Source organism: Rhopalosiphum maidis, chromosome 4 (assembly GCF_003676215.2).
Source record: "Rhopalosiphum maidis isolate BTI-1 chromosome 4, ASM367621v3, whole genome shotgun sequence".
Lineage (NCBI taxonomy): Eukaryota > Metazoa > Arthropoda > Insecta > Hemiptera > Aphididae > Rhopalosiphum > Rhopalosiphum maidis.
Genome location: NC_040880.1, coordinates 26,110,694 through 26,171,359, shown reverse-complemented (window position 1 = coordinate 26,171,359; position 60,666 = coordinate 26,110,694). Strand labels below are relative to the sequence as shown.

At 27.5% G+C, this 60,666-nt stretch overlaps 6 protein-coding genes across 10 annotated transcripts; 3 read left to right on the top strand and 3 right to left on the bottom strand.

Annotated features, from left to right (window-relative positions):
* Positions 1-1,715: 1,715 nt before the first annotated feature.
* On the bottom strand, positions 1,716-7,113 carry LOC113550401 (probable pyruvate dehydrogenase E1 component subunit alpha, mitochondrial). The gene is made up of 6 exons (XM_026952202.1): positions 6,849-7,113; positions 4,371-4,436; positions 4,112-4,285; positions 3,726-3,944; positions 3,105-3,602; positions 1,716-2,197 (listed from the first exon to the last, which is right to left on the bottom strand). The coding sequence occupies exons 1-6, from the start codon at positions 6,888-6,890 to the stop codon at positions 2,009-2,011; spliced, it is 1,188 nt and encodes a 395-aa protein (XP_026808003.1). The 5' UTR covers positions 6,891-7,113; the 3' UTR covers positions 1,716-2,008.
* A 457-nt stretch (positions 7,114-7,570) lies between these two features.
* Positions 7,571-22,873, top strand: LOC113555089 (leucine-rich repeat serine/threonine-protein kinase 1). 2 transcript variants are annotated; one of them, XM_026959422.1, is made up of 30 exons: positions 7,571-7,612; positions 7,696-7,855; positions 7,925-7,965; positions 8,147-8,312; positions 12,359-12,518; positions 12,589-12,733; positions 12,792-12,928; positions 12,989-13,130; positions 13,185-13,484; positions 13,540-13,896; positions 13,971-14,261; positions 14,335-14,609; positions 14,665-14,871; positions 14,952-15,151; positions 15,234-15,418; positions 15,483-15,636; positions 15,696-15,973; positions 16,030-16,320; positions 16,375-16,624; positions 17,275-17,499; positions 17,581-18,965; positions 19,035-19,241; positions 19,305-19,698; positions 19,790-20,022; positions 20,093-20,282; positions 20,500-20,695; positions 20,757-20,999; positions 21,058-21,236; positions 21,312-21,445; positions 21,511-22,873. In XM_026959422.1, exons 1-30 carry the CDS (start codon positions 7,571-7,573, stop codon positions 21,793-21,795), a joined length of 7,452 nt encoding a protein of 2,483 aa, XP_026815223.1. In that variant the 3' UTR covers positions 21,796-22,873. The 2 variants fall into 2 exon arrangements, with proteins under 2 accessions (XP_026815223.1, XP_026815230.1); XM_026959429.1 differs by lacking the exons at positions 7,571-7,612; positions 7,696-7,855; positions 7,925-7,965; positions 8,147-8,312 and adding an exon at positions 11,972-12,108 and having other exon boundaries at positions 21,511-22,872.
* Positions 22,874-25,167: 2,294 nt separating this feature from the next.
* Positions 25,168-31,080, top strand: LOC113549953 (death-associated protein kinase 1-like). 2 transcript variants are annotated; one of them, XM_026951495.1, is made up of 17 exons: positions 25,168-26,048; positions 26,152-26,352; positions 26,415-26,615; positions 26,676-26,830; positions 26,918-27,038; positions 27,112-27,298; positions 27,361-27,482; positions 27,565-27,775; positions 27,837-28,066; positions 28,205-28,354; positions 28,658-28,846; positions 28,905-29,123; positions 29,657-29,830; positions 29,895-30,107; positions 30,208-30,420; positions 30,492-30,726; positions 30,788-31,080. In XM_026951495.1, exons 1-17 carry the CDS (start codon positions 25,953-25,955, stop codon positions 30,916-30,918), a joined length of 3,048 nt encoding a protein of 1,015 aa, XP_026807296.1. In that variant the 5' UTR covers positions 25,168-25,952; the 3' UTR covers positions 30,919-31,080. The 2 variants fall into 2 exon arrangements, with proteins under 2 accessions (XP_026807296.1, XP_026807303.1); XM_026951502.1 differs by lacking the exon at positions 28,205-28,354 and having other exon boundaries at positions 25,171-26,048.
* On the bottom strand, positions 30,749-34,453 carry LOC113549971 (gamma-glutamylaminecyclotransferase B-like). Of its 3 annotated transcripts, XM_026951545.1 has the most exons (4): positions 34,314-34,453; positions 31,700-31,888; positions 31,388-31,620; positions 30,749-31,307 (listed from the first exon to the last, which is right to left on the bottom strand). In XM_026951545.1, the coding sequence occupies exons 2-4, from the start codon at positions 31,880-31,882 to the stop codon at positions 31,283-31,285; spliced, it is 441 nt and encodes a 146-aa protein (XP_026807346.1). In that variant the 5' UTR covers positions 31,883-31,888; positions 34,314-34,453; the 3' UTR covers positions 30,749-31,282. The 3 variants fall into 3 exon arrangements, with proteins under 3 accessions (XP_026807346.1, XP_026807328.1, XP_026807337.1); XM_026951527.1 differs by having other exon boundaries at positions 30,749-31,620; XM_026951536.1 differs by lacking the exon at positions 34,314-34,453 and adding an exon at positions 32,160-32,299 and having other exon boundaries at positions 30,749-31,620.
* On the bottom strand, positions 32,500-34,456 carry LOC113549965 (splicing factor 3A subunit 3). The gene is made up of 2 exons (XM_026951516.1): positions 34,314-34,456; positions 32,500-34,218 (listed from the first exon to the last, which is right to left on the bottom strand). The coding sequence occupies exon 2, from the start codon at positions 34,209-34,211 to the stop codon at positions 32,709-32,711; it is 1,503 nt and encodes a 500-aa protein (XP_026807317.1). The 5' UTR covers positions 34,212-34,218; positions 34,314-34,456; the 3' UTR covers positions 32,500-32,708.
* Positions 34,457-41,364: 6,908 nt separating this feature from the next.
* LOC113549240 (ER degradation-enhancing alpha-mannosidase-like protein 3) lies at positions 41,365-49,368 on the top strand. Its single transcript, XM_026950448.1, has 14 exons — positions 41,365-41,768; positions 41,986-42,139; positions 42,220-42,348; positions 42,431-42,634; positions 42,714-42,944; positions 43,014-43,201; positions 43,352-43,517; positions 43,587-43,745; positions 43,803-43,901; positions 43,967-44,158; positions 44,233-44,352; positions 45,059-45,278; positions 45,339-45,451; positions 49,041-49,368. The coding sequence occupies exons 1-14, from the start codon at positions 41,365-41,367 to the stop codon at positions 49,236-49,238; spliced, it is 2,577 nt and encodes an 858-aa protein (XP_026806249.1). The 3' UTR covers positions 49,239-49,368.
* Positions 49,369-60,666: the final 11,298 nt, after the last annotated feature.

Sequence of the window (60,666 nt, the reverse complement as noted above, 5' to 3'; positions counted from 1 at the left end):
TATTTAAATTTTAAATACGAGCTAGCTTTTGTAATGGTGTAACAGTATTTTTTATATTTTACTATTATAAAATATATATAATACATAGGTTATTCAGATATCCTAGACGGCTAGACGGCTTAACACATATGCCTGCTTACATTCATTCTTTGATAGTTTGGTATGGCGTATGGATATCTAATGACTATAATACAGAGACAAATATTATATTTACCATTACCTATATAGTGTTTTAGTTTACTTTACTTAAGTACACTCAAAGTTAAAATAGAGCCAATTTTCAGAGATCATTTATACAAATAGTTTATTCCTTTATTATAAATAGTAATGTAAATTTTAAATTTTAAAACTGTAAGTGGGTAGATTACAGCACGGGCTACAGGATAGTAGGTACCTACTATCATCTTCGTCAAAGTATATATTATAAAAGGATAACTGCGACAAAATGCGTGTACGGTGTACCTAAACAGTAAACACGCCATAAGAAAAGCGATAACTGTTAAACATTTCCAAATACGTGTCATTTATCTCGGTTGTGAAGATTTTGATCTATTACGCGATTCAATAAGACGTCACACCTGGCACGTCATTTGGGGTATTGTAGGGTATGTTTATGCGGTACCGCTACACGATTTCGCATACGATGCACCTTTTTGGGAACATGATAGCGTACGTTTAAACAATTAACTTTAATATTTACCCCAAAGTCAAACTTTTGCGTATGCTTTGCTGTACAACGTTCATATTTAAGATTTTATTTGTGATCAGTAAAAATTTAAATTTTTATTTTTTTATTTTATAACTTGGTACAACTTAAATAACTAATTTTTGACAAATGTTAGGTATAATATTTTTTACATTTTTTATTCATTATATTCTTTTATGGTTTCTTTTTCTTTTATCTCAATTAAATCAGCATTTTCCATTTTTTTAATCCGACTTTTAATACTGATTGAATTTTTGTATATGTTTCCAGAAGGATGGGAGCTATGAAATTGAGCGTTATAAGATCGATGAAAACTTTCGGATTAATTTTAAATTGTAAGTTACCTATATTAGTTCAAATCTAATGGCAATAACAGTGCTTCAAAGTTGCAGATAAAAAACGTAGGCAATCGTGTTTTACCGTGCATCCGTACTTATGAATACCTAAAATTTATCAAGATTGTATTTTAGTCTGAGGCCTGACTATAATTTTTCTGCACCAGTCAAAAATAATGGTTATATTTTGTTAATTGGTCTTATTGGTCAGGCATCGGGAACTATAGGGTCATAAGTGGTAGTGGGTATATAAATGTGTTATATGTTGTATGAAATATTTAAGTATATAATATGATCACTATTCACTACTAATATTCAAATCAACTGCATTAGTGCATTACCTCTAAATATTAATAAAATATAATGTATCCAACATATAAATAATTTAATACATAATACTAGAAATCTTACTGAAATGACAACTCCAAATAAGTTTTTTTAGATTTTATAATTTTTATTATAAAGGTAACTAAAATAGTTTTTGAGGAGCTAATATTAAACTGAAGCTAGAATATTTTTAAGTGAATTTTATTAAAAAAATGTTTTGTATACTTAAGCCGTAGAAAAAATATTATTTGACAAATAGTAGACTTTAATCAAGTATGAAGTGATCACATTATTTTAAAAGAAATATTACACTATGTATAATAAGTTATAAATAATAACCACATTTATTTATTAACAAATAGATACAACTATTTATTGCTCTAATATACATTTTAATTTCAAATATCATCAGGTTTTTAAGGTAAATAAATATTTAACATTTTTATTTTCCAACAAAAATATACTTTTTTCCCTTTTACTAAAGTGAAACTGTAAAATTGAATAATAAAGCACTTAAGAGGATCTAATCCATATACAAACGTAACTAACAAATAATTATGAATATAATAAATGGAGTTAATATTTTATTAAATATGCAGTTTGAACTTAAAAAATTACACATAAATATATTTTTTAAATTTTAATTTAAATTTACAGCTGGTCCAATTCTGACATGCTCCAATTTCTGGAATGGGCTTACTCCTCTGACTGTGGTCTCAAGTGGTTTTGAATAGATATCACCTGCAAGTTCAGATAATGGAATTTCCGAATCTGCTTTTGATTTCTTCACAGCATCATCTATTTCAGCTTTAATTTCTTTATCAATTTGCTAAACAATAATAAATACAAATAAATACATAGATACATATAATATAACTGGTATATTCAACAACACAATTAGAAAATCTAATGCTAAATAATTTAATCAGAATATAAATAAATAAATAAATATTATACATGCATAGATTATTTTATATGTTGATGACCGCTGATTATTAAAGAAGTCATAACCTCCAGGTTGAGAATAATTGTTAGAGATAAGCTTTATGATATTAAGAGTGTAAACGACACAGACTAAGATATACTTAATATACTTAGTACACCTCAGTCCATAGAAAATGGTTATCAATTATCATCAATATAGATTATAGAGTAACTCTCTAGTGTATTACTATATGACATAAACAATAATACACATTACCCACAATAATTTTGATAAAAATTACTAAGACATATATTTTCAAAATAATTCAAAATTTTAGATTTTAAAATCAATACTCTAAATATATTTTTGTCAATAGATCAGCAGAAATATCAAGACATAAAAAAATCAATATTGCTATTGTAATGGCCAAATGAATATGTGGTTGGTGATTCTGCCTCCTATCGCTGTCGGCAAATTAAAACCTGATATTTTAAGTAACGTTCACACACCAAAGGCACGCATTTCAAATGTTTATGATTAAATTAAATAATTTTTTGCTGACTCTGTGTAAGTGAATACTACCTTGTGAAATTGAAAAAAGTTGAGATATTTGTTTTCTAATATTCCATCAACAGCTGTTGGTGTGTGAAGACTATCCTATGTAATATTGCCTTGAGATAGACAGTCACCAACCATATATATGTTTAGCCACTACTATAATAAATACTATAATAATAATTCACAAAACTGCTTTATAAATAATTAATTATTAGTTTATTGCTACTACTTAAGTTTAGATTTAGATAATTACCTTTAATTCATCAATATTAACTAAATTAGCTCCTATGATTTTTTCTTTAAAAGATGTTATTGGGTCTCTTGTTTGTCGCACTTCTTGAATTTCATCACGAGTTCTATAAGATGTTCCTGGGTCAGACATAGAGTGTCCAGAGTATCGGTAAGTTGCTGTTTCCAAAACTAGTGGTCCTTTACCACTAGAACAATAATCTATGGCAAAACGAGCAGCTTCTCTGACAGCCAAAACATCCATACCGTCAACCCAGATACCAGGAATATAATCTCCTCGTGTATAATATTCAGTACTAGCAGATGCACGTTCAGAGCTAGTTCCCATGCCATAGCCATTATTTTCACAAACATATACACAAGGTATATCCCACAATTTTGACATATTATAAGCCTCAAACACTTGTCCTTGATTAGCAGCTCCATCACCATACAAAGTAAAACACACACCACCAGTACCTAAATATTTAGCAGCAAATGCTATACCAGCACCAAGTGGAACCTAAAAAGAAAATAATTGTTTAATAGACTTTAACATGACAAAAATTAAGTTTTGTTTTTTGTAAATATTAATATCTATATTAATTAAATTTTAATTATATAAAAAATAAAATAATATATTTACCTGAGCTCCAACAATACCGTTGCCTCCATAAAAGTTTTTAGCATACATATGCATAGAACCACCTTTACCACGAGCATTACCACTTTTACGCCCAGTTAATTCTGCTAACACACCAAAAGGTTCAACACCCATAAGATATGTCCAACCGTGAGCACGATATGCTGTAATTATTGAATCTGTATCACGAAACATAGCTTTCATTCCCACAGCACAAGCTTCCTGAAAAAAAAAACATTATGCAAATACATAATAATTATTTAATAATAAATTATAAAGGAAAGTTTTAAATAAGCATACAATCTAAATTAAGTAAAAAGCAATAGAACATAAAAACAATTTATAACATATTGTTACAACTGGATATTTTTAAATTATTATTAAATTACCTGTCCAGAGTAAAGATGACAAAAACCTCGAACTATTTTTTCCTTGTACAAATTACCTGCAGCTGTTTCTATTCGTCGAATAGTTTGCATTTGTTTATAATATTTAATAGCATCTTCTGAAGTCAATGTGGCAGTTGTACTCGGACCATTTTCAAGTTTATGCAATTTAAATGGCTATACAATTATAAAATATACATAATAATATTTTTTTTTTGAAAATATAAACTTAATTCAATATGAACATAAATTGTCTTTATACCTTTGTTTCAAAAGTTGCTTCTGATGTGCTTGAAAAGAAACGACTTTCTAAGATAGATAACACATTCTGTAAATAAAAATAAATTAATGTAAAAATCTTGTTAACAAAATAAAAACCTTATAAATATCTAGGTTAGTCACAACACTCAGACATTTACAGTTCAAATAATATGATTATAAAATTGTAAAATAATGATACAACAAAATTTAAAAAAACTAATTGATGCAATAAACTTATACATAGACTATAGCTATAAAAAACATAATTATTGTATTATTAAATATGATGTGACTATACAAGTATTGCTTGGAAAATTAAAAATTATATTTTATTCTGTAAAATATATTTTTGAAATTGAATTTAAATTTAATTTCTAGTTAATAATGTTTTAGATTATTCAAATCATTAAAAATGAATAGTCGATATATTTCAAAATGTTAATTGTAAGTAATTATTATTTCCCTAAGGCCAAAAATACAAATATAATTTTTCAAGTGGGATATCTAGTGGAGTATATCCGTAGCACATACAGTATTGGAGGGTTCCCTACATTTTTTCTAATGATGATTGGTTCATAAATATAATCTAAGGTGGTGTTCAGACACCCGAAATATCTCATTTTTGTTGCACCACTGACCTCTCTACCAAAATATTTTATTAGAATGTTCCTAATTAATGTTTAATAGAGCCATTAATGGTTGATAATTATTCATGGCAGTTGGCCTGATGATTTACAAATGTTTTAAAAAAAAATAGTATTAATTTAACATTTGTTTTTTAAATAACTAATTATAAACTATCCTAAAAATCTATTTTTCATATAGGTAAAGGTAATTATAAATCCAAGACATAATGAATAATTATAGTAACTAATTAGTCAATATGAAAATCATAAGTAGAAAAATTATTAAAATTACTAATATAAATAAAAATAAAATTCAGTGTATATTTCTTAAGCAATCATAAATTAATGTTAAATAATGTATTTATTATAAGTTACTACAATTTAAAGGTGGATTGTGATTTTACAGGTAACATTTTTATTAAAATAGATAATTAATGCACCCGAAACAAAGAATATTAAAGGTTTAGAACATTAGGACAAGGTAAACAATAATATTATATAGATTTTAAAATACTTTTTAGTTGATCATAATATACAGATGTTGAAAATTTATAGCTTATTAGTTGAACCTAGAAATATATACATTATGTCATTCATTATCCATTGGACATTTTTACCACTGGTAAATGTTAACAATTTATATAGATCTGGATTGATGTAATCTGAAAGGTAATTTAAATAGTGTATTGAGAATTTGTATGCAAAAATATTCAATACGTATTTTTTATAATTTTAATAAGCACTGAAACACTACATAAATTACAATAAAAATGTACCTTATTTAAAAATCAATTATATCAAATACAATAAAATAAAAATTATTCTTAAAAAATAATTCATAACATTATTCAGATAGATGTTGTTAATTATTTAAGTATATTAAAACATAACTTACAAGTTATTATCTATTTATTTTTTTCCGTTAACTGTATTATATAGGTACTTAAAAAATTTTTGTAAAAAAGATATTTATTTTATAAAAACACTATTATTAAATAATATTAAGCTGCTAATAGCTACTGTTGTATACACATTAATATACTATAAACTAAACCGCTAATAATTATGCAGCACAATTTGGATAAAGAGAAGTATTATTATTTAGGATTGGAAAATTAATCATAGAAATAAAATAAAAACATAGCTATAATAATAATATAGTTATAATAGGTACATATAAAATCTTTTTTTTTAGAAATTAGAAATCGAAATACATTTGATATTAATATTATACAAATTATGAACTTATAACTTTATAAACTAGGTACATAATAAAAAATAATTATAAATTATTAATAATGCTTTTTAAATAACAATTGTTTTCTATCAACAATTATTGAGTGAGTACTGTACTACAATACTATTATTGATTATTTAATACCAATATTACCCAACATAGTTATTATACACAATTTCATAATTAGTTTCATTATTCAATTTAAATGAATAAAACAAATTATAAACTACTACATTTTATTAATTAAGATATTATATTAAATAAATATTTATTTTTTAGAGAAAATTATAAGTTTTTATTAAATTAAAATAGTAGATAAATTAAAAGAAAAAAATTGTCAGCAATATTAATTTTACAAGATTGAATTCTTACTAAAATTGGTATCAATTTAACATAAGTTAAACATTTATACTTGAGGACAAAATTAAATACTTTTGTACTATTATTACTAATAAATTGAAAATTTTAAAATTATAAATCAATTTAACTAAATATGATTTTATTTTATTTGATATGTTAGATTTGACCTTCTGTAGGTTAAATAAACCAGTGCAATATGTGTTACCTATTTGGTTTGGTTTACAAATTATTTATTTACATAAAATAAGTTACCTACCTTAAGATTATTGTGTTTCCTTAAAACCGATGAACCGTTCATTTTTGCTAACGTTTTGAATTATTTCGATGAAAAACTTAGCAACTTACTTACAAAAATAGTAAAACAAAATGTACAAATAATTATATAATAACAGTTAATACCACAGAGCGAAAAAAGGAATGTACCCACTACCCAGTAAAATGTATATTAAAATACAGTAAGTAAATACTAATTGGAGAACGATAAGAATTAAAGAGTTCAAGCCCAAGGGCAGAAGTTGATAGAATAGGACGAGTTTCGCAGTATCGCTCTCGTTTTTTTATAGGGTTATAAGTGCTTATATCATAATAAGTGAATCTTTTCAGGTCGTAACTCACTAACTCGTAGCTATGTGTACTTCAACGAGATTGAATCTAACTTCATTTATGTCAAATCATTGATAACGTGATTAACAGTATGTTGATAACAAATTATTTCAATTTTTTCACGATTCTAGAATAAATGGATATTTAATATAATAACATTTTAATATTATGAACTCTTGCCGTTTAACACTATTTCGTTCTATATGGTATTTGATGGTTTTTTTTGTTGGCACAGGTGTGCGTGCTAGTGAACCTGTGATGTAAATGTAAATAATAAAATGCCTCTTTTCCGAGGTAAACTACTCGATAAAATATGTCTATTCGTGAAATGTTCACTGTGAGGTGTTCCATATTTTTCATCAGTATCTCAAAATTATGGCCGAAGACGAGGATTTTCCTGGTCGACTTTTACACCAGGTATACTGACATCAACGATTTATGAGCCAGACTATCAGTCCTACCCTCATTTTGATTTTTTAATCATATTCTAAATTGTGTAGGTTGCATTATGGGACAATGTAGACTTCTTGACGGACCTTCTCAAAGACGACGAGCATAAAAAGTTTATCAATAGTCGCGATTCTTGGGGTCGCACTGCTCTTCATGCAGCTTGTTCTAATGAAGGTTCTGGTTGTCTGGAAATATTACTCAATGCTGGAGGTAATGATTCATAATTTGATCACTGCTAGTTTCTCATTGGAAAATTATTTTATATTTCTTTAATTTTAGCTCTTGTAGATACACCATGTGGTCCTCGTGGCGAATGCAGGGTAAGTAATAAATATTTTATTATCTAAAAACTTACCTATATAAAGTACAATTACATAAAAATGTGATATTTATAAATATATTTATTATAATATAAATAAAGGCTTAAAATTTTTTTTATTAAGGCAATATCCCAAATTAATATCTATACATTTAAACTAAATTTATTTTTCATTATTACAGACAGCATTACACATCAGTGCACACATTGGATGTCCAAAAAACATCCAAACACTTTTGAATCACAATGCAAATTTAATATTGCAAGACTCTAATGGATTTACAGCACTTGATATAGCTCTCAATGCAGAAAATACTTCTTGCAGCAAATTACTGAAAGATGCTTCAGGTGAAATTAATAATAAATTCATATTTATACATTTATAATTTTTATAACTTCCCTCAATATCTTGGAAATTACTTACTAAAAGGTTTTGTATCTACTATCTTATGACACCAGTTTGTTAGAGTTAATAGTTAATTTATTTCCATTACTATTTCCTTAATTTCATAAAGCTCTTTTCATAGTTTACTTTTCCCTTCTGATTTAAATCATTAAATTACTTAACTAGTGAACAGCAAATGCATAAACTACTACTAAAGAATTGATTTAGGTATTAATCATTGGTTTGAAAAAAAACTTAAATTAAATTATTTTATTTTTTTCTTGATTAAACATTTTAAACTCTACAAATAATTTCATAAAAAACTACATCATCATTCAAGTCCTCGCATATTATACATTTTTCCTCTAAACCTACTTGTTACAAATCATAACTTGAAAATAAAATGGTCCAAATACTTCTTAACCTATTATTATTCATATTCAAATCAAGTTTTTATATTGTACTACCTACTTAACATAGATTATTAATAAAAATTATGTATTATTATAATACTATAATATAATACATAAATTTAAAATAAATTATTGGGTGTTAACTATTAAAATTGCTAAATTGTATTATTTGTATTAATTTTTGTACATTTAAACAAAACACATAAAAGATATTGTGTTTTTCAATATTTTTAATCTGGTATATCAAAAAATTATGAAAAATGTGCAGTTTTAAAAAATAATAATTATAGAAAAAAAGGTTAGCTTAAAAAAATTTACCATACATTAAAACTTATTTTTATCTAGAATATTATTATTTACATATTTTATAAAAATTGATAGCATCTATAGTTATTAATTTTAATATTTTTTTTTTTTGCAATGTGTCTAACTGAGAGAGTGAGAGAGTACCTAAATGCATATAATTTAACTCTTTTGAACCTTTGAATGAATCTTTATGCAAAATTATACATAATATAATATTTTAATTAGATTGCAATATTTTAAAATTAAGCTTAATACCTCCTTATAAGTCCATATTGAAAAATAGTGAAATAAAAGACAAAATAGATAGAAGATGAAGTATCTACCGGTGGTATATCTCTAAGTTTAACAAATTTATACGATATGGAACATAGCTTTCCAACTAGATTATTAATATGTAGGTTCCATCTCAAGTTATTGTTAATTATACTTGTAATATCTAAATAACAAATTTTTGATATTTTTAAATTTGTGCACTATATACATATGCAATTCAAATAACTTTTACAGTTGTGAATTAATACCGCAAAATCATATTATATTGCATTTATTTATTAAGAATTTCATGTATATCGTTTTATCTAAATTCATTGTTAACCCTCTTCCACTTATACATGTATATGTTAAGTTTAGACCTTTCATAACTTTTTGACTTTTCATTCACACAAATTGAGATTCTAATTTTATTAGAAAATGACAGACGTGAGTCATCGGTCACCAATTTACCATCAATCCTTAAGTTGCTAACTGCATTTGTGTGCAGTAAAAACAAAATGGAGTTAACACTACCCTGTGAAATATCATATTTAATAATATTTTTACTACTTGTGGCCTCATTAAGTTTCACTATTTGTTGTCTATTACAGTAAACTTTGGTTATTTATTCCAAAACTTGATAACATTTTGGATAGAATACCATGATGAATGGTATCCAAAACCTTAGTCTGCAGCCCTGCATGTCTATAAAAACAGCAATTGCTTTCAAATCATTATATAAAAATTGAGTTACCTCATATAAATCATTTTCTACGTCTAGTCCTGGTCTAAAACCGTATTGATTTTTGGATAATAAATTGTTAAGCTCTAGGTAACTACGTAAAATATTAGTCTTGCCTTAATTATTTTTTCATATATTTTAGCGAAATTAGTTAACTTAGATATATAGTTACTCATTGTATTACGATCGCCGCCTTAAAATAAAGATTTAATGATTGCAGTTTTTAAGCAATCTGGGAAAATACTATTTTAAATGTTAAATACTCAAAATATATTTATGAACTAGTGGAGAAACAATTAACTCAGTACCTAATATATTGAGGATTTTGACATTACGGCATTACCATATCATATCCCGCTGTAGAAAAAATTGATCAAAGAAACACAATATCTTATCTTCACACCCAATCAAATCTAAATTAAAACTTTCATCAAATTTCTCTGCCAAAATGTATGCCTAGGTTACTAAAATAAATAATAATTGTTAAACAAATTTGACGCCTCTTTAAGATTATCATCAATATTTAATATCTCATCGTTTACTTTTCAATTTTATCTTTGTTTTTAGAATTATTTTAGAATTATTACTGTTACAAATAATCTCGTTAACCAATTCCCATGTTAAATTTGAGTTAGTGTACACGTTTTTCAATTGTTTTGTATAGATATTTATTTTGACGAACTGTAAAAGTTTCGTAAAATTACTTTTATAATTTTTCGATATGCCAACATTTTAAATTATTCGGATTTTTATTTTTTTGCATTTAAAAGAAAAGTATTGCTTTTGACTTGCGGAACATAGCAGGCCCTTAGACACCATACCTTTAATCTTATTTAATTGTTTTCTATTATAATTATATAGATATATAAGACGTATAACTGATTTTTAGTAGACTTTGAAAATCTATTTTCATATTATTTAAATAATAACTTATATTTTGAAACTCGGCAAACTATTTCGTTTTAATGTTATTTTTTTTTTTTTAATTTACAATTATTAATGTAGTGATTTTAGATACCATTGCCAATATACCTACTCGTATAGTCGTATACCACGATAATTGATAACTCCTATTATTTACCTATTTTGTGTGAAATCAAATGAAAATAATACAATTACCACAAAACTACAAAAGTATTGTTCGTAGATATGTAACTCGAATGAAATTTAGTAGCCCTAAAAGTAATAATAACTATAACATGTAGGTACCTACTCACTTGATTCTTATTGTTATGTAATTTAATCAATGTCAAGAGTTAAAAGTTAAAACTATAACCGTATCGGAATTATTCCTCAAGCCGATAATTGCATTACAATGGTTGTTAGTTTTCCGTGAAGGAAATGTCAAACATGGTATTTTTATTTTATTAAATTAAATTTCATAAGTCACCTACATAGTCGTAATGGTCCTTGTACATAACAAAAAGTTACAAAATGTATTTATGTTAAATTTAAAATTCTTTAAATATACTTTTAATTTTATAAAATTACGACTAAGTACCGGGTTTTACGTGATGCGCCCTGAAGAAACTCCACCTGAGTAGGCATCTAGTATCTACTTACAACTTGCCTGCCTACTTTTTGATCAAATTGTGTTAATTACGATTTAAAAAATGGCATTATATATTATACACAAACTATTTCGGAGTGAATGTGTAAATATTTTACCGTTTAAATGTTTAATACGTGTAAAAGGAACTTCGTTTTTACTACAATAGTAGATATAATAATCATTGGAATTTTCGCTTTAATTCATTGTGCAAGGTCCCTTCTGTCCACGCTATATCAGTCACGGCACGTTTGTACGCCGCCGTGGAAATTTCTATTATACTATTTCCCTTCTTTGACACAGTTTTAAACATTATTACAATAAAATATATACTTATATTATTTTCGTTCGTTGTTAAACTAAAATATTAGATATTTGCAATGATAGGAAAATGTTTAGTTGGTTTATCCCGAGTGGTCCATTTATAAATAAGTGTTTAAGATCAGAAACTGGTATAGATGCATGTGCATATTTTATTAACGAAACCCATCAATATGGTAAGCTTTTATAGTATTATTATAACCAATACACACATGTTTTAAATATATATATATATATATATATAACAATGTTTAAAAATGTACTTATATTACTGCTACAACCTCCTAAGACATTATTTATTCTTGTAAATAGAATAGTTGTATCAAAATGAATGTCTCAGCCATTAACAATTCCTGTTTTTACATTAGTTACCATATTATGATCCATATGTGTAAGTTTCTTGTTTGCACTGTATTTTTATTTTAGATTCTTGGGAAGAATCTCAAAGTACAATTCATATGGCTTTGCGAGACGCTATCTGCAGAGGTGATGTTAGTACTACCAAAACAATTTTGTCAGAACTTGGATCTAAAGAAGAATTCATTGTTAACATGGCACCTAATGGTACCACCACATTGTTGTACTGGTATTGATTTAAAATGCTTAACATTTTTATTATTATTATTTTAACGATTATTATAATATATAATTATTAGTGCTTGTGAAGTGGGTAAAAAAGACTTGGTGAAAATGTTACTTGACCATAAAGCTGATGGTAGAATACATCCAATCACTCGGTATTCTCCTCTTTATGTTGTGGCTTTCAAAGGAAAAAAAGATGTTTTTGAAATCCTTCTCAAGGTACATTTTATAAACTTATATATTTAGTTTTAAACTAATCAATTCAATAACATTTCAGAAATTCCCTGATCTCATTCGACAAACTACTGTAGAAAAATGGTTGCCAATCCATGCGGCATGTATAAATGGAAATATTCAAGTATTAGAGCTTCTACTAAAATATCCTTATCCTCCTAATGTATTGGTAAAATTAAGGTATTTCTTAAATTATAATATTTTGAATGACAAATTATTATATAAAAAATTTAATTACAGAAAAGATAACTGGGAATTTGACGTCCCATTTGACATAAACACTAAGGATGTCAATGGTCAAACAGTGTTGTACCTGGCTTGTCTTTTGGGAAATACAAAAATTGTAGACATACTGTTAAAATATCAAGTGAAAGCTGTAAAGGTATAAATTAAGTACATGGCATAGTTAGAATATATTTAACATATTTGATTTCAGATTTGTGGTTCTGATGGAATTTCTGTAAAAGATGATAATAACGACATGTCAAAACGTAGTCGTATTTCTGAAGGTATACAGTCAATAGTTTCTCGTCTTAGAGGAAGTATGACAAAAGAAATTGATTTGAATGAGAAAAACTTAAAACCCGTGGAAGTAAATGTTTATTGCAATGAAGAAGCTCCAGAAACAGCTCTTCATGCTGCCGTACGAAATGGATTTAAAGATGTGGTAATTGCGTTACTTGAAAATGGTGCTGATCCCAATCTACTAACTTTACAACCATCTGCTGATTACAAAGTAAGTTTTTTCCTTTTTAAAATAGTTCAAATATTTATTAATTTAATTTAAACAGCAAAAAGATGACGATATCCGAGAAGCTGGTACTTCTCCATTGACATTAGCATGTAGTAAAGGAGATACAGCTATTGTTGAATTGCTGTTAAAATATGGTGCTAGAGACGATGACTGTAAAGCTCTTGCAGCTGCAATGTTAACTAAAAATCAACATTTAATTACAACATTACTTGGAACTAAAGCTTTTGCTGATCCCGAACATAAAATTAATAAAAAGGCAATGACAGATAATATTGCTTCACAATTTGGCGGTTTATCAAGTTTAACATATAGTAATATATTTCCTAGTACTCCAGTTATGATAAATTGGCATAGTCAAAGATGTAAACTTGAATCTATAAAATCACAATGGCTGGTAAAAATATTGTTTTATTTCTTATGATGAAAAAATATAAAAAAAACCAATAAATTATGTAAACTATTTTTTAGATTGACGGTGCTCTTCATATCAATCCAAAGCTGAAAATGAATCCCCGAAGTAGAGAAATTGTTTTGTTTGCAATTACTAGATTAGATATATCAAATAATTCACTTACCCAAGTGCCGACAATAATTTTTCAATTACAAAGTCTCAGATATTTAAATTTGGCTCAAAACAAAATTGAAAAATTACCTGATCCAAAAGATTCTCATCAAGTAACCTCTCCTACAAGCAAAAAAATGTCCAAACTATACAAATCTATCTATACGGCTAATGTTTTAGAAGAACTTTACTTGCAAGTATGTTATGACAAAGATATAAATGTATATATTTATAAACTTCTTAAAACTGTTACAAACTTACAACCAACAGGATAATCGTCTTGATAAAATTCCCGAAGAACTATTCAGATTACCTTCATTGACTACACTTGACTTATCCAACAACAAACTTCATTCTGTACCTTTTCAAATGTGGCGTGCTCCTAAGCTTAAAGATCTTAATATGGCATTTAATTTGATAAAAGAACTTCCATATGCTCAATCAGAAGATGAAGCTAAAAGTTTACGAGAGAAATCTGTTGGACGTATTCCTATATTAGACAAGGCGTATGAAGTTAAAGAAATTGATGTCAATGATATTGATGAGTATGTTTAATAATCTTTTTAATTCAATCTATTTTACTATAAATCATTATTTTAGAAGTATTTCATTAGTTCATCATAATGTTTGGAATCGCACTATTGAAATAATGGAACAAATTGTAAGAGTTGATGAAACATCAGAAGTTAAATCTAACAGCTCACAATTATCATCGTTGAACTTATCACATAATAGATTTAGCTCAATACCTCCTGTATTATCATGTTTAGCTGTAAACCTAACACGGCTAAACATATCATATAATTGGTAATATGTGTTTCAACTTTAAATTTATAACTTTATTTTTAAATTAAGTTTTACAACTTGTATTATTATTATTATTTTAGTTTAAGGACAATGAGTTATATAACATCATATCCCAGTTCACTCAAACAATTAGACTTAAGTCACAATAAAATATGTGTTTGGCCTAGTTTACCACAAATTAATCTAGAAGAGGCAGCACCTGATCAAGAAAATCTATTGTGTTATCGATTAGAAACCGGACAAGTCCCCAAATCGACTGTACCTTCGAAAATACGAACTAGTATGTTTAAAAATAATTTTATTTTGAAGTAAAAAAATAATAAATATAAATGTATTATTACTAATTTCAAAATTATTTATAGGTAGAAGAATGTCATTAAGAGCAAACATTTTAAATCGTGTATGTTTACATAGACGCCATTTAAGGCTTGAAAATTTGAGAACTTTAATGTTAGCCGATAACTGTATGAACAGAATACAATTGACAACTGATGATGATGGATTTTCTGCTGCTTCAAATGATTCAGCCGATGAGTTAGATGACTGGGTATTTATATTTCTCTTTTTTTTTTTCCAACATACTAAGTCTTATTATATGTAAATTGTAATAGGATACAGGAGGTACAGTTTTGGGACATTCAAAATCAAAATTAATTTTCCCTAACTTGAGTATGTTGGATTTAAGTAATAATCAATTAAAAGAAATTCCTACTAATATAAACGAACTCATTAATTTGTCTGTATTAAACATAAGTGGAAATAAAGGTAAGCATTATAATTTTAAAATCAAATATTAATATTTCATAATGAATTTACCTGCCCAGATGTAACAGAACTCCCTCCACAAATGGGTCTGTTGTCACGGTTGTGGAATTTAAATACTAGAGGCTGTAGTCTACAGGAACCACTCAAATCCATGATTGACTCAAATAAGTATAAAACAATGGATGTTATTGGTTATTTGAAGTCAGTTCTTGAAGATGCCAAACCATATGCTCGTATGAAATTAATGATTGTTGGTGTTCAAGGAATTGGTAAAACATCATTATTAGACCAACTCAGACAAGAAGGCACTGGAAATTATAAAAAGAAACCTGTGGATGTAAGACATAAATATATTATTTTTATTAATATTAAACTAATAACACTGGTTTTTAGCATTGGGCAAAACGTATGGGAAATAAAAATATAAATCAAAAGACAAACAAAGGGACAAATATTTCAACAGTTGGTGTTGATATTGGTGATTGGGTGTATGAAAAGAAAATAAGAGGCAATTCTCAATATGGCCCAGTGATGTTTCGTACTTGGGACTTTGGTGGTCAAAATGAATACTATGCCACACATCAATATTTTTTATCAAAAAGAAGCTTGTACATTGTGGTTTGGAAAATCACAGATGGTCATCGAGGAATTGCAGAAATCTTACAATGGCTTGTCAATATACAAGTAATTTAAATAAATCATCTTTTTAAAATCAAAACTTATGTAATTTTTTGGCAGGCTCGTGCACCAAATTCGCCAGTTATAATTATTGGTACACACTATGATGTCATGAGCACTATGTCCCCTGAATATTCTTCAGAACAATTACAACAACTAATTAGGGATCGATTTATCAATATAGTGGATGCTGAAAAATATGGTTTACCTAGAGTATTGGATACAATTGAAATCAGTTGTAAAACAAAGCATAACATCAAACTTTTGTGTAATATTATTTACGATACAGTGTTCAGTCTTAGACCTCCTGGTAAATACATCTTATATATATTTATGTATATTAAAACTATTTAATATATTTAAATTAATTTTGAAGTATCAAACTGAACTTAAGTTTGAATGTATAGACTTGAAAGATTTAAATTAAAATGATTAGTTTTATAAAAAAAAAAACGATAATTATGAATATAAATAGCCTTTAAATAGTTTTTTGTACTCAAATTATACTTAAAAAAAAGATTTAATGTAACATTTTAGAGTTCTTAACTGTATATATTTTTATTTCCATCTCTAAGGATTTTTCATATTAAAAATAAGCGGACATAAAGTATTGTTTATGTTGGAAATAATAAATTAAAGAATTAACCCATTGATTAAACTTAATATAAGTTTTTCAAATTATTATCCTATCAATTTTATTTTTATCTAATTTTACACTTAATCAAATGTATATTTTTGAAACTTTTAAATAAAATAATTTAGTTGGATATCAAAATATGAAATATTACTCACCCCTAATTAATATTTAAAGGGTCTAGATCAAATTATACATGATATATTTATTTTAACTAAAACTATTATCATGTTCTGTTTTTTTTTAATTTATTAAATTTTAAATCCTTTAGATCCTAGTATTCTTTTTTACACATTATTATAAATTTTATTTTATTTTTATTTTAGGAAGCAAAGAACTATTATTAGAACAAAGAGTCCCAGCAACATATTTAGCATTAGAAGACATTGTAAGCCATATTGGATCTGAAAGAAGACAAGCTGGTCTAGATCCTGTTTTAAACTTGGATCAATTTAGAACTGCAGTTAATGCTGAAATGTTATCTCGGTACCATAAATCATTTCGAGATATGGCTGAACTTAACCAAGCAATTTTGTTCTTGCACGAAAATGGTTTGTTAAATATTATTTGTTTTGAATCATAAATTTATGATTAAAAAATGTATTTATTGTTCAATTTTTAATTTTTATTAGGTGTATTGTTACATTATGATGATGCAACACTAAAAGATCTATATTTTTTAGATCCACAGTGGTTATGTGATATGTTAGCACATGTGGTAACAATTAGAGAAATCAATCCTTTTGCTCGATCAGGTATAATGAAATTAGATGATTTACAAATTGTTTTGAAGTCATCAACATGTACAAGAGAATATATTGTTAATTTGCTCAATAAATTTGAAGTAGCATTAACTTGGGATAGTAGATCTCTATTAATACCATCCCTTTTACCTTCAGAAGAAGATATGTATAGTCAAAGAGCACAACCAGTATCTATCAAAGTTCCTGTAAAATCAAAAATCCATAAATTACGAACTAAAGTTTCAAGTCAAGTAATGTTTGATTCAATTGATATTGGAGAACATATAACAAGTCGTTCAGATCCAGAAGTATCAGTTCGCCGTTTGTTACTCATGTCGTATTTTCCATCAGGCTTTTGGTCTCGACTTATAACTCGCATACTTGGAGATGATACTATTATCCATGTGATCAGACAGTTTTTTATGCCAACAGAAGTAAATGGTGATGATTTTATGTGTTCTGATTTTCAAACTCAATTTGATTGGATATTATGGCAAACTGGAATCGAATTAAAATTTGCTAATAAAATTACTTTGTTCCGTATGAAAGAAGTTTTACACCGTAACTCTCCTATAAATTATAGGCATCTAAGATTTCAACTTTTTCAAGAAAACTCTTGGTATGATGTACCAATAAAAACTTCTTCAATTCTTGAAACTTACTTACCCCTAGATACAGTGATTGTAAAGAGACCAATAAAAAATAATGATAAAGAAGACATAGGTTTCAGAGCTATTGTATTAGATCCATCTCCTGTACAAGCAGCAAAATTATTGGCTCTAGTAGTAGACCATATAGATGTATTACTAGAAGATTGGTATCCGACATTAGGTACTCGATTTGTCCATACATCTGAAGGAAAATGTTTAGTAACTAGACTCGTTCCATGTCCAAGATGTTTAGCTGGAAGTGTTGAAACCGATAGTATTTCAATTGATATGAAAGATGATGACGGTACAAGTAAAATAGACCATATATCTAAAGAGTTTTTAAAAAGAGATTCGGACAATAAAAACATTGTGCGAAAATCGCAAGAAAGCTACAATGGTTCTGATGGGGGAGACAGTGGTTTTGGACATGATATTAGTCCACAATCAAGTAGAAAAGTATCTGTTGAAGGTCATCCCTTAGCTTCAGATAATCAAATTGAAGGTGGTATACATTATGGATGGATAGTAGAAGATTGTATTTTAGCTGCATCATCTGTGGATAAACTTTGTGTTGTATGTCCTAAGCATGGAGATTTATCTTTAGCACAAGTTGCTCCTGATACTGTATGTTTCTATTTCCATTAAAATATATACATATATGTTTATTATAAAATATTTTTTTTAATTATCTAGGTATTTTTGGATTTGGGCGAAGAGCTAGTCATTAATGATCAAGATATTATACGAGGTAAATTATTAGGTCGTGGGGCATTTGGTTTTGTTTTTAAAGGTGTATGTAAAGGAAAAAAACCTGGTAATAGTATACAAATTGCCATTAAAATGCTTCAACCTGTACCACCTGGACCTAATGCTAGTCAGTCTGCTATTATAGCCTATAAAGTAAGTAAATGTCAGAACATTTTATATATAAATATATTGTTATGTTTTGAATTCTCCATTTAGGGAGCTCAAGCAAAATGGGACCGTGACCCACTTCAATATACATGTAAATCTTACTGTAGTGCTAGACAAGAATTAAATATAATGCTGAATCTGAAACATCCAAATATTGTTCCATTAATTGGTGTTTGTACAAAACCACTAGCACTTATTCTTGACCTTGCGCCAATGGGAGCATTGGATCAGATTTTAAGGAACTATCGAAGATCTGGTTCAAAATTTGACCCTCATATTTTGCAACAAATAGTTTTTCAAATTGCAAAAGCATTAGAATATTTACATCAGCAACGAATTATATATAGAGATTTAAAAAGTGAAAATGTTCTTGTTTGGTCTATCCCAGTACCACTTCAAGACCCTTACGCAGTTAACACTCATGTTAAAATGGCAGATTACGGTTGGTATATTTAAATTTTTTTAATACTTTCATAAATCATGATTAATTAATTTTTTCGAATGCAAAGTTAATATCAACATTTGTTTAACAGGAATTAGTCGTTTATCTCTACCATCTGGTACCAAAGGTTTTGGTGGTACCGAAGGATTTATGGCTCCTGAAATAATAAAATACAATGGCGAAGAAGAATATACTGAAAAAGTTGACTGTTTTTCATTTGGTATGTTTATTTATGAACTGATTACAATGCATCAACCATTTGAAAATCATGAATCTGTAAAAGAAAGTATATTAGAAGGACACCGACCAGCATTGACATATAGAGTAAGAAAAATAATGGATGAAAAATGTTATTTTGTTACTTTCTATATTATTTTTTAACATTGTCCCTCAGGAAACAGCTTATCCAAGTTATTTGCTTGATTTAATGGCAGTATGCTGGTCTCAAAGTCCAAAAGAACGTCCTTCAGCTAGCCAAATTGTTTCTATAGTTTCAGCTCCTGAATTCACTCATTTATATGATGTAGTTTCACTGAGTCATTCAGCTGATGTAATTTCTTGTACTCGAATACCACTACCACTGAGTATGTATAATACATTTTATTTTTATCACAGATAATGTATCATATAACTTATTAAAACTAATATTTCACATACAAAAATAAAATTGTATGAATATGTTAATTAACAAAAAAAAAAATCCAAATAATTGTATCTAAAAAAAAAGTAACACATTTGAAAAAAAAGTTTTAGGGGTCTGGTTCATTCATAAAATTAATGTTTAATATTTGTGTTTTGTAGGTGAAGATAACGAAAATAATGGTGATGAAATATGGTTACCTTGTTCTAATGGAAAACTTGATAGATTGGCATTTAGTATCACAAATTGGTTTCACTACAGAAGTGCAAATGTTTCACATAAAATTACAGCCATTTGTACAGTAGATGATCACAGTATTTGGTTAGGAGACGCAGAAGGACAAATTCATGCTTACTCGTACGTATATATGTAATAACTAAGATTTATTATAATTAATAAATATTATAATTATTTTTAGGAGTAATGATAGCAAGTACATGTTTAGCTACAAACTTATTACAGACCAAGAAGTTGGAGTGAAGCGCATAGTGACTCTGATAGATAGGCATAGGGTTGCAGTAGGTTTGGAAAATGGAAGAATATTTCTTGTAAGAAGTGATATGTCCCCTTTGGCTCCAACCATGGGAGAAGGAAGTTTTGTGATGAGTGAACTTGGTAGTTCTACCATTCTGTTTGATTTTATAGCTGTTAATAGTAATAAGTATGTTAATAAAATATGATAATTGTATATTATTTCATATATTGTGTAATTGAATTAGGACTTGTGAATTATGGTGTGGAGAAAATCAAGGCCGAATATCTGTATACACTATAAAACAAAATGTGGCAATAAATTATGAAGTTCTTCAACATTTTGACTATACAGGCTTGGACACACAAGTCATGTCTTTAAGCGCTTCTCGTGGTCATAATTTAGTATGGTCGTATGTGCATCCAGGTTAGTCCATACCTAAAAATATAGTATATGAGATAATAAAGTTGTACATTTTACAATTATATTAAAACTTTACAGGTTGCATTGTTTATCAATGGGATGTAGTAACCAGAAAAATAATGAACAAGTTGGATTGTTCAAAATTAATACCGTGTTCCGAAAGTTTAAAATCTATTAGTATAGAAGAACGATTAAGTCCAGGAAAATGTCAAGTACTATACATAAATATTAGTTTAAAGAAGAAATACAAACTGTAATACAATTTTTGTTGTTTCAGATCACCAGTATTTGTGCAGTAGGTGATGAACTGTATTTAGGCACAGCATGGGGCTGCATTGTAGTTGTTGAACAAGACACTGCTAGGCCTATTACTGTATTTAGGCCATATGAACAAGAGGTAACGTGTATGACAGCTGCCTGTGAAGGTAATGCAATTATAAGTATTGGCCATGGGTACAGAAGTTTATTGAAAAGGTACTTATCTCACTGTAACGATATGGCTGATGTAACAGGTACAACATTTGCAATACTTTGGTCAACACGCAACTGGAATGCTTATTAATTTATCTTAACCCAATAGATATTTGGGATTTTTTCATCATTATTCTCATCTTAACACATATTATTTATCTTAACACACTGAAAAAATATAACTATAAATACCTACCAAAACTAGTGTATTAAGGCCTTAAAACTTCACATTTTTCAATGACATGTACTGACAAATTTAATTAAAGTACTTTATTTCCTTAATGACATATTTAAAAAAATTCATTATTAGTAAAACCCATTACTTTATTATAATATTTTTAAAGTTATATATGATTTTATAAGAGAACGCTGTTATATATTAATTTGTTGTTTGTTTTTGTCACTTCTAGATTAGCATATTGTTGCCTTGTTTTACTAATGAATTTTTGAGAGTAACTATGTTTAAGTTTTTGTAAAGGTCTTTTTTATCTTCAATTATATATTTTAACTTTTAATTTCGTTAATTGTAGGTTATAACTTATAAACAATAGGCAAGTTTTAAAGTAAATTAACTAATCATAATTAAAAGCTTTTGACAGAATATTTTTTTTCTCAAATATATTATAAAGTAAAGAAGTTAAGTAACAGTTTTTGTTTTCCTATAGTCAAGTGTAATTAATGAACTAACAACAAACCAATATAGACGTTCTCTTTATACTTCTGAAAAAAAAAAGGTTAACTAAAAATTATTCACAAAATATTAATATTTTCACACTGGTAACTAAAGTACATCAGAATAATATGTAACAACTAATAAAATTTAATTATTGGACATAAACTCAAAATAATAATTATATTATAGTAAATAATTTTACTAGAGTGAAAGGGAAATGGTGACGCTTATTATAAATGTATTGGTTATATTGTTTGTTTTTTTTTCAACACCAGTGCATCAGTCCAAATACATGTATTATTATAATTTAGCATATGTTTTAATTATTATTTATAAAATATCCCATCCAACACAATATGTCAAAAATATTTTTTTTTACAAATTTTAATCATACTCATTAGGTGTAATGAATTACAGGTTTCTCACCTGTTTATCATTTTTTTTTTTGTTCCACTTCCAAAATTTACATTTGTCCAATTATTTTTAATATAAAATACAACATATACATAATATTCTATTCATTAACTTTTAACAAATAATATAAAAGTGCACTTTAAGGGTATTTGAAATTAAAAGCAATTAAAAAAAACCCAATTATTAAATATTAAGTCTGTGATTCTAAATAATTTAACATCATAATTATTACTATATAAACGAATGGATATGTGATACTTTTTTTTTGCATTTATTTTACTTTTATTTACGCGCATAGATCTCGTTCTGTCTTACTATGTTTAAAAAATTGTTTTGTTTGTTTGTTTAACTCCTATTAGTACATAGATACATTATTTAAGTTTATTTTTAGTATACCTATTTTATTTTTTTTTTTGTTTTAATTTTGACTAATACCCATCATGTATATTACATATAAAATATGTTCAGCTTTTTGCACAATTTATTGTAAAACAATCTATAACTAACAACAATTAAAGACTGGATTGTTATTATTTCAGTATTAATTTTCCTCTCAATGTTTACATTAATTTTACATACTTGCATTGTCCTTACAATTAGGTAGTGTTAATTTTTGTTGAGTACTACTGCCGCTTTTTGTTTTATCGAGCAAAGTAATCATACTAAGTTACCTGATAAATATTTTTGTTATTGATTATATTGAAATTATTATTGTTTACTTATAATAAAATAATTATTTCAAAAATAAATTGTTTTAATTGATTATAAAATATAAATATATATTTCTACCAATATTGTATGACTACTGTGGTGGTTTAATTTTAATAAATTAAAAATATATAATATATTTTTTTTTTTAATTATATAATTGTGTGATATTTGTCTAATTGTGAACAACAACCAGTTGAAGAACCCCTACTTAATACTGTAGTTGTCTATGCTAAGCATACTAGTTTTAGATCCACCGAGATGAACTACAGAGTAATCTGATCCAAATAAGATAAATATTTCAGATTTTTTGGCTAAAGCTAGATCGAAGCAACCCAAAGCAATGCAAAAGTCAGATATATCTAGTACTGAAGATGAATAATATAGAAGATTAACGAAAAAACACAATAGTTTATCTCCCAATATGCTCAATTTTAAAAAAATAACTAAAAACAAAAATTTAGAGAATAATGACCACCCAAGTAGTTCAAAAACTGTAAATTATGGTAAATACTAATTAGTTCTAACTTCTAAGTATATATTATTTTATTAATGGCTTCAATCTTGTATAGGTACCACTTGAATTTATATCAAGGGATGCTATGGAAAATTCTATTTTGTTTTAATTCAACAACAAATAATTAAAAATATTTGACATTTTATCCAAATATTGATATTTTTTATATATGTTAGTGATGTTACCTATAATTAAAATAGTTTGACTCTTTTTAATCTATTTATGGAAATTTTAAATGCTCGACCTTATAAATAGTTTTATTATGATGAATTAAAATACTTGAATATTTAATAACAGGTTTTTCATAAGATTTTCTAACTTGAATTTAAAAAAAAAAAATACTATAAAAAAGAAAATCAATGACTAATGAAAAAAAACACTGCTTAAAATTTGAATTAGGTATTATGTCAACGAAAACGCGGGTAAAACCTTTCGTTTATAAAAAAGATCGATTTCGTATTTATTTGTACCTATTTGTAATTTTTAAAAGAAAAAGTACCTATAATAAATAATTATAGATAATTCTTTGATAAAAATAATGTTTAATAATATATTTTGATTTATAATTATTATTACGTATTTTTAATTTTGTATAAAAATAATATAATTTTAGTAAAACCGATACTTTTTATGTTTATTTTTCGATTTACCGTGTATTTTCAGGCTGAAATTTCAACTAGATATTTTTATTAAGCCTGATTTATGTATGATAATATATTAATATAATTAATAGGTATAAAAATTGATAATCCGATTAACTTAACATAAAGTTTTTATGAATAATAGATATCTTTTGAATTATACAACAAACTACAAACCAACTAATATAAATGGTTTTTCGTTTAAATATTTAATATCTAATTTTGTAATTTCAAATGCTTACATAGACAAATAATATTGTATTAATGTATTCTTAATATTTTTAAATTTCTGTAAAATATTACGCAATATCGCATTTTTTTCAACACTTAAAAATAAATTTCAAGTTTTGAATTTTAAAACGCCTATAAATACCTACATTTTGAATATCTTATTATGTTTATTTCTATCAAAATAAAGTATTAAAGTAATAATTACTTAATGTTACTGGCTCTATGATTAATATCTTTTGAGTAATTGATTTACAATAACTATAAACTAACAAAAATAGAGAATATCCAATTTCAATATTTTATAATAATTTAAAAAAATTAAATAATGTAGGTTTACGCGCATTAGGTATTAGGTTATAGGATTTAAGTTCTAGTCTTGCTTTATTCCCAACAGTTTAAGATAGGTTCGAAAAAATTATATTGCGAGTCACAAGAGTAAATATTTATATCTTCGCATTTACGATTTACGAAGGTCAATGACCGTCAATCGTCATGCGGATATTTTTCATTTGCCAAATATTTTTCCCGGGGTTATATTTTCCGTCCGAAATTTTGACCGGATCTTTTCCCGTGATCCATTTGTGGACAGTCATGACGGTCATGACAAAATAATAAAATATGTAAAATATTATTATAATATATTCTTGGGCAGTTATCTAATCAGAAAAACCGTGATCGCGGTTGATAGGGAGACGTGTCGGTGATCGGCACGATATCTATTCTATACCCATGGTATCTAATCGGGATTGTTTGAAAATATTGAATATAATATATCTAGTACAATAATAGTGTCTCGTATCTAAAGTTCTAAAATAATAACAATTAATTAATTACCATTCAATATGCATTAACAAAATGGTTTTGAAACGCTTGATTAATATTTTTATTTATAATATTAAACATTTTAATAACGTTATTATTATAATTTGAAATATTATATTTGCGGAAATTCGGTATGTTTCGGTGTAATTATTATGGTCAAATGAACATCACGTAATGATATCATTAATTTCGTTCACGAGCGACTGACCGATTGAATAAGTTGTGGTCGATTAAACAAAACCATGTCGTCGCTGTTACAGTCGTTGGAAGAAGTTGACGAAAAATTAGCAGAGTCACTGATCGAAAACGGTGACCAGGATATTTTCGCCGAAAATAACGTAAACTTTGTTCATTATTTTAAACATACGATGGTGATAGTAGATCGTCATAAATCGTAATACTTAAATAAATAGACCTTATGGACATTAAAAATGTGTTTAGAAAGGACAAACCGCCTTGCACTTGGCATCCGCTCGCGATTTTCAGCATGTTGTCGATGTTTTGTTGGACAGAGGAACAGGTGTGTGCGTCAAAGACATTAATGGAAACACTCCGCTGCATTTGGCCACTAGGAATAATAACACTTCCGTGATCAAAAGCTTATTGTTCCGACAGCCTAAAGTTGCTTACGAACAAAACAATGTAATAGTGACGACATTTGCAAATGTCGGCATGATTACTTAATACTTATTATCTGTTTACAGAACGGAGATACACCGATGCATATAGCATGTCGTTATGGTTACTTAGAATGTGTAATGAAATTAGTGGAACACAATGCTACAGCAGACATGGTTAATGAAAATCTGGATACACCATTGTTGGTTGCCATAAAAGAAAAACATGAAGATGTTGTGATATATTTACTTCATAATGCACCCGGAAATCTAGACATTTTTAATAGTGTAAATACATTTTTTGATAATTTTAGTACAAAATAAATGAACATGGGTATTTTACTTTAGGAAGGCAATGCTCCAATTCATGTTGCTGTACAAGAAGGTTTATTAAATGTCGTGGAAACAATAATAAATATGGGCCATAGTTTTGAATACCCTAATGATAGAGGATTGTATCCATTGCATATAGCTACCAGACATGGTCATGTTGAAATTGTTAGGTAAACATTCTATTTCTACTACTTTTGTGGCAATATCAATAAAATAGAATTTGACTCAAATGTACTTATATTTAAATTATGTTTTAGGTTTTTATGCATTGCAGGAAGTGATCCTCAGCAGCGTAGTGCAGACAATATTAAACCAGAAATCACTGCTATTAAAAATAATCAAAAAGAAATATTATCAATATTTACCAAATTGAACACTGTTAGCTTACATTTTAAAATTTTATTTTATTTTTGTTGAAATTTTTTAGTGTTATATTGTTTTATTACTACAGAATAGTGCAAGAGAAAATTATATTCAACAATTAGTTGTTAGCCATGATTACATACAAAACACAAATTTGTTATTTTTTGGACATTCCAATGCTGGCAAGTCATCAATTATACGCTTGATGAAACTAGGTCTGTTTTCAATGCTTCTTGACAAGTCACGAAATACATTGAGAACAATTAATACTAACAGTAAATACACATATAATTAATTATAATTTTATGACAAATCTACTACTATGTTTTTTAAACAGGAACTAATACGTCTCAGGATCAGTGCAATAATGGAAATGAAATAAGTCTTACGGAATATAACACTACAAACACTTCAAATTATTATAATCATGATGGTACTAAGGGTATAGCAGTTCAAAAGGTATAAAACCAAACATATTCAATTATTTTTTATCTATCAATTCATCAAGCAATTATAGTAAAACATATTAATATATTTATAGGAAAAATTATCGGGTATTAACGAATGTACATTTTGGGATTTTTCCGGGGAAGATACATACTATAATTCTTATCATCATGTAATTCAAAATACACCAAATAAAGTAGTTATTATTGTTTATAAAGAGCAACAGTCTTCTACAGAAGTTTTTAAGACTGTACGTTATTGGCTTAGTTTTGTTCAAGCAAGACTTCAGATTACAGAACCAATAAGTTTGTAGTACAAGAAATATTCTTTCTAATCATACTAAAATCAGTACATAATCTTTTTTAGGCAAAAATGGTATTTCAAATCATTTAGTGCCAGTGGTAATAGTTGCTACACACAATGGCCAGAGAATAGGTCACCAACCTGACCAATTGATTAAAACTATGAAAGACGAGTATGGACATGTGTTTCAAATATATGAAAAATTAGTACTATTTGATATAATGGCAGTCGACTCATTAAGTGTGAAAAACTTTAAAGAAGCAATTAGTATTAGTAAAAAACGACTTCATTTTGTAAGTAATCTCCTTACAAGTTTCATATTATAAATAAAAATATAGAAATAATGAATAATGTATAACTTCACATAATATTGTTTTGCACATCATAATTTATTGTTAAGACAAAATGGTTAAATTCAAGTTTTCTATCAGGGATATTATCGAGGTGATATCATTTGCGGTGCAAACAGTAATGGCAGATTAAATAAGCTATCATTCTTCGCTCGTGGTGGTTATAAGTTACTTGATGACCCACCTAGGGAAAACTATTATAACACTAAGTCTTCGATTACAAGAATTGAGGTTTAAATTATATTTAATAGTGCACAGTTTTTTTTTTTTTCTTTTTTTTTTTCTATGAATTTTAATGGTGTGCACTTCTTGGAATTTCACTGAGTGCAATCTAATTTCAATAGCACTGACGTGTGTTATAAAAATACATGAGTTATTATATTTTATTATTTTAGGGCTTTCACAATAATTTATTACTTTGAATTGTTACATAGGTATTTTAAACATGACATTAACTCTTTTGAGCATTTATTGTGGCCATAAAATTATCTATGTATTTGATTATTATTTTTTAATTGTATTATATGATTTCAGAACATACCTAGAATGAGTGGTTTTTGTGAAGCTGTACAGAATTTTTTACCTAAACTAAGAAAAATTGCAAATCCATTTCCTGTTTTGTCTTGGAAGACATTTTGTGATACTATTCATCTTGAAGTAAATCCATTGGCTACTATTCAACATTTAAATATATTACTTATCCAGCTACAAAACCTTGGTGAAGTATGTTAATTCAAAGTCAATTAAAATTAATTTTAAAACTATTGTTTATATTTTTCAGGTTTTATTCTTAAAATCTGGATTACAACCAGATTTAATTGTTATATCTCCAAATTGGTTTGGTTCAAATATAATTGGTACACTGTTTTCAGTAGATTTTTTGATCAGTCAGACACGTATGTCTGGTTCATATCAAGCAAATGATTTTCAGATCATGTTTCCTCATTATGATGCCATGTCAGTACTTCAACTATTGGAAACAATGAAAATATGTGTCCAAGTATGTTAAATAGTTATTAATTTTTAATTTAACTTATCATTGGTATATATGTGAACGTAACACTCACACAAAACATTACGAGCATTACTCGTAGAAATGTCATCAAATCTGTTGCTATATATTCCTTAAAATAACACATAAACAAATATTTACAAAAATAAATTATAGTGCTATTTGTGTTTTTTGAATAGTTATTGTGTAACAAAGTTAAGATTAGCGATTAAGTGAGTATCGCAACTAACACTGTTCTAGCTATTTTTAGAACATTGTATGTAAAAATATTTTATTGGAATAAAATGTTGTTTTTTATTTTTAATTGATTAAGTAAGTAAACCGTACTACAATACTGTCCCTATAATTGGACTTGGGTTAAATGCAAGTGCAACGCTTACAGTGTATTAACTGTTTTTGAAATTGTATGTTTATCAATGGCGGGCTAGTACCTTACTGAAATATTATAATTGAAAGTCTAAAACTACAATTATTCTCTAAATTGTCACTTGTATCTTACAACTTAAAATTTATTATTTTAGTATGATAATGAAGGGGACATTGAATATGAATTCCCAGCATATATCATAAGAGAAAAAGATGAAACTTTGTGGAAACCCTGGGGTAATAATGTCGACTGTTGTTACGGAGGAATTCGACTTAGCTCTCAACCGCAATTTCTTGAACTTTTATCATCAATTTTCATTAGAATACAGGTATTGAAAATTGATTTATTCTTCATCCATATTATAAATATAAATCCATAAATATTGAATTCAGGTTGAATTACGTTACTTGCAAAATAATTACTATGAAGACATGGACAGTTACTTATATCAATGGTATGGTGGTACTGTGTTATGTATAAGCAATATAGAGTGCATGGTATCCCTAGAACAAGATGGTTGTATTGAAATAAAAATCCGAGGTTCTAAATCATCAAGTTATACATGTTTCTATTTTCTAGAAGAAATATTGCATTCTATTAATCTAGTAATTAAATAAAAATACATTAAATATTTAATTTTTTTAATATTTGTTATATAATTATCATTATAATTACAAAATATTAATTTATAAATATGAACTATAGGTATTGATTGAAACATGCCCAGGGATGAAAGTAATTAAAGAATTTCTTAGTCCCTCAAATTTATCTGAACATTATGTACAGCCTCATGGTTACGGTGTTGATGATATATTCTATGCAGTACGGAAAACTTCCGATTTTAAATCATTAGTTGTTAATCCATTAACTGGAAAAAAGGAATGTGTATTGGACTTAATTGCATTTGGATGTGACCAGGTAAATATTTATTCCATTAATAATATGTAATATTACAAGTTTATTCTTGCATTATATTATATCCAATTTAGGTGGAAAATATGTTATCTTGTACGGATAGTTTACCACTAACAGAATTAAATACCATGTGTCGTCAAGAATTAAGTCGTCTCATTGATCCAGTACACCCATTAGGAAGAGATTGGGCATTGTTTGCTCTCAACATTGGATTAGATTCAAAAGTTCAATTATTTGATAATGGACCAACTAGTTCTTTTCTAGCACTGATAGATACCTGGGCAACAGTTCAACCTGCCCCAACAATAGGTAAAAATAAAGAAAATCTAAATATTGTATTAAAATTATATTTTACTAATTATCTTTCCAGGCACATTGGTTGATCAACTAAATGAATTAGGACGTGAAGAAGTAGCTCTGGTTGTGTTGCAGAACATACAATGTTTTAGAATAAAAGTCATGGATATAAATAACTGTTCTGTAACTTTGAATCAGTTATAAAATTATGCTTAAAAATAATTTAATGTTATCAAGTTTTGGCTGCATTAAGCACAAAGTTAAAATTATTATTTCTAGTCAATTAAAATTAAAAAAAAAGTGTGAATTTATATGAAAGCAATTATTTCTCCTAAATGTAATTTAGCACCTTTTTTTGTATAGAAATTATTATAACTACTACACATATATTTTTTTTTTAAACAAATTTCATTTATATTTCAAACAATGTGTGATATGAATTTATTTTTAAAATGCACTAGTGTAGTGCGAATACTAATTTTAGTTTTTTACACCTAATTGATTTAATAATAAACATTGGACTGAGAACAGGAGCTATCTATGACTATTTTATCGACTAACTTGAATTCTATTCTAATAATCGTAGTTCTTCACTGTAAAATAATTGAAATATCATTAATTAGATAATTTCCAATTGGGAAATGATAATTCGTCATCTGGATCTCTCTGATACCTTGTGACATATGGAAGTCCATGTTCACCACAAGAATCGTAATTGTCAAAGCATTGTAAATTCAAATAACTATCTGGATATTTCGGTAAAAAATATACCCAACATTCAGTAATATCTCCATTTGGTAATTTAACTTGAGTCTTTTGTCGTTTATAAAAATCTGGATGATTTTCAAAATCGTCCAAATATTCCAACATGGTTGCGTCAATGTCATATATTTCACCTTTAATTTCCTAAAACCACATTCGAGATATTTAGTAAAGAATTGAATGCTGTTACAATATATATGATATTGTATACAAAATCACTTACATGTCCAGTGCCTTCTTTTTGTAACAAAAATGGTATATTAAATTTAGTAGAAATTACTAAAGGATATTTATTGACTGTAACGGCAACTGATCTAAACACAGCAGAGCCGTTTTTAGTGTCATTGAGATGGTAATAATTAGGCTGATTTCGTTTCAACGTTCCATAAACAAAAACTGGTTCCATTTTATACTGAAATATACGCATAGTGTAGAACATAATATTCACTAATAAGTAATAAATAATTCTAGGTAAACTTTATTCAACATAAGAAATGACCAAGGCAGTTACCATTACTTAATCTACAACACAGAAAATAATTCCACACTCAAGCACATAGTCAACTGCCCAGATTACATCTTATTTTGATCGAGTATAGAAAAATCAAAATTTGCAATTCTATATAGCTGAATGCTACATGACTAATTACGCATATAAAACATATCAGCTGATAAAAACTTACATCACATCAGATGTTCAGATTTGAGGATTGAATGCATTTCAATTTTCAACTGCATAGCAATTTTTGAAATTTAAGTTTATTTTATTTTGTCAGTTGTATTTGTGGTTCATTATAACTATATAATTGTAGTTATAATTAAGTTTAACATTATTTTATACGTTCTACAATATTCCTTACTTATTGTTTTTATATTATAATAATTCAAATAATAGGTATGTTACCAATTTATCATATATTATAATAGTATTATTATTTAACACTAATACCTAGATACCTAGTTAATGATAAAAAAAATATAATACGATATAAAGCATCATTAAATAATTATTATTTTGCATTTCAGCAATGATTATACTTTTGATGACTACTCAGAATTTAATTATACATGAACTAAATAATAATTACAATAAAAAAATCCAGTAAAATACATATATATATTTTTATGAAATGCTATTTTTGGTTTGATTAATATTTAAAAATTAAATCATGGTCCATAGAGTATAATATTCGATACGTTATAAACAAATAATTGATTATTGTTTTTAAATACTACAATAAGCCTTGTCGCTTGAGATCTTCATAAGTCTTCTTAGTGACTACATTTCCTTGAGAATCTTCAAATTCTTCCTCATTCTCTGGTTGCCACCGTTCATCATGTTTCATTGTTTTTAATTTTTCCCAAAGAGCAAGTGCATCTTCAATTTGTGTAACATTAGCAAAATGTGCAGTATTTGGTATACCTAAACATCTCATTCCATGTGCGTGTCTCCATTCAGCAAAATGCCGTTGAAATGCTTTGGGACCCTTATACGTAAAATTACCACAAATTTCACAGTTATAGCTAATATTTAATCCATGTAGCTTATATAACCAATATGGAATTGGCTTTCCATCCCAACCAAGAGGTAAATTTTTTGGATTATAAGGGATATCTTCTCCTTGTTCATCATCAGACTCTGATGCACTTGCCTCATTTTCTGAATCATCACGTTCTCCTTCAGTTCGAGCTTGTCTTCTTTGAACATTCTCTTTAGTCGCTAGTCTCTGTTCAGCTAAAAGTTCACAAAACCTATAAACTTGTGCTTCAAGCATTGCTAATTCTTTTTGCCTTTCTTGTTCTTTAGTGCGGTTCATTTTGCCTGGCTTACCTTTGGCTAATAAAGATGGATCTAATGAAGTTTTCCCTTTAGTTGAAAATAATCTTTGAGCTCTTTCTTCCAGAGTTCCACCACATTTTAATCCTAATGCCATCAAAGCTGATTTTAAACGATCGAGTCCAAGAGAGGCTAATTCTTCCCAAGAAGAAAATGCATACAAATCTAAATGTGCTCCAACATTGGCTAAAGCACTACTTGTGTCTTTCGGCCAACCTGGAAAAGTGCCTTCTTCCCATTGATTTATAAATTCTATTCGAACGGTATCCATTTCATTGTCAACATCATGTAAAGGTTTTATTCGTAAATAATAACCATGCAAATATTCCAATAAAATATCTACATATTTTCTATATTCTGAATTTTTACGATCTTTAGGGATATCAAACAAATGATCAAATATAGATAGGTAAGTAATGTAATCAACTTTTTCAACTCCTTTTAAATTCACATATCTTTCATAACATTCATGTAAATCCAAATATCTTCCATAGCCTTCTTCATCAGTAAAATCTACCATGTTAGTCATTTCCTCTGAAGGATTCTCACGGAGGTTATTCAAATCGTCAAACTCAACAGATAATGGCACTGATATTTCATTTGGATGTTTCTTATGAAATTCTTTAATGCCTTTTAAACGAAAATAAAATTCAGCAAACTCATTTGGACCTGAAATGGAAGTAATTTCCTCTTTGCGTAAACCGTCTTTATCTTCATATAGCTCTTTTAGTTTATTGGTTCCTTCCATATATTGATCGAGCAATAATTTTTGTCGGTGTTCAGAGTTAATCACGTCTCTAGTCGTCGACTTTTTCCACAGCATCTCTTTAACCATAGCATCAACTAACCGTTCACGTTCTTCGTGGTAACGCCGTTGCTGTTCTATTAAAGTGTCCATTTCACTTCTAATGTAATAACAATGGAATAAAATTCGAAGTTTACTTAGGTTATTTTACTTAAAAATACGTATAAATAATTACAATAAACAAATAATACTCACACACTGAAACCCAGACGCACAAATGTTTGTATTATACTATTGTTTGTAAACGCCGGCTTGAATTTGAAACTCGGAAACTGTAATAATCAATAATGGGATATCGCCAAATTGGGAGCTATACCTAAAATCGTTAGTATATACTATATAGCAATATAGCATATGCTATAGTGTAAGTTGTTAAGTGATATAATATAAAATGAATAGGTATGATGACAACAAACTTAATTTGGTTCAGTAATGCGCATGACAGGGTGGGACATGGAAAACTTTTGATCAGCGTATATTTTAGTATGACGTAAATATAATGATATACCAACAACCAATGAAACGCGGCGGAAGCATATCAACTATCAACCATATTTTCTAAATATTGGGCAAATGCGTATCACTAAGTTGTGATAATACCTATATTTTGATATGTGATGGTGAACCAACTAAATTAAGTGCAGAACTGTAGACAACTAAATGAGTAGTACGTACAAGCTACAACAGTACAGTGTTGAATATTATATTAAAGTATCAAGTCAATAATAATTAATAAATAAAACTATTATTAGTAGGTAGATTTTTTTAAATATTTAAATTGAGGTTATCATATCATGATACAGTATCACCAACCAAAATAAACGATACCTATAATTCAATAAAAAAATATCTATTTTAGCCTGCCACCAGACAATTATACCACAATACATACATAGTCTAAGTTTCATGCTTTCATGTACATACTACATATCTAATTAAATTGTTATTCTTATTTCGTAGTTTTCGGTTCACTTCACGATAAGACACAACTATTGTTATTCTTATTCAAATCAAAAACTAAATTAGGTATAAATCTTAGAGTAATAATTATTGTCAGGCTGAAATCAAGGCCGTAGCTTTACTGTGAGGAGGGTTCAGGGGTCCGGACCTCCACCCTCACTCGCGGTAATTTTTTTTCAGTTACGGGCGTTACGGCCTTGGCTGAAATAAATATTTTATTATTGAAATGTAAAACAATTAATTTTATTTTAATTATTATAAAAGCTTCACTAATAATAATTAGATACTTACAGATTGTCATAAAAAATCAGCATTTCAAATGAGAGTGATTAAATCATGCAATTCGTGTTTTGCTAGGTAACCAGGAACGTAATCAGAAATTTGGCACCCGGGTGCTAATGTTTTTTTCCTCTCCTCCACCTTCAAAAACAAAAAAAAAAAACATGACTTTATTTCATCTACCGAGCGGCGCCGGAGCTTACTTTCCTGGACATCCGTTATCATTATCCTTTTTGGCACTTTCTAACATATTTGTTTTTAATGTATTCACTTTTTGTAATCCCTCGTAGAAAATTGACTTTTAAAATTTCCATAAAACAGTTTTCGGTCGTTAGATAAAATTTGTCTTTCATATTGAAATCTATAATTTAAGAGCGACTAAAGAATTAAATGGTTTATTGATATTTGATGGTTATATCTTATATATCAATGAAATTTTCCATATTACATATAATGTAAGACAGAGACAACACATGCGGGTATAACGTCCTCTTAACTGTTCAGTTTTTTCTCTAACTATTCACTTATGCAGTTATGCTTAATTCGGTTATATTAAAAAATGAATAATGTTCATTGACTAGTTTATATGCAATTTTTCTTTTTCTCAACTCAGTAAGTGCTATGTGTTATAAAATCATAACCTTATAATATTATTGATAAAAAAAAATATGATCAACAAAATAGCTTTTGAAAAATTAAAAATCTTAGTTGCATAAAAAATTTTTTTTTTATAATTATTAAATTTTTGAAAATAAAATTAAATCTTATGTCATTTAATCAGAATTTTTATACTTGTTACGTTAAAAAACCACATTTAAATATATTGATTTTCGAGACTTTTGGTATACAATATATATAATCTATAAATATTAAATGCAATAGATTCGTTCTTATTAGGCATAGGTGGTTAGATTTGGTGATTAAAAGTGGACAAATAAAACTTATTTATTATTTTTAATATACCAAAAAAGTATCCGTGTTTGTACTGATGTGACTATTGAAATAAAAATAATCCAAATGATCCGATCCTCCTAGTTTTTTGGGAAGCATGAAAGTAAATAAATTAAATTAAAATCACCCATTACAAAAACGATAAAAAATAATATTTTTAAAGGTATGACATATCGATTTATCTAAATATTGCCTCAAAACTATTTAAACATCATTTAAATTTATAACATTTTTTTTTATTTTGAAAGTCGACTACAATGACTATCAAATGACAATAAAATATAAAACCGATATGTCATTCCCTCAAAAATATTATCCTCTATAATGTGTGTATTATATATGATTTTATTTCAATATTACTTCATAAAAAAATGATTTTAAATGAAAGTGTTCTATCTATATGTTGCGTGTGGGTCTGAGAGAGAAAACAAATATTCCGCTGATATCCTCTTTTTGCGATCCGCAAACACGACGTTAAGCCATGCCCACTATTCGCACTTGACGACTGCTGATTCGGGAGCATATCGCTTATTATGATACGAACATTCTTCTGAACACGTAAATGTCGCTGTACTATTTTCTTGATAACCACGTGCCGCATACCCACCTACTAACTTTTAATTTAAGTTACTACTGACGTTTGTATATATACTAAAATATAGATCGTAAAAACTGTAATACAATATAGCTTGATTCGTATTTATAGCGTTATTACTTATAATTCAAATAGATACTTATTTATTCTATATAATAAGTATATTCTAAGTATACATAATAGAAATTTTATTTTTTTTCACTTCTTATTTTTTTTAGGTTTTAAAAAAGTATATATTTAAAGCTTAAAACATTTATTATTTTATTATTTGTTTTAAAAATTAGAACTCCTGACCCCCCACACGAGTTCTTTCAGTGGGGCCCAGTATTCATATGTATATGAATTTTTTTAAATAAAATATATAAATAATAAATGCACACAATGCACAATACGTTTAAATGTTGAATATGTACATAAACACAGCTGGTATAGGTATATAGTGTTCGGCCGTGACCGTTGATAATGAAACATCGCTCTGTGATCGTTATAATAATTATCTTTTTCAATAACTCTATTGTTCTTGCTTCAATTTTTTCAAAAAAAAAAACTTAACTATTCCTAAAAGTCCAAGCTTTCCAGACAGCCGGACTACGCATCATCTACATCAAAAAGGGACGCAGCAAACTCGTTTTTAGTAAATTATTGAATTACTTCTTTGTTAATAATAATAAGACATTTCACTTGAATACGACCACAACACGGCAGCCGTAATCGGTCGCTCGCTTATCGACGCTGTCCCGCGATAACAACTCTATACACGCAATCATGCCCAACAAACCTAAAACCGTCTCACCACTAATAATACCAAAAAATCATTTACAGAGTGTGCCAAATGTCTCTAAATCACCATATAAATCCTACCAGAATGATGGTAACACCACTCCCACGCACTACTTATATAATATTGAATCAACATTGTTGATAAGACAAAAACACAAATCGGAAAAACGACACGAAGTATTGAAATATACACACCGACCGTGTAGTTCGTATCTTATATGTTATGAATAATGGCATTAATTTTCAGGATTGCTGAGCTAATACTGATGATGAGTACTTATGATACTATAGCCTATACGTATAGATGAATACTGAATTGTCTAAGAATTTGTATATGTAATTTTTAGGTAAGCAGGTATTTGTGCATATACTACTCTTAATAATTATTTTAATCTATAATAGATTATAACAATAATACTTTTGAGTTTCTATATTATAACAATAATAAATAATTCACAAATTAATATGACATGTTTATCAAGTACCTTATAGCATAATATATATCATAAATAAGTAACAAAAAGGCACTCGTTGGTTGTGATAGTAGATAATATACAAATTACTAAATCACTAAATCAGCAATATTTATAGGTATTATGTGTCCTGTTGCGTTGTACATATTGTGTTGGAGTGTTGTAGTAATATGAATAACACCCAGCGTAAAATTATATAAATGAATAATACGCGTGTTTTTTATTGAAACCACGGTAAACACGTCGCGTATGGTGAGACAATCCCCCACCATTTATATATAAATTATTTAATATTAGGTATCTAATAACACCTCTAACATGTTAAATATAACTTAATACTAACAATAACATAATGTGCGTATAATTAATAATATGCTGTGAATATTGTTATACTATTTAATATTTATAATTACAATTTTACTTTTATGAAAGCAAAATATATGTTCTAAGCAAATTGTTTTTTAAATTTCATTTATAATTAAAAGGGGAATGTTTTTGAGGGGGTTTTCTTATTCTCGAAGGCCTAGGAGTTGGGTCAATGTCAATTGTGTGTGTTGACTTTGATTTTATAGTCATCATTACTAGGTAAATTTATTATGTAATGTACCTATTTTGCCTATTCTACACGCCGGGTATCACTTTATGTTTGAGCCAAGTATTCGAAATAATACTCTATTAATTATATTTTATATACACCTCACTTTTATCAGTATTTATATACATTATCAGCATAGTCTATATTTTACATATAATAAATATTAAATATTTTAAACTTTATACATTAGTAATATTTTTGGTTAAAATATATAAAAAAAAATAATTTGAATATAGGAACATAGATATCAAGAATCAACGATAGATCCAGCAGGATCATCAGATTTAATAACTTTAGAATTAAGTTATAACCTTCTAATGGTCATAAAGTTAGATCTCCAAATGCTTCATTTGTTAAATTAATTCAAAATAGTGAAAGTACATAAAAAAAATTAATTTAAAATTGCTTTTTAGAATTTAAAAAGAAGTGCAAATTGGCAAATTACGTTTGGGGGGGGGGGCAACTTCATGAAATTTTCCTTCCTAATTTTTTCGTTCCATTTCGAAATGCCTATACTCAGTAAATCAGTTCTAAATAATAACTTAACAATTTTTGGAATTTAAAAATCGAAATAATAATTTTTGGCAAATTTGCTGACAATTTTGGTCAACTCCACTTTTTAAAATGTATACAATTTGTAACAAACCAAGTCAATATTTAGAAAATCAATTGCAAATAGTTGCAATAGTTTCCAAATTTAAAAATAAAAATGGTTTTTACGAATTTCATAGTAATAGCTAATGTTCTCAAAGTCACACTAAACACACTCTGTTATACAATTTTAAAATGCTTAAAGGTAAACAAAAAATTAAATACTTTTAATACATAAAATGCTAAAAAATATAAAATATAATGTAATTATAATAATGCATATAAATGCATGTTTTAACGATTATTTTTATACGTTTTCGTACTATTCTATTTTTAATCGGGTATTTAATGTGTATTATTGACTATTGTAGTCTTGAAGAAATTAATTTATTGATATCAACTCGTACATAACGGATGACAAAAATTGTTGATTGTACAATAAATATATAATTTTAAGTAGAAACCTATTCTAATAGATAAAAATAAGGTATAAGGTTTTGATTTAATATTAGTATATACAAATTAATATATAGTATTTAAATTGATATTCTTAGCTCATTACCTTATATATATTTATATGTAATCTTAATTCGGGATGTGAGTAAGAGTGCATAATAAAAATGTGCATATAAGACAATGCGTAGTATATATATTAAATATAGATAAATTATTACCTAACTCTTACGAAACTTGTTGTTTGAAATGATCTTCTCGAGTTTTTAATGGATTAGGAATTAATGAAATACAAAAGATTGATTTAACGAACTAATAATAAGATATGTATATGAACAGTGACAGGATATTGACCAGGTGTGCAACTGAGCGCCTTACTCAGTGTCTGAGTATTTCTTAGGCTTTATGCCCGGTGCTTATTTGACGGATAAATCATGAAATCACAGATTTAGATAATAAATTAGATTGCTAGGTTCCCTATACTAACCATATAAACGTTTAAAGCCATATATTATTACCTTTATCTGTGCTGTGCATTGTATATAATATGGAATTTGATAATAAGTTATTTTTTTTAATTTATCTACTTAATTCTAAATTTCTAAATGTTAAAATTATATTATAACATCAGAAAATTTTATATTAAATTATTTAATATTTATATTTAATAATTTTTAAGTGCATTAAATTCACAGCCTTTGTGACTTTGTCATTAGAAGAATTGTAGTTGCTAGGTATACAAATAATATTGAATAGTATGTACAATATACTTTTAAAACTCGCATAAAGACAAAAATGTTGGTACCAAAATCAATGTCATGCGATAATTTATTCCAGAAAAATATTACATTAAAATGTGTAAGCATACAAGTGTTCAATGTTTTGGCCTTCGGCGGTGCCGTGGTAGGGGTACGTCATACATGTCGACGACGTCTCGTTTTTACGATCGATTCCCCAAATTATCAATATTCAATATAGTACATACGATACACATAATACATAAAAATAAATATAATTTAAATAAATTAGTTGATTTTTAACTCAATTTTTTTTTTTGTTTCAAAATATTTTAAATTGTCAATAGTCGATAAAAATTTACAAAATTAACTGACACACGAGTACCTAGGATTTTGGCGCATAAGTCCTCCACTGCGCTCCAGTATATTGTTATCAATATTCGTGTTTACAATTCATTAGTCATTAATATGGCCACACTGGCTGATAATAGTAACATTCTTATCTGTATTCACGTATTACTATTTAGGATTTACTATAACTAATAAAATGGGGCAAAAAAAATGTATCAAATAAATATTACAAATTATAATTATTAATTTGTATAGTGTATACGTAGTTGTAGTAATTTAGACATGTTTATTGTGCCTCTTGTAACTGTATTTTTTTTATCTGAAACATTGTGAAGTGTCTGATTTTCCGAGTATACTTATTTATTCATAGTGCGTTGTAATATAAAAAGTGTTAAGTCCTCTAGTTTATATAATAATATAAATTTCAATATGTTTTTAAAATTTCTAATTAAATTAAGTTGACAGATATTAAAATATCGTCATGATAAAGACGTTGGGTTTAATTTCCCTAGTGGCATTTGCCACTTCTCATGACCAACCTTTTTCTGGTTCGTTCATGAGCAAAGAAGAGAAACTAGGTTTAATGGAAAAAGCAAAAGAAATGTTCTATCATGCATATACAAATTATATGGAACATGCATATCCTGCAGATGAGCTCATGCCGTTAAGTTGTAAAGGACGATGGAGAACAAAAGAGAATAACCGCGGTGACATGGATGATGTACTTGGAAACTATTCATTGACTTTAATTGATACTATGGATACACTGGTTGTCCTTGGTGATTTACCAGAGTTTGATCGTGCTGTTTCAAAAGTGGTAACAAGTGTGACATTTGATAGAGATGTTGTTGTATCCGTATTTGAAATTAATATTAGAGTTTTGGGGTGAGTGTAAAATTGTTTTAATCTCTACCTTAAAATGATTAAGTGTTAATTAATAGTTAATGTATCATTATTGATTTATCAATCTGTGTCAATTATAATTATATACAGAAATTTGTTGTTATAGGTATTGTAAATTAAAAAAATATATTATGAGGTGTTATTGTATTTTATTACATATTAACTGGTCATATTTAATTACTTTTGTTTTATTCTTCAGAGGTTTATTGTCTGGACATATTTTTGCACAACATTTTAAAGAAAATTCTAATCATTTACAATGGTATAATGGAGAACTATTAGCCATGGCCAAAGATTTAGGGTATAGATTAATGCCCGCTTTTAACACAACAACTGGAATACCATATTCCAGAGTAAGAACTAAAATAATTTAATTTTACTTGATTCACCTATTGTCCATTAGTTAAAATGATTTATACTTTGTATTCTGTAGGTTAATTTAAAGTATGGTATCAAAAAAGATCAACTCCACTATTTTCAAGAAACATGTACAGCTTGTGCAGGAAGTATGATTTTGGAATTGGCAGCCTTGTCACGGTTATCTGGTATACCTATATTTGAGGTAAAAATGTATTTTATTTTAATAATTTTAAAACATGTTGTAAAAGTTTATTATTTTACAAATTATGTTATTTTTTCCCTAGGAAAAAGCCCACAGGTCAATGGATAGTCTGTGGAGTCTAAGACATCGGTCTTCTAATCTTATGGGAACTGTTTTAAATGTTGATTCGGGTGATTGGATTCGAAGAGATTCTGGAGTTGGAGCCGGTATTGATTCATACTATGAGTATTGTTTAAAAGCTTATGTTTTACTCGGAGAGAGTCGTTACTTATCCAGATTTAATAAGGTTAGCAAAAAAATGTATTTATAAAATTATTATATTTTTAAATTTTAAATATATCATTTAAATGGATTTAATTATTTAGCATTATGCTGCAATTATGAAGTATATAAGTCAAGGTCCTATGTTATTGGATGTTCATATGCATCGACCTCAAATAAATTCTAAAAATTTTATGGATGCATTGTTAGCTTTTTGGCCTGGTTTACAAGTACTTAGTGGGGACCTAAAACCAGCAATAGAAACACATGAAATGTTGTATCAAGTGGTACAAAAACATAATTTTATACCAGAAGCATTTACAACTGATTTTCAGGTATGTTTTAATCTTCAATTTTAAGTTATATCAGTTTTTACTAATATTTTGAATGGTGGGTTGGTTTAGGTACATTGGGGACAGCATCCTTTGAGACCTGAATTCTTAGAATCGACATACTTTTTATACAAAGCTACTGGCGATCCTCATTATTTAAATGTCGGTCGTCAAGTCCTGAATTCTTTGCAAAAATATGCAAGAGTAGAATGTGGATTTGCTGCTGTTAAGGATGTCCGAACTACTGCAAATGAAGACACGTAATAATAATTTATTTCTATGCTAAATATCTGAAAAAGTGATATCGTTTTAGGTAAAAAATATCAGCTTAAATTATGAAATAGTTAATTTTTAAATTATTTTTTATTTGTATATTATGAAGAATTCAAATTTGTAAATTTAAATTCTAGAATGGATTCATTTGTGTTAGCTGAAACATTTAAGTACTTATACTTATTGTTTGCTGAATCTGAAGATCTCATAATCAATATTGATGAATATTTATTCACTACTGAAGGTCATTTATTACCATTATACTTATCTGTTCAACCACAAAATTATACAGATGCGGATAAGGTAAAATTTAAATTTGTCCAGTAAACTTTTTTTTCAGAAGCATAATTCATATAATTGTTTTGTTTAAAGATTTTAGATGAAGATACTGATCTACCCAAAAGATCATGTCCAAGTTTTGACAATTTACTTACAGAATCTATAAGAAAACCGTTGAAAAACATGGTTGATGGACTTTGTCCTAATCGTAAATCAAGAATAGAAGCTAGAGAGTTTGCGAAAGTTTTTCAGGTAATTTTTTTAAAAAAAAACATTTATTTGTTCCTATTTTAATACAAATGATTGCAGTTTGGCAATGAGAATCATATGCAAAGGATAAAAGCTATGGGAATTGTGATAACTAAACTTCCAAATGGCCTTCCACTTCTTTTTATGAATTCTTCTCATGTAAATACTTATTTTTCTTTTAAATTTATTCATTTCATAATAAATAATTATTTATACTAATTTAGGAAAGTAATCCAGAAGATCAAATAGATGGACATGAATTTTTAACTGAATTAAACATTATTATGAAAGATGTTAACCAAAAAGAAAAAATTAATTCTGCTAAATCAGTATCATTTGATAACCAAGATGGACAAAAAGTTTCTTTGTATGCTGGTGCTGCCAATTTTGGCCTCCCCTTGAATCTAGGTCTTAAGGTTAGACAAAATATTTATATGAATATTATGCATTATATGATCAATAGTTACCAACAATTTTTAATTTTATTAAGGTTGTGGCTCGTATTGCTATTGCAAATCCTGTTAAAGGATGTGAAACTTTAATAAATCCAAATGTTGTTAAAGAAAAAATAGTTTTAGTTGAACGTGGTGACTGCATGTTTATTGAAAAGGTAAATAAAAAATTCATATTTATTTTATTTTTTTAATCCTGAAATTAGCTAATTTATAATTGATTATAAGTTCTCCTATTCATTTTTAGTTCTTTTTCTATTTATTTTTGTCAAGATAAATTTTCTGTTGAATACAATTTATAAGTATATTTATTTTAAATTAAAATTGGTCGAGAGTCACATAAGAAATTAGTTGTAAAGTATTCTGAAATTATAAAAACAATTAGTATTTATTATAATATTACATTTTAGGATATTTTTGAAGAAAAAAAGATTTAAAAAATATTATTTGAAAAATATATCCCTAGCTCAAAAAAAGGCTGATTAATAAAAATAATTGTATACATTTGACCTTGTAAATATATTAAGAATATTCCAATTGTCTATAGTTCAACCATTTAAAAAACTTGAAAATTGGTTCGCACTAAAATTAGTGAAAACATAGTATATATAAAAAAAATTGCTAATAAATATTTTCAAGATATATCAAATATAGTTAGAAGTAGAACTTTATATAAATATTAGATATTGACAATATTGTTAATACTTGATATTTCATCAAAATATCAAGTTATATTATTGAAAATAGTGTGACATAATTGTCTAGTGTATGTTATATTATATACAATTTAAGCTTTGTGGTTATCTGTGGTTATTTAAAAATTATAATAGTTACATGTGTTTAAAAATACATTTATTTTTTTAGGCACGTAAATTACAAGAGGCTGGTGCTGTAGGTGGTATTGTCATTGATAATGCTACTGATTCATCTGTTATCACATCTCGAGCATTTTCTATGTCAGATGATGGAATAGATGATGTAAGTATACCACTGGTATTTTTATTTGCTTCAGAAGCTCGACCATTACTGGATATGCTCAATATCAATCCAGATCTTCTAGTTACAATAAGTGAACTTCCCAAAGGTATTTATATTGTTATTTATTTTTATTTTATTAGTTACTATTTAAACATACATATTTTAGAAACTGAAGCAGAGATAGATTCTGTTGAAGATACTGGAACTATGATCAATAATTCAATAGATAAACTAAAGAAAATTATAGAAGATCTAATGACTTCCAATGATCCAACACAGGTACAACTAAACTTCATGCTAATAGCATTTGTATTAGAATTTTTATTTTCTATTACTATACTCTTGTGTAGGCACAGGATAGGTCGTTGATTTGTTTTAAATTTAGATTTTATTCAAATTCCAATTTAAATGTGATATTTTTATGAAATTTTTCAATTTGTTTATTATTTATTATTGTTTTAATTTATAATACAATTTTATAAGAGTATTAAATGTTAGGTTAGGTATTGTTATAAAAATTAATTTGGGAACATATTGTCAAAGCATATCAATCATACTACTTATTAATTATTTTAAATATATTTAAAAAAAAATTTAATATTACTTTCTATTTTAATTGAATATATGATGCATATGTTGCATTAAACTAAATAAAATATCTTTGATAATAAAGACTTATTTTTATATTATAATTTTATATTGGAGCTTTCTGATATACTAAGTAAACTCCGATAAGATTCATCCTATGTACATTATTTACTTTATATACTCTAGTTCAGTGGTTCTCAATTATTTTTAGTTACGGACCTCCATATAATTCACAAATTAGGTTTACTGATTATTTAGATTGAATTTTATTTTTATTAATCTTTTTTTCTCTATACAATAAGTACTTCTGTGCCTTTTATGTCAAGGACCAGTACTGATCCGTGGACTGGTGATTGAGAACTACTGCTCTAGTTTAATATTTAGTTGCTAGATTTAGTAATATTTCCCTTAACTGTGTATATCCTGACTATATAAAACACTATTTATCATACCCGGTCAATATAATATAATTATAACGATTGCCATATTACAATTTGATGCATTTATCAATTAACACTATTTCTTTTTCTACATTATTTTGAATGGTAAATTAGTAAATAATAATTAAAAAATATTAATTTTAATTTTAATCATAATACTTATTTTTATTATTTATGAAACCATTAATAATAATTATTGTCAGTCTATATTATGTATGGCTTATTATCCTAGGATTCTTAATATTATATTTTTTTATGATAGTTAGCCAGTTAGGTTGAGTGAGTATTTAATTTATTTTTAAATCGAATAGGTTGAGAAAGTATACTGTATCATCATTAATTTCATTTTCTAATAAATCACTTATAGACAGTAACAAAAACTTGTTTATCTTTACCATTAATTTTTTTGCGATAAATATAGTATATAAATTACAGATGAAGTCTGATTACTAAGTAAAGCTAAGTTTGTTTTACTATTTGATAGGATTACTATACATACTCAATAAAAAATAAAAACATTATGTTAGTTAACCTCTTTCAAAAAATTTTTGTACAACTCAATCATGGCAGTAAAAAACTATTAATCTTTAACACAAAACTAATATGATTTTTAACTTAAAATGAAAAAGTTTACTAAATTCGATTATATATTAATTGTTTGCTTACATATATTTCTATTGTTTTAAAATTATTGTAATGAAATACTGATAACCATTTAAATTATTTATAAATAAAAATAAAAATTTTAGAAATGTACCTAACTATTTAATACTACAATATTGGTATTAAAATGAGCTGTTGTGCTGGCATGTTTCACACGTTTATAACTTCCACAATAGTTTTATAATTTTTTTTTTTTTTATGTTTAATTTAATTGATCTTTAACGTATTAAAACATGAGTTTTGTGTAAAATATCGATCAGCTTATTGATACATACATAATATTAATCCATTTTTTGCTGGATAAATTAGTTTTTCTTCATTACCAATTTAAAGAATATCAAATCATTATTGATTGTAAAATTCTTTTATAGTAGATACATTTCTTAAAAGTTATCATTTTTGTTTATTTAGTTTCATATAATTATATATTGTAAATTTAATTTATTAAATAAAAAGTATAATTAATTTTTTTTTTTTTTAAGTATTAGTTATAAAATCTTTCTATGTTAACCATATAAAATTAAAAAAAAAAAATTGTCTAAGAAATTAAAATTATAATACATAAATTTATAATAATTTATTATAATATTATATTCTCTGCACAAAATACAGTAACACTTATCAATATGTCTGACACATATATTCCAGATAGATTAGGTAATATATCTGAGCAATAAACAGCTTAAAAATCATAATTAATTTTTATAAATAGCTTTTACTAACATGATTTGTAAATCCTAAGTTGTACAAAACATTATAATGAAATTTTAATTAGTAAATTTAGCTGTACCTAGTGATAGAACTTTATCAATAACATATATATTTAAACAGAGGTCTCAATTAATATTAATTGGATTATAATTAATACATTAGAAATTTAGGAAGTTTTTGCAGGCCATCAAAATTCAATATACTTATTTAACTAAAGAAAATAAAGACAAAGTAAACAAATCAAATAAAAAGTAAAAGTAATGAAAGAGAACCTCATTTGGACAACCATAAAATAAGTTTCTCGTCTGTGAACCACAGATAATATTTAAACAGGGATCGCTATTAAGTGATTTTTTTCTATAGTTGAAGAAAATATAGAACTGTTACCTATACAAGTTATAACTCTCCGATATAATTATTTATTTATTTCATGCAGTCTAAAAGAAATTACTTGATTGAATAAGTCATGTACTATCTAAAAATATTTTTTAAAGTTTGATATTAATATTATAAGTACATATTTATTTATTTTTGATTTGAACATAATTTAACTGTGAAAGTTAACATGTTGAAAGTATTTTTCACACATTGGTAATAATGGTACTATTATAGGCGTGTGCACAGGATTTGTAGAGTAAGACCAGGCATGCCTTGTGATATTCCATGGGTAGAAGTGCCCAATTTCTCAATCAAATTACCAATATATTAACTGCAATAAATATACCTTAATTACCAAAATAAATTTTTGATTATATTTTTAAAGCAAATTTGAAAAATTAGAATAATTCATTGTATACACTATACATAGATGGAAGTCTATTTACAAATTAACATATAGATGTTTAGTGATTAATATTATATATTAAAAATTGTTATGAGTTAATTGTAATTTTGTACTAAAAAACTATTTGTTCAATGTTTTATTTTTGGTAATGTTTGGTAGTGTGAAATTTGTATTTTTCTATTATATTTTTATTATAAGCACATTGAGTTTAAAAAAAGTCTAATCATTTTAATACAGAGAGCCGATAATAATATTTAGGCTCTACCTACTTTTAAAGTCTGCATACGCCTATAGGTACCATATATATATTACCTATCTTTAATTATTGCATTAAACTAAGTATATTAGAATTAATGAGAAAATAGATTTATTTTTTCATTGTAGAACATGAGCTGCTAAACTCTATTGACTTTATTCTATACAATACAGTATATACTAGAAAGTAATAAGTATTTACAATTTTTCAGTAAAGATAAATAATTAATGATGATTTGCAAATATCTGTAGGAAGTTTTGTTTACATTGAGTTAATTTATCAATGTTAAAATAACAAATATTCAATTTTAACCTTTATAAATATTGACATTTCTGTATTCTGATTAGCTGCCAATATTTGGTATTTTATATACTATAATATACCTATTCTAACATTTCCCCTTGCTATCTGTTTTGTGTGGTGTAGGATCAGGTGTCTGACCTACTAAAATGGAGAGGATATAGCTCGATTGACAAGCAAACGTTTTTGAAATTGCTCATGGAGGCCAGAAAAGGAATTATAAACAAAAATGATGATATCATTAAAGTGGATGAACTGCCGCCATCTAAACAGAAAATTTCTGAAAATGATACTCGTAGGAAAGTTGATCCAGATGAAAACTGACCCCAAATGTAATAATTGATTTTTAAAGAACTAAGGTAAAAAGAATTCTACCAAATTTCAAATTAATAACAACTGTACCTATCTATATGTTATTTGATTGTAAATTATTTCTTGTTATTTATTATGTAAAATTTATTCACATTATAAAATGTGTTATAAATCAAAATTATATAACGAATAAAAATACAATATCAATAAAAATTGTTATTCATACCAAGCATAATTAAAGATAAATTGTGCTACGAAAATATGGTATGTATTTTTTTTTTTTTTTTTTTTTTAAGACAAATGAATTCAGTTTTATAAATATATGTAAGTAAGTATTTATTAATTTAACTAAAAAAAAATTAAAAAAATTACAAAAAAATATATATATATATTTATATTTGGTTATTTGTTTTTGAGCTCTTTGTGATTTCTAGTATTTTAAGTACCCACTTACTATAGTATTTTATTTATTTATTGCTTTACATAGTAACAACTTGCAGCATAATAAGAGATAGTCAATTTTGAAATTAGATATTAATGATGTTGAAAAATCTGTCAGGATGATAAATGATAATTTTAAGATACCTAAAAGTACCTTAAAAGTTAAAGTATATGAGTTAATATTGGCTGAATTACCGACATTGATTTGATAATTAATACAAATAATTTAATAATTATATACAAATGTGAAGTAAGGATTATTTTAAAATAATCATCAAAATGATATTAATATACATATAAAAATGTACGTAGATAATGAATTGTATTGTAATTGCAAATCAGATATATTTCTTTTATAAGTCGATGCGCCGAGTGGAGTGGTACGGGGTTACCCCGTAAAATGTTTGTCCACACTCCGCTTGTCTAAACTTTTAATACGTATAATTATACTACCGCCCTAAATTCTATTTTTATGTATCAAAATACTCGGAAAATAATTCTGCTTCGGAATATGAAATTATAACTATGTTGTCATTCAAAAAAGTAAAAAACTTAAAAAAAATATAAGGATAAAAATATATTATTTTAATAAAAACGTTGTTTTTTTAACAATTTGAAACTATATAAAAAAATGTTTTCAAAAACATGAATACTTTTTAAAATGAGTGGTTCATGATAAAAGAATCACTCTGTATTATTAATATTTAATACCAATATTTTTTTTTTTTTTTTGGTAGACTATATAATAGATAAAACCATTAGTTTCAATAATAACAAAATGCATAGGTAATTTATAAAATATAATAAAAGTAAGAATATTAAGAAGAAAATTTACATATTAAAATAATTGGGTCAGTATTATAATATATAATTAAAGTTTGACAAATAACCATATTATAGTAATATCTAGTGCTGAAATAATAGTCATATAAATATATAAATATAATAATTAATAAATAGTGAGTGGGTATGGTAGCATGAAAGCACTTATATAATACAGGCGTAAGTAATTTAATTATCAGGTTAATGATGCTTTTAAATTTGTTAATATTATCTAGGGATGCCAGATTTCAAAATAAAAAATACGGGACAAAACTATAAATAATTAAATTAGGGTTGGGGGGGGATTGAAACGTCAGCCGTTGGGTAGCTACCACCCCAGTATGTTATAGCCCAATAAGTTTTATACAGTTTATTTTGATAAAAAATATTTTTAAAAAACCATATAAAAATATGGCACAAAACATTTTACGATGTAAGAAAAAATAACTAATTAAATAAAAATAATTTTCAACAATTAATAATATTCATTATTCAAACAATTAATTCTTATTATTAATTTAAATAAATATACAAATTTTATTTTTATAACATTATTAATAATACAATTAGAATTGTATAGACTTATACAGGTAATTTAAGGATTAAAATGATCACAAATATTTTTTATATTAATATTTTATTTAAAATTTTTTTTAAATATATTTTTATTTTTTTTAATATTTTAATATATTTAAATTATTGAGTTATAGTTAAGAGTATGCAATATTGCAGTAGTTCACAATCTTGACTTTGAGTATTGTTAAGAACCTGATTCCGAATTGTACACCGTACGGTAAGTGATAGAAACGCATAGACCTTAGTATAAGGTATATGCATTTATGTTAATATGTTATCTCTGTTATCAGTCAATCAGTGGTTAAAAATATTTTTGTCTTGACATTTGAAAACACATTTTGAATATAAACAATAATGTATTCTATTTTTACGGGACGAGAATTTCATAATACGGGACATTTTACGATATTGGATCTGTTCGAGGACACCGGAACACTGTCATAAATTACGGGACGTATGGCATCCCTAATATTATCCGATAAGACGATTGGAGTCTCACATGGTAGACAACGGTCTGCAGTTGTCTGTGATATCGGCTTATTATATACGATATACCTATCAATAGAATTACAGAGGTCTTCGACTAAAATTAACCAGACCAGACTAGTATCAAAGAGAAAACGTTTTACCGTTTTTGTTTTTTTGGATGTTACAGCTTAACAGCTAGCTTTTTATAAGCAGGAAAACCTTAGTAGGATGCTATTTGTGCCTCTGCACAATACATGCGTTTGGCCGGAAAGTGGTGTTCTTTTGGACACTGGTCCAATACAATCTTCATCACATTGGACGAAGTGAAGTTGTGAGGATAATATAAAACTTCGTATGAAAATAAATAAATATAAAATAATATAATAATAATGATAAATATAATATAATATAATATTATACATAATAATATAATAAATATTAACCTTTATTAAAATATTTACCTAACAAAATAAATAACTTATCTTGTTGTCATAGTATGAGATAAGTACCAATATTAATAGGTAGGTACGTCAAATTCTCTTTCGAAGATAAAACTATAGTCAATATTTTCTTTGGCTTTTGAAAGCTTCTCGACTTTTGAGAACATGTGACAATGTCTACTAATTTTAGATTCTGCACGATGATGTAATTAATTTTACAATGATCGAATGATGTGAATATTTGTATTTTTTGTCAGTACTTAGTACCTAGGTACACATTGTAAAGATTTATAGTTATAAATTATAACTTATAGCAGAAAAAAGTTTCTATTATTAGCTTCAAGCATTCTATTTGTAGAAAATTGAATCTTATTGGTACTTTTTGGGTGTTAAAAGTAAAAACCCTAGTGTTTTTCAAAATAATAGTTATAGGTAAAAATGTATAGGTACAATTTAGATTTTGAGTGGAGCGAGAATGTATTATTGTCATCACTTTTTGAGACAGTAGAAAGGTTTAGATTTTCAAAAATGAGAGTGGTTTCTGTTAGATTGTTTATATTGAAGAAAAAGAGTAAATTTGACGTAAATCCAATTTTTGATAAAATTGATTTTGTTCTTTTGATGTACCTATCTAACTCGAACACGAATAACCATAGATACCTACTTAATTTAGTTTTAGTTTTTTTCTATAAATGTCGATGAAAAATTATTAGTTGGGTCAACATTTTTGAAAATGTTATACAAGATCACCACAAAAGTTGTTCTTATATCTGTATAAAAATATTTAAATTAAATAGGCACAATTTTTATTATACACACTTTAAGTTCAAATTTGGAGTATTTGGACGAAATTACTTATTTAAACGATAAATAACCTTTTTAATTATTTTGTTATAATTTAAAAACATTATTCGTAGAAAGTATAAACTTAAACCTTTCATGTATATTATTACATCACACGAAAAAAAAACAAAATAAAAGTAATTACAAAATATGTCATAAAATAAAAACATTTAAATTTAATTTTTATGATAATATGAACATACAGATTTCAAAAAACAAGGTATCTATTTTTAGTCTTTATAGTCTATTATTTTTTGCAATATGGTTTTTCCTTTACTTTTTGTATGACTGTTTTTACTTATTTTATTTTGTTTATTGTAACTTGGAATTTTTATTTACACTTCAATTTGAAAATCTGGTCACTAATTCACAGTGTAGCAATAACATTTAAAACAGCTCGGGAGAGTTTACTATTTTTAAAAATCAAGAAAGTTTATTATACAATCGGGTGGGTTTATCACCGCCCTATTTTAGTAATTCAGTACGCAATTTGTATGCATTTGTGCGAATATTTTTATAATTTTTACGTTTATCGTTATGCGGTTATTATGGTTAGATATTAAAAAACATTTCTCATATGTTAGATTAAATTTCAAATGCAAGTAATTTGTTATAATACTATATATACTACTATATATAATACTATATATTTGTCAAATACTTAATGTATTTGAAAATGTTTTTAATACAAAAGTGATTAATTTTATAATTTAAGATCTACAATTATTACAATTGTTTTTTTTTTATTTAAAAAGGAAATTTGAATGTTTCACATTTTAGATAAACGTATATAGTACCTACCTAGGTTTTTTAGTTTCCTTAGTATTATATTTCTTGATCAGTAAATTAAACTTAACCTAAATTAGGAGGCCTAAGATACGTGACCCGTGAATTTAGCGATGTGTCCGACAGACATAACACGCACATCACAGGTAAAGGAAAGTTTTGACGCAATTTATTTTAACGTAGACAGACCACTCATCCCGTACCTATGTATTATATATTTATATGTATAGTATACATATATAATTTATATAAAGCTAAGTGCCACTCTAATGTATTCACACGGCGACAGCCGACAGCATGGACAAGACAAACGCGCACATACAACACCGGTACACACTTTACAGCTACTTAAGTTCAGATGACGACGGACGCGCTATTGATATCGTTGTATCACGAGTTGCTATAAGATCTTAGTACGCGATTTAAATATCGGTCCGGTATCCTGGAAGACCTGTAAAGGTTAAACTACTTCTTTTATGTGCCATCCGTACTAGCGACAACTGGTCCTTGACGGCGAAAATACAACAACAACAAAAATGGTGGTAGTTCCAAGTAGTATATGTGCAATACAAAATGTTTTTATGTTTGATCGGATCCACTTCGTTTGGAATGAAACATAGCGAACGCAACAATAGTTACAACCACACTGGATGAACGCGTCGTGTGTGTATCGTATATATCAGGGATGGGCAACTAAAGTTATTAGAGGGCCAATTTTTAGAAAATTAAAATTTAGCGGACCAGAGTATAGAGAGAAAAAAAAAGGTCATTCATATTATGCACTTTAATTTAGTATAGACGTAGCATAGAATATAGACGATTGACTTTGAAATTGTATGATGTGATTTGAAAATGTAGCGCGAGTCAGTTAAAAAAGGTTCGCGGGCCGCCAGTTGCCCTGCACCCCTCGTATATATGTATAGATCGTACGTATGATGTTATAATATGAATAGGTAATATTATATTATTATGTGGAACATAAACCATATAGGTAAGACGTTTTATTTGCGTACCTACTCTGGTTACTCTTGAAATAATATATTAGAGACGGGAACAAATGAACAATAGTATTTTGGAAATGTGTTGGTCTATTGCCATCACATAACAATGTGGTAATAATCAAACAAATATCATTCACAAATCAAGAATAAATATATGGTAATAATAATAAGAAGAACCTTATGCCATTGTGGATAAATGGATAAATAAACGAAATAAAAAGGCCCATAAATATACTACATAATAATACATATAGATATACAAAATATAGATAAATAAAACAGGGATAGCACGCAGTGTTTTCCGGTCCAATGCTGTCGCCTATTAAAATCTAGATAAATTATTATTAGTTAAAAATATGATACCGTTATAATATTATGACTTCACGACATTCGTCTGGTCGGTCATCGTGACGTACTCATTACTCATGTCTGTATCCGGACGCCGCCGATGCCGTGCACTCGCACTGTACACGGAAACCAAGCTGCAAGATCGTCGCTGCAGCATGACATTCTTATTCCTTTAGAAAATCACCCACAAAGTCTCTGCCGTCAATAAATCACTATCACTATCGCTAATATTGCAGGGTTGTGTTGTTGGTCGCGTCAACGGTATCGCTTTTGGCTCTATTGCTGCTGTCTATCCCGCCAGTAACATTATAGACGTTATAATTCTAACGTCCATCATAAAATGATCACGCGACGAAAGCTGTCGAGCCACGGAAGTGTCTCGCAGTAAATGTACGTAACATACGACCAGATTAATGTTGATTTTATTATTTTTTAGATTATTATTAATATTATAATTAGTTTTGTGTGTCGTGTACACGTGTATATATTAAACGAATATATAGGTACATATAAATATAAATTTAATATAATAATATGTTTTCTTATATATATGTATCTATATTGAACATATATAATGGTATAACTTAAAATATATTGATAGAGTAAAATATAACAAAGTAAGAATTAGATATATAGTATATTATATACATAAGAATGAACATTTTATTTGAAAATAACTTTTTGACCATCGAAATATTTCATTTATGTACACAAAATATGTAATATTCCCGCTTTTAGACAAGGTAACATGAAAAAACGGACACTAAATGATGCCCCATACCGTAAAATGTTCATTTTCTACGCTCGTTCACCATGTTACAATATAATAATAAAAATATAAAATCGTAAGGTCATTTGATCGCGAAGTAAAGCTGCTGGTTGGCCAGTGGATGTACATAACGCACATCATTTGTGGAACTGAATGTGCGTGAATAACGGAAATGCGACGGGACTCGTCAACAAATGGATTTAATGAAATCTAAATTAAAAGTATTTTTTTATTATTCAAATTATTATTGCTCTTTTCATTCTTATTTTTTTTTATAGCGCCGTGAAAGCGTGTTTTATTTTACTCGCAAAAGCATTATAATTAGGGCTAGGATTTATATGCAATAAAAAATTGTAAAACATGTATTTCGTTTACAAAAATATGCATTAATATTATATACGCCGAAAAATATGATATAATAAACATAAAAAAAAAAATTACACGTTTTAAAATAAATAAAATATTATTTTTAATTATTAACGCTATTCAAATGTATTACACAAAACAATTACGTGGTTTTTTATTAAATTTTTTTAAAACTGAACGATTTTATGTTAGACCTTAAAACATTATGTTCTTATATTTACTAAAACTTCATTCGACATTACATGACGTAATTTTAGCGTATCTTAATTTTTAACTTTCCCTGAAGTTAGATTCTAGAAATCTTATCCAGGATAGTGCGAGTACCAATGTACCATTTAAAATAAAATTATCATATATATAGATTTCAGTCCTCCGTTTTTTTACATTTTGTATTAACCTTTTCAGCAACTGTTTTTTGTTTTATTATTGACAAAAATAATAATTAGAAGTCGTAATAAAAAACATACTGTTTCATATTATAAATCATATAGCTCTAATTATAATGTTGGCATTTGATTATTATTATTATTATTTTATAATTAATGTTGTCATAGCAATGTTTAGCGTTAATGTTTTTCATTTCCAAAGACTGTTGTTTTAAATTTATTTTTCATTAAAATCTGTTAAAAGATCCTAATTACAAAAAAAAAAGGCAACTAAACAAGCAACACTCAAAATAAGCGATTTAGGAGATTAAATTCGTTATGTGCATAGCTATATTTTTTTTTATAAATTATTGGTATACTAATTGATTAAGAATATTTTTTAACTAAACTTGCTTACTTTGAAATGTTTTGTTTAAATGTATACGATGATAAGTATAAATAGTTATGTCTAGAGCAAAACCAGAAAGTTTTTGAAATTTAAATCGATATTTTTAAAGATAGACATTCTTATTATATTGGTTTAAATAATTCCTATTGTAAAATAAATTGTTAATTTTACACAGATGCGATTATATAGGTTCAAAGCACCTTAAAGTTCTTTAGTCGCTGACCACCTCGACCTCGATGTAACATTATAGTATGGATGGTCCGGAACAGAAAAACAGTGCAAACGCATTTAATCTGTGTGCTATGACGATGACGATTGCAACGACGATGAATACACTATAAGTGAAAAAGTGCTGTGCGGAATCGGTGGACACCGGCAGTGGTGTGACTAGGCAACCGAAATTCAAACGTGTAAAAGTAGTGTCGGTGAACCGTCGCATGTCGCAATGTCACACAGATCAATGTGATACTCTGTAAAATTATAATATATAGCGTCCCGTCGTCGGTCATGTCTGCATCCGGTCGCCGTCCGGATGTCTGCGGCGCACCTGCACCGTACCCGGATGGTACCGTCGGATCGGCCACTGCCGACATTTATTTTATTCCGTGCAACTCGCCGCATCCAGTTTCCACACATCAATACGTCGTTTCCGTCGCTATCGGAACCGCGTCATTGCGCGCACTCGCGTACCAATAGCCACTGCATTCCGGTCGCCCGTCGTACCGGTAACATCTCTACTTTTTTTTTATACACGTCGTGGTAAATGTATATTATGATATTTGGTATCTCTCGGCGGTTATGGTTCCGCGCACAAACGTCGAGGCGTCTCGATATTTGACCCATGCTAGCAGCCAACACGCGATTCGGACCATCCCGACCACAAACAATTATAATATTCGAGGTCACTGCACGTGCGTATTTTCGCCTCATTTTCTGCACCGTCGACGACATGATGTCTCTACACCGCTCGTCACCGTTTCACACGACGTTCGCATCGGTCTCTAAATTATTGCGAGTGTGTGTTTTGTCATGTCGTTTAGGAGGTACGCCGCCGCACCATTCGAGAACGGTTGATGAAGGTTTCACGAAGAATGATGACCTTATGGTATAACCTAATATACTTTATCATACCATATGGTGAATGGTAAACGGTATACTAATAGTGTCTTAATTAGCACAAGTTATTATTACATCACGTTGAGGTGGTTATCATAGTCGATAATTTATGTTTGACCGTAGAACTGTCATATAAATTTAAGGCAAAATAAAATGATATTTTTGACTAATATGGATATAATTGTAGAGGGTCAATATTGCATATTATATAGCTCCTATAAGGACATTTAAACACACGGTTTCAGCGCAACCAAAATATTATATAGATGGAAAAAAAATTAACACAAACAATATACCGCAGGATACCAAATCCAATAGCTGACGTGTCTCCGCTGTATCTAAATGAGGGCGTAACGAACTTACGATAACGAACATCATAATATTATGATCGTATGTCATCATCGATAATCGCCTGAAACAACCAAATATAAATAATATATTAATATACAACGGCGCTAAACGGAAGCGAAAAACGCTTCGATCTCACGCCTTCGGTACGGTACGACACTGTTTATACGAATATTATTATTATTACTACCTAACCTGCGAATGTTAAAGAAATAATAATGAGATAATCATGTGTGATCGGTGTCAGTGGCGTAGCCATGGGGGGTAGCGGGCCATATCTCCCCTTCTGCTGTATCAACTTAATATAAAAATGAATTGTTATTGTTAATTGTTGATGTTTTTTTTTCTAGTATTTTGGGTTTGCCCTCCCCTCATTTTAAAATCTTTGCTACGCTGATCGGTGTCATATTATAATAATTACTTATTACCATGTATATGTACGCGACGCAAGCTTGGGGCTCTTCGCATATTTGGACTCGTGACACGAATCGGACGGTACAGCGTTGATAGCGACGATAGCGTTAACATGACATGATGGATGACAGCGGTACTTAATTTGCGCGGCGGATACGGTAGGGTGAGTTGATCGAAATAAAAACGTCAGTTGTGGTGCCGTCAATTCAACACGCAGTTTCCGGATATGATGTAAATATGTGCGACATCGGCGGCTGCAACCGGATATAGACATGACTGACGGTACGATATTACAATATAGATAATCGAACAGACAAGTAGATCTCGCACGTATAACGTATTAACGTATTATAGTTTTAACAAATAATTTATTCACACTGGACAATATATTTAACCAGACGAGACTAATATGTGTTCTAATATGTTTGTTTGTATTTAGTGACTATCTACCCGCATGTTACCGATTTAACACATAATTTGTTTGCCAGGTAAGTATATAATATTATTATTTATTAATATTATATAATATAATATAATATTGTTTGTAGCGAGCCGTCTAAATCGGCTACCTAGTTACCTATTACCTATTGGCTAATATTAACATTATTATTACTAGGTACTACTGAACTATTGTTGTTATCACAATGGTGTCACTGAATAACCGCCTAGCCACCATTTATTAATTATTAATGCTACGACAGTTTGGCGGTGTCTGTAAACCTTCGATCTACCGTTCTGCATTGTTTTAATAACTTTTATACTAGTAAGAGTAACAATTGTGTATATACTCGTATGTATGACTAGAGCAGCGTTTCCTTAAGTGTGAACCCTAAGGTTCTGCGGGACAATCTCAAAGATTCCGCCAGATGTATTATGTGATTATTGAGAAAACTATTTTATATTATATTTGGATTACTTATATTATTAAAAATTATTATTTTATAAAATTAAAAAAAAAAAAAAACTTAAATTATTTCTCAAGGGTTTCGTGGTCGTAAAAGTTTGGGAACTAGACTAGAGGTGGTTCTGAGAGTGGCAGAATACTGGTCCTACTGTCCTAGTAGAATTTATTGTGTTATATATAATATTAATTTTAACTTATTAACTTAATTTAACACGATTTATTAACTTAACTTTAAACTTAATTGATTTATTTATTAACAAGTCTATTAACTTAACTTTTAATTTAATTGAACCAAAAAAAATTTAACTTAACTTAACTGAGTTAAAAAAAATCATTAACTTGCCCAGCCTTGGTTTTTTATTCTATAAAAATTATTTTTTTTTTATGTATTATAGACTTTTTTATTAATTTAGACTTTTTATTCAATAGAATTCTATGTTTGATAAATTATTCTTAATTGAATAAATAAAAAAAAAATGGTTCTATAATAAATAAAACAATCTAATAACTGGAATAAAAAACGACCATGAAATTAAAATCTTATTTGGTTAAAAAAAGTTAATTTGAGGACAAAAATCTATATTGTAATTATAAAAATGTAATTTGAATAAAATATATCAAAAGAATAAAAAGTTAGTAGCAGTTTTTCTAAAGAGGTTTGAAGTTACTGCGGGTTAAAATGGGAGGCTACAGTTAAGTTGCCCCTCTCCCCCCAATTAAAATGTTTATGTTCTGGGGAAATCGAAGCCATGCGAATTCCAAAAACCCCATAGTAAATTCTAGCAAATGAGTAGCAATTTTTCTAAAAAGGTTTGAAGTTCCTGGGTTAAAGTGTGGAGGAGCTACCGTGAAGTTTATGTGCGATTAACAATGTCGCACAAGCTGCAGCGTTGCATAAGCATATATAGCGCGTTTAATCTGTGCGTGATGATGGTGATGAAGACCAATACACTATAGTAAAAAAAGTGCATGCTGTGCGGAATTGGTCGGTGACCACCGGCAACGGCGTAACTCGGCTACCGAG

What these genes read in the sequence shown, in the direction of transcription:
- LOC113555089 (XM_026959422.1), top strand. Translation starts at nt 7,571, where the DNA reads ATGGCCGAAGACGAGGATTTTCCTGGTCGACTTTTACACCAG. An exon ending in CTGCTATTATAGCCTATAAA is followed by an intron (nt 19,242 to 19,304) that starts GTAAGTAAATGT and finishes TTCTCCATTTAG; the next exon opens with GGAGCTCAAGCAAAATGGGA. An exon ending in ATGGTCGTATGTGCATCCAG is followed by an intron (nt 21,237 to 21,311) that starts GTTAGTCCATAC and finishes AAAACTTTACAG; the next exon opens with GTTGCATTGTTTATCAATGG.
- LOC113549953 (XM_026951495.1), top strand. Translation starts at nt 25,953, where the DNA reads ATGTCGTCGCTGTTACAGTCGTTGGAAGAAGTTGACGAAAAATTAGCA. An exon ending in GAGAACAATTAATACTAACA is followed by an intron (nt 27,299 to 27,360) that starts GTAAATACACAT and finishes TTTTTTAAACAG; the next exon opens with GAACTAATACGTCTCAGGAT. An exon ending in TATTGCATTCTATTAATCTA is followed by an intron (nt 30,108 to 30,207) that starts GTAATTAAATAA and finishes TATGAACTATAG; the next exon opens with GTATTGATTGAAACATGCCC.
- LOC113550401 (XM_026952202.1), bottom strand. Translation starts at nt 6,890, where the DNA reads ATGAACGGTTCATCGGTTTTAAGGAAACACAATAATCTTAAG. An exon ending in AAGCAACTTTTGAAACAAAG is followed by an intron (nt 4,286 to 4,370) that starts GTATAAAGACAA and finishes ATAATTGTATAG; the next exon opens with CCATTTAAATTGCATAAACT. An exon ending in TTAATATTGATGAATTAAAG is followed by an intron (nt 2,198 to 3,104) that starts GTAATTATCTAA and finishes ATTATTGTTTAG; the next exon opens with CAAATTGATAAAGAAATTAA.
- LOC113549240 (XM_026950448.1), top strand. Translation starts at nt 41,365, where the DNA reads ATGATAAAGACGTTGGGTTTAATTTCCCTAGTGGCATTTGCCACTTCT. An exon ending in CTGGAATACCATATTCCAGA is followed by an intron (nt 42,140 to 42,219) that starts GTAAGAACTAAA and finishes TGTATTCTGTAG; the next exon opens with GTTAATTTAAAGTATGGTAT. An exon ending in ACTGCATGTTTATTGAAAAG is followed by an intron (nt 44,353 to 45,058) that starts GTAAATAAAAAA and finishes TTATTTTTTTAG; the next exon opens with GCACGTAAATTACAAGAGGC.
- LOC113549965 (XM_026951516.1), bottom strand. Translation starts at nt 34,211, where the DNA reads ATGGACACTTTAATAGAACAGCAACGGCGTTACCACGAAGAACGTGAA.
- LOC113549971 (XM_026951527.1), bottom strand. Translation starts at nt 31,882, where the DNA reads ATGGAACCAGTTTTTGTTTATGGAACGTTGAAACGAAATCAGCCTAAT. An exon ending in AAAAAGAAGGCACTGGACAT is followed by an intron (nt 31,621 to 31,699) that starts GTAAGTGATTTT and finishes ATGTGGTTTTAG; the next exon opens with GAAATTAAAGGTGAAATATA.